This window comes from Arvicanthis niloticus, chromosome 9, assembly GCF_011762505.2.
Source record: "Arvicanthis niloticus isolate mArvNil1 chromosome 9, mArvNil1.pat.X, whole genome shotgun sequence".
NCBI classification, from domain to species: domain Eukaryota; kingdom Metazoa; phylum Chordata; class Mammalia; order Rodentia; family Muridae; genus Arvicanthis; species Arvicanthis niloticus.
Genome location: NC_047666.1, coordinates 6926959 through 6999047, shown reverse-complemented (window position 1 = coordinate 6999047; position 72089 = coordinate 6926959). Strand labels below are relative to the sequence as shown.

General features: G+C 41.2%; 1 long non-coding RNA gene across 1 annotated transcript; it reads right to left on the bottom strand.

Annotated features, from left to right (window-relative positions):
- Positions 1 to 33439: 33439 nt before the first annotated feature.
- On the bottom strand, positions 33440 to 60922 carry LOC143443444 (uncharacterized). Its single transcript, XR_013112430.1, has 5 exons — positions 59074 to 60922; positions 57892 to 57931; positions 54571 to 54740; positions 39897 to 41328; positions 33440 to 39529 (listed from the first exon to the last, which is right to left on the bottom strand). It is a non-coding gene; the product is annotated as an uncharacterized LOC143443444 (long non-coding RNA).
- Between the last annotated feature and the right edge of the window lie 11167 nt (positions 60923 to 72089).

The following is a 72089-nucleotide window of genomic DNA, read 5'->3' as shown; positions in this document are numbered from 1 at the left end:
TAAAGTTAAGAAACAGTACATGTTTTTTTTTTTAATTAAGCTGTATTTTTATAATAACTATAAAGTTTGAGAATTAGCAATATCTAAAAAAGGAACAATTTTAAGCAATTATAAATCATGAGCTGTATACTGGCTATAAGTGTATAAATTGAAAGCTTGATTTTCTAGCATTTTAAACAGTGGCTACAACACATAATTTAATTATTTGTGCTCAAGTAGAGAAAACTCAAGAAAATAAACATGTGATCTAATTACATTTACTGCCTTCTCAATAGATGAGGCATCTGTCTTTCTATGAGCTGCATGTGTAGTAAATTTCAGGAAATATAAAAGCATGCAGAGAAAAACTGTAACAACTTATCTTTTGGATAGGGATCACCAAATTTGCTTAAAATGTTTGCCATATAATAGACCAAATATTATTTTTTAATAACCAATTTAATTGCTATTTGGAATAAGGAATAAACATTTTATTGAAAATGTTTTTAGGATTCTATCTTACAATTTTTTATTAACACAAACTTTACTTGTAGATGAAGAAGGATGAATCTACATTAATGGTTTCTTTTGCCAAAGGGCTGTTGTGGACATATGAGTAATAATAACACAAACAGCCAACAATTTTTCATAGTCTATATAATTTGTCTGTTATAACTAACAGCTTACTCTACTTTCTGCAAAGCTATTTTTCCTTTAATTAATTGTCAAGGGGAATTAGGACTTGTATCTCCCTTGAGAATATCAAGCAGAGGTTCAAATCCTCTTATGGTAAGCTTAAGATGAGGTTTTAGCCAAATAATATCTCTTAACAACTTTTGAAAATCATTAAACACAAATCAAATTAAAAGCAAACCATTTCCTGTTTGCATGTACACCTTCAAGCCAGAAGAGGACACTAGATCCCACCACAAATGGTTGTCAGCTACCACATGATTGCTGGGAACCGAACTCTTATATTTTTGGTTGTGAGCCTAGCCTTTAATGGCTGAGCCATCTCTCCAGCCCTAACTATCTTTTATTAGAATTTTCTGTGCCACAATCTGTTTGGGATATAACTGAGGTCTCAAATATTGAAAAGATATTGCCTTTGAATCTTTTCTGGAACAACTAGTACTCCAAATTTTTAAAGCTTGTTATATTAGAGCAAAGGCTTGCAGAAAAACTCCTTTAGAGAGTTCAACTAATAAAATCATACAAGGAATAACATACACTAAATGATTCAAACTCTTAATTTCTTGTATTAAAGTAACAATTATATATATATATATATATATATATATATATATATATATATATATATATGATGTAAGGCAATTAACCATTTTGAGGCAAACCTTTCCAATGATATGAGAACCATGGATTCTCAATTAAGAGTAAATTTACTGAATGCAAACCTAACACCTTTACCAGAAATGAAAAGGAATGGTATAAAAACAATCTTCTAGATCTATAATAATTATATACGTATTTACTGAAATGGCAGCTGGAGTAGGCAAGTCAGGCTGTAATGCCCCATTAGTTTTATAAATCCTAAGTTTGAACTTTGTTTTGGATTAATTCAATAACCAATCTTTTTTAGCTGAGTGAGAGTATCAGATGAATGCCAAGCTGAAGGCAATCTTCTAATAATTGTTACATAACTTAAGATTAGGTCTCTTGCTAGTAACAGACTGAACCCAATATATATAAGAGGAACCAAAGCCATCTTGTCTTTTCTCTTTCTTAACAATTTGGGAGGAAGCATATGCAAAGGAACCAAAACAAGTTGAACAATTCTTTTTCCAGCAGGTAGTTACAATGCCATTGGGGAAGCAACCATTATTTAAATTTCTCCAGCATAATCATTACAACTCTTGGCCCTGAAGACTGTTGTGAATGTCTTTGGGCCTGAGGCTGACTCCTCCCCAAGGAACAAACTAGGCAATAAACAAATTCCAGACAACACCCTTCAAGGGGCTGGTCAGGATGACAGAGGCAAAAAGAGTATTTGTCACACAAACTTCTGCTGCACCCATTGTATTTCAACTTAATTCAAATGTAAATGTTTTTTATCTTGGCCTATATCCTGAGGCCTGGCCCAGAGATTATCTTTCCTGCACCAAGGACAAATTTCTGTCATGTGACCGGATTATTTGCTTGTGCCTGTTTTTGAGACAGTCATTTTAAAAATGACTTGAATCTCCACATTTAAAACATCTTTTATCTTTATGGTTCTGTGCAAGCATTGCTTGTACAGTGGTCCCTTGTAAGGCAGCAGCCATGGACAGACCCTGATTGTAAGAGGGCCCAATTTTAGCACAAAGACGAATGTATCCATGTAAGTCTGTCTTTGCTTTGTGAAACAGGCTGCATTAGCATTCTCACAAGCCAAATGTGTAACAAAAGGAATTCCTGTTTGAGGATCTCCAAAAATTCTACCAGTTGCTTTCAGCAGCCTGTCCACGAATTTCTGGAATGGTTTCTCGGAACTCTGTTTAATACTGAATAAATTTCCACTAAGATCCCCTTTAGTAGGTAATTGATTTCAAGCACAGCAGGCAGCCATTGCAATCTATGTATACACTCCTGCAGGCAGTTTAACCTGATTACCATTATCTTCATATTAACCTTCTCGTAGAAGCATGTTAAGATCCCAATCTGCATTGCCTGCCTGGACATTCATCATGGCAATTTTCTTACTGGTATCACACAATTTTGAGCTCCAAAGCAAGTAATCTCCTCCTGACAAAGTAGCGTTACATATAGTTTTCCAATATTTGGGCATTAAATTTGCTTCTATCACAGTATCCAATAAAGCTTGTGTGAAGGGGTCAGTAGGCCCATATTGTGCCACAATTGTTTTTTAACTCTTTTATTTAACTCTACCTGCTCTAGCCTTTCTTCTATAAACATAAGCAAGTCAAAAAATCTCAAGCTCATGATTGAACTGTCAGTCAGCTGCAGCCAAAGGAATGTTGGCAGTTAACCACATTTTTAAGTTTCCTTTGCAATATTAGCATATAACCATAATTTTTGGAAACAAAACCAATTTTTAACCATGTAAGCAATCTATTTTCTCTAAAATCACCAAGTGGATTACTTTTATGTTACAAAGTTTGGCTGCCAGTTCTTATATATGAATGCACGATAGTGCAGCCTTTAATATCTCACTAAATAGACATTGCTTTTATATATTTTATACATCTGGTTTTTGAATGACTAGCTCTGTGTTGCCAGTTTTAAGCAAACTTTTTGTTACCCAAGTTGTAAATTTTTAATCAAACCCAATAACTTTAGGCCAATGATTTATAACCAAGACATGTAGAACATATTTATACCTTAAAACCAATTACAAACAAAAATGAAGTAACAACACATCTTATATATTCAAACCAAACAAAATTTCTTGCTTTTTCTAGCCATAATTCCAAAATAAAAGCACCTTGTCACAGAGATTTTTCCAGGACAAACACCTCTTAACTTCCTTATTTAATCCAAGAAACCTGCCTGTCCCTTTAAAAGCAGCCTTTCCAGCTCAGGTGTTAAGCAAACTTATCAGCCGCTGCTCTACATATTAAAACTGCCTTTGAAAACCAAGTTAAACTAGAACAAGTGTTGAATCAAGCAATTTTAACGATCTTTTAAACATTAAACAGAACATAAAACAAAGATGACCAATCATTCATACAATGAGACACTTGGACAGAAAACACAATGAGACACGTGGACATTGGTGCACCAAGGACAAGACAATAAAGAAAGCAGAACTAAGGATTTCTCTTAGTTTCTCTAAGTCTAAAATGTCTCCTGAATTTTCTCTTGTTCCTAGGAGAGCTCTGAAACAGCATTTTCATTATTTTTGCTGGCATAACCCAGAGAGAGAACATTGCTTTTCAAAACGCTTTCTCTCTCTGATACTCAAAATCTAGCACATTATCCCTTTCTTTAGGAGATGTAGCTGTGTCTGCTTTCTTAGTTTTCCAATTTCTTCTAACCCTGCTCCTCTCGTCTGAAGCAGCTCTCAAAGGCTGCGGGCAAATGCCCTTTTAGAATTCTCCTATCTCAAAATTCGCTGTCACCTCCTAGACAAAATTAGGCATCGGGTCAACACCTATTTGACCTAGACCTTACCCCCTAAAGCACACTTCCTGCAAACATGGCCTCCCAAACTTAACTAGCACTAGCTTCAATACTGTTTGCTACTTCCCAAGTGCGTGGGATACCTTCTTATTCCCGTTTTCCGTGGAGCTCCAGCTAAGACAGCCTTCCTCAACTCATCCCCCGTTTTCAAGTTCCACGTTGTGCGTGCCAAACTGTACCCACCCGCAGCTACAAGTAAACTGGGTACAACTGAAAGGGGGGCTGGGAATTGAAGGGGGAAGGAGGATGAGAAGAGATGAGGCCAAGACAAAGTTCTCTGATCAAGGCCCCCAGTGTACAGGCAGGGCTGTCCCTGACAAGCTTGTCCTGGTTCTGTTGCATCTGCTTCCTTCTAAGTTCATTAAGAATGAGAGAGAACAGGATTACTTTGGTTCTTCTGATGTGTATTGGGTTCAATCTATTACTGACAAGAGACCTACTCTTAAGTTAATAATTGAGGGGAAATGTTTTGAGGGGCTCATGGACACGGGAGCTGACGTAATGATTTTTTGGGGACAGGAGTGGCCTTCAGCTTGGCCTTTGTCTGATACACTCACCCACCTTCAGGGAATTGGTTATGCCAATAACCCAAAACGGAGTTCTAAACTCCTAAATTGGAGAGATTAAGAGGGCAATTCAGGACAAATCCAGCCCTATGTGATGCCGAATTTGCCTGTCACCCTCTGGGGAAGAGATCTTTTGTTACAAATGGGAATTATGATGTGTAGTCCTAGTGAAGTCGAGACAAAGCAAATGTTAAAACAAGGATTTTTGCCTGGCCAAGGACTAGGAAAAGAAGGGCAAAGTATTAAAACTTTTGAAGCACCTGAGCCTCATTCTGCCAATAGAGGTTTAGGGTATTTTCCATAATGGCCACTGTCTTGCCTGCATCCCATGCTGATAAAATCCAATGGCTTAATAATGTCCCAGTGTGGGTTGATCAGTGGTCTTTGTCTAAAGAGAAAATAAAAGCTGCTTCATTGCTTGTGCAGGAGCAATTAGAGGCAGGACATATAGTAGAATCTCAGTCACCTTGGAACACTCCAATATTTGTCATAAAGAAAAAATCTGGAAAGTGGCAGTTGTTACAAGATTTAAGAAAGGTTAATGAAATCATGGTACCTATGGGAGCTCTACAATCTGGGCTTCCATCTCCAGTAGCCATTCCTAAAGGGCTTCATAAAATAATAGTAGATTTGAAAGATTGTTTTTTCGCCATTCCTTTGCATTCTCGGGATTGCAAAAGATTTGCTTTCAGTGTTCCTTCTGTTAATTTTAAAGAGCCAATGAAAAGGTATCAATGGGTAGTTCTGCCTCAGGGCATGGCTAATAGTCCTACATTATGTCAGAAATTTGTAGCACAAGCCATTGAGCCTGTAAGATGGCAATGGCCAATGATGTACATCTGTCATTACACAGATGATATTCTTTTAGGAGGGAAAGATACTCAGGACTTGCTCTTATGTTATAGAGATTTACAACAGGCATTAGCTGAAAAAGGATTACAAATAGCTCCTGAAAAGGTACAAACTCAGGAGACTTATAATTATTTAGGCTTTAGACTTACAGATCAAGCCATTTGTCCCCAGAAGATAATCATCCGCAGGGACTGTCTAAAAACTTTAAATGATTTTCAAAAGCTGTTAGGTGATATCAATTGGCTTCATCCCTATTTAAAACTTACTACAGGGGAGTTGAAACCTTTATTTGATATTCTCAAGGAGAGTGCTGATCCTACCTCCCCCCCCCCATCCTTAAACCTAGAAGGATTGTTGGCATTACAACGAGTAGAAAGAGCCATTGAGGAACAATTTGTTACTTACATAGATTATTCCTTGCCTTTGCATTTGTTAATTTTTAATACAACTTATACTCCTACAGGATTGTTGTGGCAAAAGGCTCCACTTATGTGGATACATCCAAAGATATCCCCTAAACGTAACATCCTGCCATATTATGAGGTGGTAGCCCATATGATTGGTCTTGGAAAAAAACAGGCATTGACTTATTTTGACAAAGAGCCAGATGTCATTATTCAGCCTTTTAATGCAGATCAAAATACTTGGTTAAAGCAACATAGTTACTTGCTTAAAGCAGCATAGTACAGATTGGTTGCCTGCTAAAGTAGGATTTAATGACACTATAGACAATCATTATCCTCCAGATAAATTGATACAGTTTTTAAATGTAAAAGATGTGATATTTCCTAACATGACTTCTTTGCAGCCTCTACATAATGCTCTTTTAATATTTACTGATGGGTCCTCTAAAGGACTAGCAGGATATCTTTTAAATAATCAACAGGTGGTCATAGAGACACCTGGACTCTCTGCTCAACTAGCAGAACTGACAGCAGTTCTAAATGTTTTTCAGTTGGTAAGTGATGCTTTTAACCTCTTTACTGATAGCCTATATGTGGCCCAGTCTGTCCCCTTGTTAGAAACTTGTGGTGTATTGCAATTCAATACTCACGCCGGATCTTTGTTTTCTCGACTACAAAACCTCATTCTTATCAGAAAAAATCCCTTTTATATTGGTCATATAAGAGCTCATTCCGGTCTTCCTGGACCTTTAGCTGCAGGCAATGGTTGTATTGACAGGGCTTTAATAGGAGAAGCCTTAATTTCAGATCCTGTTGCTCTGGCTAAGCGAGATCATGAAAAGTTTCATCTCTCTAGTCACACTTTAACACTCCGACATAAGATCACTAAGGAGCAAGCTAGAATGATTGTAAAACAGTGTCCTAACTGTCTTACTTTATCTCCAGCTCCCCATTTAGGAGTTAATCCAAGAGGCCTTAAGCCCAATCATATTTGGCAAATGGATGTAACCCAATATGCAGAATTTGGAAAATTGAAATGTATACATGTCTATATTGACACTTGCTCAGGATTCCTTTTTGCTTCTCTACATTCAGGGGAAGCCTTTAAAAATGCAATTGATCATTGCTTACAAGCCTTTAATGCTATGAGATTGCCTAAAGTCCTCGAAACGGACAGTGGGTCAGCCTATACTAGAAACAACTTCATATCATTTTGCAAAGAATTTGGTATTGAACATAAAACTGGAATTCCTTATAACCCAATGGGACAAGGAATTGTTGTATGTGCACATCGCACTTTTAAAAACTGGTTTATTAAAACTAAAGGGGGGGGGGATTATACCCTCCAAGGTAACCAAAAGCACATCTTACTTTTGTGTTATTTGTCTTAAATTTTCTGCAAACTGATTCTAAGTGTCAGTCTGCAGCCGGATCGCCACTGGCATCCAGCTACTTCCAGCTCATTTGTGAGGGTCATGTGGAGAAACCCCCTAACTAATTCTTGGAATGGTCCTGACCCTGTTTTAATTTGGGGTCGTGGCTCGGTCTACATTTATTCACAAAAAGAAAATGGAGCCCGATGGCTGCCTGAAAGATTGGTCTGTCACGTGAACACAGATCTTGGGCCTAATAATTATGATTCTGATGATGAAAAATCTGATATCAAAATCTAGCCAGATACATTATCGTATGTTAGCTATGGAAGACCATGAGACTCTAGGCTGTTACTCTATCCAGGGTGTTCCCAAGTCTCATCTCCACCCAACCTAAAAGAGGGGACTTCCGCTCCTAGACCAAGCAGAGAGGGGCCACCCAGAACCCCCTCTGTCTGGCGATCTGAATTCTTGCTAAGGCTTTGAGGCTAAGCACTACAAGGGAATATAAATAAAAGTTAAAAATATGTTTCTGGGTTCCCTGAGGGACAAGCCTGACTGCATAGGGGTTGATGTCAAAAGTATCCCCTCTCCAGGAAAAAGACATCGGGACGGGTATGGCCCTTATGCCTCACTGGACAACGACAGGAGCACTGGAGCCATTACAAGGTCCCCTTTAATTACTGGAGGTCAGGCCTCTATCCTTGCCTTGGCAAGATTAGAATCGCCATGGTCGTTCTATACTTAGAGAAGAGATGAGATGTCAGGGACAACCCTGCCTGTACACTGGGTGCCTAAAATCAACAATAGGCCTGATTTACTTGCCTGCTCAAAGTCTTGGGTCTCCATGGAAAAACACTGAAACAGAGGGCTATAAACTATTGTAAACAGACAGCTTTTGTTGAAATCTACCAGCCTGAGTAGTCATAGAACTTGTATCTGATCCCTGTCAACCAGCAATTAGATTAGATACTAAAACATTTCCACTTTCAACCTTATTTTCTACTTGGCTTGGATAATCATGTTGCTGTTAACTTTTGAACCTTGTGTCTCAAGCAGATAGGTTGCCTTCACACAAAGATCTCTTTCAGCAAGCCCGGCTACTCTGTATCCCAGATGGGATGAAATCGTGTACCCCACACAGCTGCCTCTACTAGACCTGTTCCTTCTGACCTATCCTCAGATGGGCTCCATAAACCCTGGACAGGAGGACACAGCCAACTCTCCTAAGACTGGACAAACATCCCCCATACCCATTCTTCTAGGTTCCCCCTAGAGACACGTCGCCCCCAATGTCAGCAGGAAGTAGCCAGATATCACGACGATTCTATTCCTGCTTCACCTCTCTCTAACTTTTCTTTTTAATTTAATCAAAATGGGGGAACTGTGCCCTTCCCCTACACTGCCAACCTGTCCATGTTGAGCAGGCCAGGACATGCTGTTTACCACTAGAGATTGAATAACAAAGGACCTGGGTAGCTGGAGACCTGCAGTCTGCCACAGGAGTTGAGCTGAATGGATTGCCTGCTGAGCTCACTTGATACACCTTCAGGCCTCCGATAAGGATGCATACCCTCACCCAAGCTGCTGAGCTGAAGTGCCGAAGAGACTTCTCCTGTGGGGGTGGGGTCTCCCCCTTTTTATTTTGATGGCCGTACATTAAACTTGAAGCCTTGATCAGAGCACTTGTCTTGGCTTCATCTCTTCTTGCCCTCCTCCCTTTCATTCCCATCCCCCTTTTCAGGTGAACCCAGTTGACTTGTGGCCGTGGACGGCTACACTTTACAGGGTCAGAAAAATTCAGATTATAAAGATACTAAAATGAATTCTATGATTAGAATACTTACATCAGAATTAATGGGGAAATGAAAGAGTTAAAATTTTTTAAATCTTCCACAGATGGAGCCAAGAGTGCAGATCAGCTTGTTTTGCACTTTGGGTCCTAAGAAACTAGCTATCTACAAGACAAGATAGATTGAATAGGGTTTGAGCTGGGAGTTCAGGTCAGCATGCTCATGCACCCTGGATACCAGGAACAGAACTGAACAAAAGACAAATTGGACAGGGTTTAATTTCCCCATAACCGTTCCTTGAACCTGTCATGGAAACTGAACACTGGACAGGAGCTTTCTATAGATACTTAATCATGTTCCCCCCCCCTTGTCTCCCTGGGTTATGGTTCTTCCTTTAAAAGGTCTACCTCTCCTCTAAGTGGGTGTCCTACTTTATTGCTTGCCTCTTGCATAGGACAGGCTAGAAGTGGGAACTCAACGCATTGATTTGAAATATACCTCTTGCTGTTACATCAAGTTCGGTGTCTTTGCAGTTATTGGAGTGGCTGTGAATTCCTGCGGGTTGAGAGGGAGTTTCTCCCTTCCTGGTGGGCCTTACATAACTTTATCTGTGTGACTGGCAAAAGAGTTCATTTATAGCTGGAAGGTCTGGATCTGTCTTTTGTAGTGAGTGTCTCTGGGTCTGGCATGTATATCTGGAGTCTTCAGCGTGTGTTTCTGGATCTCAGCATGCATATCTGGGTCTCAATGTGTATCTCTGGGGTCTTCAGTCAGAAGAGGTGGCTGGAAGAAGGCTGCATTACAGGCAGGTTTCAGGAGATGGCGTTGTCTCTGTTGGACTTGTGAGAGCACCTATAGGATAATCACAACAGGGAAGCAGCACCCTGGCAGGGGGATGTCTATAAAGGGTGTGTAGCAAGCATTAAGCTACTTGGGAGCAAGCATGTGATGGTCTGTCATTGAGATCCTAGAAAAGCAAAGGTGTTTAAGAACATTTAGTCTTAGAAGACACCTTTGAGTTTGCTTTAGATGGCTGAAGAAAAAAAAACATCATGTTAATTATGTATCTGGGATAGACAGCAACAGTTTGTCTGTAAAAGGAAACTAGTTGTTAATTAAAAGCTGAAAAATGTTGATCGGCATGTTGATTTAACCTGTGGAAGTAAAGTAGATGACTTTTGAACCCTAAAGAAATCTTAAAAGTTGAGAAAAAAATTTGGACATATGTGGGGCAGAAATCTCGCGGGCGGGGGGAAGGGAGGGAGTCCGGCGACAGAGTCTCAGGGTGGTCCGGCACCAGGGCTTCCTGCGCCGCCAGTGGAGAATCCCACATTCACGCAGCTGTCGGTGGGCTGGCCAGCGGCTGCATCGGCAAGGTTCCAGGGTTCCAAAAGCTGGGAATCAGGCGGAGAGACCATGGACACATGGAGTCCGGTTTTCCAAAGCTTTTATTGTTCATGGCATGGTGAATGGATGCAGGTGTTGTGCGCTTCCCCCGCCAAGGCCAGGGGAGACCAGTCTTATAGGGAAGGGAGAAAGGGGAGGGAATAACTTAATTAGCTACGCCCCTGGCCTTTTGATAATTCATTAATATTTAAATCTCTGGAGGTAGAGACTTGTTAATCACGCCCTCTAACTGTCCTACGTGACTGAAAGTAACAGGTTAAATGGAGTTACCTCGTCCAAGGCCCAACAGACATATATCACGAGTGTTAGAGAGAAAAGAAAACATTTAAACAAAAACCAAGAAAAATTTTGGTTGAGAAGCACAGACATTGTTGCTGTAGGTGTTCCTATTAGGGAGAAAAGGAAACATTTAAAATTTTTGCTTGAAAAACAGGAACGGTGTTGTAGGTCTTCCTCTTGTGGAGAAGCAGTAATGTCAGGTTTAGAAGCAGGGGGGAAGGGGCTGCTCTGCCATGTGGTGTCTGGGTGTTATGGCAGAGAGGTCCTGTATTCCCCCTATTTTTTTCTTTGAAATATTAAATGTAGAGAAGAAGAAAAAGGCTAACTTGAAGAAAGTTTAGAGGAAGAGACATTGGGGCTTGATAGGAGAGCTAAGAGTCAGAAAGAGTGAAAGCCTGTGTCTATGGGAAAAACACGTGTCAACCAGGCCTGGCCTGGTGTTTTTAGCTGAGAGGAAGAAAGGTGAAGGTGGGGAGGTGAGCAAGCAGGTGTAGAGTGAAAAATTATAAAAATCATTTTATAAAGTATATACAGGCTTTTTCTTTACCCCTAGACCTGAGCAAAAGAATGCAGGTTCACTAGTTCCAGAAAGCAGAACTGAATCTAAGATTTCAGGCCTTCACTGCCCCTGGATACATTCTGAGAGGAGTACATTATCCCTGAGTCAGAGGACACTTGTTGGATTAACATTCCTCAAGCCTCAGGGAAGAGAAGCCACCTGTGGGTAGGGAAGGCCCAAAGCAGGAAGACACATTCCTGACCACAAAGAAAAATATAAGTCATCTAGGTGAGATTGAGACATGACAAGACCACATTTTTGAGAGTAATGGGTATACACAGTGCTTTCCACATGACCTAATTCACTTAGGTTGCATTCCTCTGGAATTCTCTGCTATTTTTATTGTTATATTTCCTTAGCAACCTTTCACCCCCTCTTCACTCTCCACGTTTGTGGTTTCCTCCTTTAAAAACCCTTCTCAGACTGACTGGCTTTGTCAGTTCAACTCCTGCATGAGTGAACGAATTGACCTTGGCCGGCCAACTCTCCCTAATAAACCTCTGCTGATTGCATCAAGGTATGGTGTCTTGCTATTTTTGAGTGGCTGTGATTTCCCGAGACTTCAGTAAGGGTCTCCCGAGTTTGGGGGTTCTCACAGGGTCCCAGACACGCTGCTTTTCAGTCAAACTGGCTGAATTAAATGGTCAAAGTCAGCTGCAAATGATGAAAAGACAAAGGTGAAGACAGGAGCAAGTAGGGTCTCGAACCACTGCTTTTCAGGTAAATCGACTGAATTAAATGGTCTCAGCTGGCTGCAAATGATGGAGAAAAATGGGAAAAGCCTATGTTAGCCTATGTTAGCAGGCTGTGTGACTCCCTGGGGGGGGGGGGGGAGAAACACTGGGGAATAGAGTTTAGAGTCAGTGCTCTTAAAAAACTAACAGGAACACCTGGGGGGAGGGGCAGAAATCAAAAATTAGGAAGTTGCCGCCATCTTGTTGAGTTGGAGAACACATGGGGGGGGAGAGAGAGAGAGAGAGAGAGAGAGAGAGAGAGAAACTTATGTTAGCAGGCAGCACAAAAGACTGAAGTCAGGGCTCCTGGGAGTTTAAAACAAAATGGACCAAGGGAAAGAGTCTTGGAACAAGGATAACAGCAAGTGCTGTAGCCTGAAATACAGCTGTTAGCTGTGAAGGAGCCCTCTCTGTAGAGCTGGGAGATGGGCAAAGTGGAGGCTAGTGAGCCACTGTCATATCCTTATTACCCAAGACTATCCTACTGTTGGAACCAGCTCCCAGGAAAAGCCAGACGTTCTTTAAGTTCCTGGGACCTGACACCCACAAATATCCTTTCTTAATCTTGTACTGACTATACTTTCTAGAACAGCAGGGAATTTTCTGGGTTTGTCTCCCAGCATAAGACTACACCCAGTAGCTAACAAAATCAAATGCAGAGACACACAGTCAAACATTGGACAGAACTTATGGACTCTTATTGAAGAATTGGGAGAAGAAGTGAGAGATCCAAATTGGATAGGAGCTCAAAAGGAAGACCAACAGAGTCAACATGCTGGGCTCTTGGGGCTCTCAGAGACTGAACAACCAACCAAAGAGCATAGGCTAGACATAGGCCTGCTACACATATGTAGCAGATGTGCAGCTTAGCCTTCCTGCGGGACCCCAGCAATTAAAGCAGGAGCTATTCCTAAAACTATTGCCTGTTTTTGGAATTCATTTTTCTAACTGTGCTGCTTTACCTGGCCTCAGAGCAACAGAAAGTACCTAGCCCTGCAGAGACTTGAGGACTTGATGACTTGATAATGTGACCACCAATGGCTCAGATGTTATGAGTTATTCAATAGCTATTTGAGGTAAGTTTTTAGATTTACTCCACTGAAAGAAACATATGTCTATTACTGAGTTGTAGCCAACAAGCAAGTTTTCAGAGGTCACATAGCCTGGGAGCCAACTTACATTATTTGCTAAATAAAATCAGTGTCAAACTACCCTCAAAATTTATTTCTCTCTATACATAGAATAATACATCTCTCAGACTTCATTAGAGAATTGTAGGTTGGGCTGGAGAGATGGCTCAGCCGTTAAAGGCTAGGCTCACCACCAAAAATATAAGAGAATTGTAGGTAGTAGATGGAAGCAAAAACAAAGGCTCACCAAAGGTCAAGTGTAGTGAATAAATGTCAGTTGTGTGATCCACCATAGAAAGGACATCTATAGCACAAAGCCTCAGGACCCATTACAGAAGAGGGCCAGAAAGATTGCAAGAGCCAGAGGTTGTTTATTGTTCATTCATGCTGTGTCTTTTGAAAACTGTCTGTTTATTTCATTACCCACTTATGCAATGGACTGATAAGTTCCCTGTTGATTAGTTCAGTTATCCTTTAAGTTCTGTGTATGTTTAGAAAATAGTTCCATGTTGAATGTATAGGTACCATGTGTTCTGAGGGCTCAGCTACTCATTATTTTGAATCTCTCAACATCTCCATTTACAAATTCTCAAGAGAATCTCCCATTGCTACATAACATAGAATCACATAATGTACATCAAGCCTGGGTTAGTAACCTGTCCTCAATAATCTACCTTGAAAGTAAAATTCAGAAGAAGGAAATTTTATTCAATGTTGGCTATACTGAAATATTGGGGACAGGGTCGGGGCATGATACATCCAGATAACTATCAGATTTATGCAGTCCTGAAATGAGATTGAAGATTAAACACAGGGCCAAAGATATGCACACGAAAGCAGCCCTGTTCAAGATGTGCTTCTGCCTACTATGGGAGTAAGTGAGTACATTGTATCTATCATCCTACAAGACCCTGAGTGACATCCCCTGCTTCTCCTTCTACCAGCATGAATTCTTACGGAAAGTTTCATTTCCTAGGGATTCATTGTTCTCATAGATGAAAGTTAGAGAAAACAAGTGTCTCTTAAGAATGGCTTCCCTTTGTCATGTACAATACACCATGTTACATCCACACAAAGAACATACCAGGCATCTTTGTCACCTCAAGCAATGAGGTTTTTGTTCAGGGCTGTATCACTGTGGGAGGATATTCTAGAGCATGCATACAGTAATATATACCTGCATCCTCAGCCTCCACTCTACTGATTCTCAGAGTGAAATCTGTTCCTGACCCACTGCCACTGAACCTGTCAGGGACTCCTGAGGCAAGATTGGACATTAGATATATGAGGAGCTGAGGAGACTGGCCTGGCCTCTGCAGAAACCAAAACAAGTAAGTGTTGCCATTACTATGCAGGAGACTCTTACTAGACTTGCAGGAGATTGAAACTGACTCTCCAAGAGTGACAGGATCAGAGAGTGTAGCCTGGGTCATCACAATATCCCCAGTGGCTCCTGAAATAAAAGAAATGAAAGGTTATGCACAAACATGATGATATTATGTTACTTTATCAACTTCTTAATTACTAAGGTCATGACTTTCATTCATATTCTAAAAATATCCAACATAAAATACTTAAGTAGAGAAAGCATGAAGACTCTCTCAAAATCACCTTATCCTTCTGCTTTGGAACTTCTTCTGAGCTGCCACAAAAAGCACAGGTTTCCATCCCCTCACCCTCTAAGCCTCACAAGCCCATTCATGGAGAAAAGGCTAGAAATCTCATACATGGACAGAGTTTACATCTGCATCATCAGGTCCCCAGAATTCCCCATCCCTCCACATTCTCCTTGAACATTGATTTTTTTTCCTCACCAGGGATCCAGAACACAAGCAGCCCCAGGAGCTGAGCCAGGCACCTCATTCTAAGAACTTGATAGAAAAAAATCTTGAGTAGTCAAGACAACAAGAGAGGCTAGCTTTTGTCTTGGACCTGTAGGGGAGATCCTCCCTAGGGAGCAATATGCAAATCCCCTGCTTAGTACAGCTGTGTGAAAAGTAGCCAGCTAGAGGAAAACCTATTTTAGCAATGAAGTGTTACAATGGGTCTTCTCTGTAAAAAACATAGATTATAGTCTCTGCTGCCTACAGCAGAGAGCAGTAGGACTCCACTGTGAAAGGCTAGATCAGCATAAATGGAGACACACAATCTGAAAGAACTGGGCATGCTAAGATACCCCCACAGAACAAAGGCTATCATTTTTAACACTTTGTATTTGCTAATACTTTTCAGCATAGCATCTTCCTGTCTAATTCTACCTGATTTTTTGTTTTAATTTTGTCAGAGGTGGGAACCCAATGAAGGAACCTGAAATGTATTCCACATATCTACATGAGGAATGACTCTGTAATGGCCATTTACCACAAGAATATTGGTACACTGAAGACTGAAAAAGAGCAACTAAGTTATAAAAATCCATATGTAATTCCCAATGGTCAGTTATTACTTAGATAAATGTTCTTAGTCAAAATTCTACCACTTAGGTACAGTACACAAACAGGTAGACACAGCAAGCCATGAGCTAATTCAGAGTGGGAAGACTTAAATGCCATTTCTTCCCATATTAGAACTCAAAAAATTGGGTCAAAGTTTCCGCAACTCAATTCCTGAGGCTTCAGCTAAAGAATATGTCTTCAAATCTATTAAACAGTTCCTCATGAATGGCTACTCCAGATTGTTTTGTGCATCCATTGGTTTGGAATAACTTTTTCCAGCCCTTTACTTTGAAGTAATGTTCATCTTTTCTGCTGAGATATGTTGCTTGTATGCACAGAATGACTGATCCTGTTTATACATCATTTTTGTTTTGTTGACGATTGACATCATTGATGTTGACAGATATTAATGGCCCATGATTGTTAGTTCCTGTTATTTTGATGTTGGTGGTAGTACTGTGTGTGTGTGTGTGTGTGTGTGTGTGTCTGTGTCTGTGTCTGTGTCTGTGTCTGTGTCTGTGTGTATGCATGCATGTAACTTCTGGGTTTGCTGGAGTAGAATTATATTTCTGTGTTGTCTTTGGTCTAGTTACCACCCTTGTGTTGAAGCTTTCCTTCTAGTATCTTCTACAGAGTTGGAGATATAGAAAGATATTGTTTAAATTTACTAGGTATTCCGTATCCAGGAGTGTATCAGTTTGTGTTTTCTTTATTGCTTTTATTTCCATTTTCAGATCTTAAACAGTCTTGTTCATTTTTTTCACCTGTTTAATTGTGTTTTTCTGTATTTCTATAAGGAATTTATTTATTTTCTCTATAATGGAATCTATTATCTTCATAAAATTAGACATAAGACCATTTTCTTGAAATTCAGGAATGTTAGGGTATTCAGAACTTGTTATAAAATACCGAGGTTCTGGTAGTACCATATTGCTCTGGCTTTTGTTGATTGTATTTTTACACTGGCCTTCTGGTTATCCCTAGTTTTTGCCTCTTTAGTCCCTTAGGGGAGAAAACATCCAAAGATGCAGATAGAGCTGGTGGTCCCTGGTGGTTGAGGCCTCTGTTTATCCTGGGCAGCAGAAGGTCTCCAGGGATGTAGGCAGAGTTGTGGCTCAGAAAATGTAATAGAATGGGCAGCACATTGCTTGAAACTGCTGGTTATGTCCAGATGTGCAGGTAGAAAAATTGAAGTTGGGGTTTCACTTGATGGTAGCTGATAGTTGTAGGCATCTACATTGTAGTTAGGTGTGTGGACAGGAAGATGTAGTACAGAGGGGACAGGGCAGATCTCATGGCTGTTGGGCTTACAGGGAACTCAGCAGGCAAGAGCTTGGAGTTTGAGGAACTAACCTGGTTGTCTGGCCAGCCAAAGGCCTTCGGGAATTCAGGCAGAGCTTTGGCCAAGGGAAATGAAGTTCAGATAGGACAGGATGGAGCTCACAACTGCTAGGTTTCCTCAGAGGGGCTGCCAAGTGGGGAATTGGGGTAAGGTTCTCACCTGTTAATCCTTGATAGAAGAGAAAGTAAGGAATAGCCCTGAATGCACTGGCAGAGGAGAGAACTTCCTGAACTGAACACCAATACCTCAGGCACTAAGATCAACAATTAATAAATGGACCCACGTGAAACTAAAAAATTCTATAACAACAAAGGAAAACATCAACAAGAAAAATCAGCACCCTACAATTTAGGAAAGATTCCACCAACTTGACATCTGGCAGCAGGATGACATCCAAAATTAATTTAAAAAAAAAAAAACCCAAGATACTAGATATGAGCAAACTAAATAACCCAATTTTTAAAATGGGGTACAGATCTAAAGAGAGAATTTTCGACAGAAGTGTCTCTAGTGGTTGGGAAGCTGTGGAAACCAGCAGGTGGTATACACGGTAAGAAGGCAGGCCTCAATAACAGGAGAAAGCCCGAGATTCCAAGATCCTTATTGACATGATGAATGGTAGATGGTCTGGATATACACCCCCCACTTAAGCCAGGGGGAACTTGATTTAAATAGGGAGGGAAAAGAAAGGAGGGTCACTTAATTAGCTATACCCTCTGGCCTTTAGGTAACTCATTAATATGGGAATCTCTCTAGGGCTGAGGCCTGGAGTCATGTCCTCTACCTGTGCTGGTGACACCTTTTTGGGAGGGGCTGTATTGTCCTTACAAGACTGAACTACACTGATCAAATGGAGGTCTTCACCACATGTCAGGAGCCTGGATTCTGGGATCGTGGTGGAATAGATACCCATCCCTCACAGGCAATGGACACCTGTTGGGTCTCTGTGCTATTTCCAGCCAGTGCTTCTGGAAGACCCCCAAAAGGGGACCCTTACCCAAGTCTGGACCTGCACGAACCCAAGGACACACAAGAAACCATCTTGATGCAATTGCAGAGGAGGTTTAATGACAAGGGCCCTCGGGCCAGAACATATCTCAAGCAGGAGATAGAGGTTCTGACCCAGAACCCAGGAAACTTGGGATATTTATGGGTAGGGGTTGGGGAGAGCAGGAAAATTTGGCACGGTTACATATGATTGGTTGCACTTTCGCGTGGCTACACATGATTGGATATTTTAAACATCAGCAACTTGCAGAACTGGCAGAACTTGCAGAACCTTGGACCTCCCAGAAAGGGAGGGAGAGAGAAGTAAACACCAGATAGCCCATTACTCACTTGGGCTTGTTTGGACTTGTCTGGGCACACCCTTGCATGCCTTTATTTTTGGTCACCCTGCCCCTGCAGAGACTTAATATTATATTATGACTAAATTTAACAAATTGTTGGTGGTCTTTGCTGACCATGAATTTTTCGTTATTGTTTCAACGCTGTTTTCAAATTTTATTTTCACACTTCTACCAAAACCCAAAGCCATCCTATCATGGTCCCACAGGAAGCATTTAAGAAATGTTCAGCATCCTCATTCATCAGAGAATTGTAAATCAAAATGACTCTGAGATTTCAACTTAACCCTGTCAGAATGGCTAAGATCAAAAACACAAACAACAGCTCATGCTGGTGAGGATGTGGGGCAAGGGAAACACTCCTCAATTGTTTGTGGAAGGATAAACTTCTACAACCACTCTGGAAATCAATCTGAAAATTTCTCCGAAAATTGGAAATAATTCTACCTCAAGACCTGGTTCTGAAGAGCTCCAAACTCTGGAGAACCTTCCTCAAGCCTCAGGACATTGCGGCCACACAAAGATCACAAGAAACCATACCTGGATGCAATCAGCAGAGGTTTATTAGCGAAAGAGCTGGCAGCCAGCGGTCTGACCAGGTACTCGCACTGGAGTCAAGGTCTGACACCCTCGGCCAGTCCTTGGAGGGTTTTAAAGGGAAAAACCACAAACCAGGGGAGTGGGAAGCAGGGCGAAGGGTTGTCAAGGATACAAAACATGAAAACAGTGGAACAATTCAGAGGTACTCACTCTAAATGATTAGTGTCATGTGGAAATCGCTCTGCATTCTTCTCAAAAATGTGGTTTTTACCATGCCATTGTGCCCTATCCTGCCATTTCAGATTACTATCTTTACTTTTTCCGGCTATAGGGCTATGACCCCACCTAGGTGGTAGCATCTTTATCTATAATCAGGAATGTCTTCCTGCCTTGGGCAAGGCTTGAGGAATGTAATCCAGTAAGTGTCCTTCACCTGGAATGTGAAGGCCTGAAATCTTATTTTCAGTTCCGAGTTCTGTAAGGTGAAAAAATCTACACATATTTCATAAAATGGCCTTTATAATTTTTCACTCTACATCCTCACTTTTTCTGATTTGGCTATGTTTTTAATCATAAAAACTCAATTATTAATATGTCTATTCTCACCCCACTTTTTCCGATTAGGATCTTTAGAAAAATTTAAACTCCAGTGTCATCATAATTATCGTTTTCTTGACCCAAAGTCCTATATTGGTGGCACAACACAAAAAGCTGAACAGCATTTATCCTTTCTCTAACAAAAGTTACTAATCTATTTAAAATATAGGGGCCTATGGTTAAAAGCAAGAGTAAAATTACAAGGGGTCCAGCAAGGGAGGATAATAGGGTTGTCAACCAAGGGGACTTATTGAACCAACTTTTGAACCAACCTTGCTGAGTCTCTCTACCTTCTTGTCTCTGGTCTAACCTTTCTCTGAGTTTACTCATAGAGTCCTTTATCACTCCTGAATGGTCTACATAGAAGCAACATTCTTCTCTTAGACTAGCGCACAAACCCCCTTCCCTAAGAAACAGCAAGTCTAGTCCTCTTCTATTTTGTAGTACAACTTCTGAGAGGGAAGCCAATGACTCTTCCAACTTGGTTACTGACTGTTCCAGGGCTCTCAAATCTACATCAATGGCAGTTCTCAACTGATGAAAATAATGAGGAGTCTGTATCAATGCAGCAGCACCTGTCCCCACACCTGTAGCCACTCCCAGGCCCGATATAAAGGCCAGAGTCAAGGAAACAGGTTCCCTGCTGAAGCGTCTAGGGTGTATCTCAAACTCACATTCAAGAGTACCTGCGGGATGATAGTAAACCCGGGGGATTAACTGAACAAGTACACAATAATCTTTGTTCTCATCAAAGATAGCAGTGGAAACACATGGTGTTAGCCCAGAGCTGCAAGCCCACCATTTATCAATTTCAGGTACTAAGAATCTGTTAACAAAGGTCTTTGGGCTCTTAAGAGTCTGGTTGCATAGATGTTTATAAGCTTCTGGTGGGTTTCCTATGCAGACCCCTTGTCCTGAAACTTCAGTAAGGGTTAATCTACTTTTACTGTTCCATATACAAGTGCTGTGGCTGGTAGTGTTGTTAAAAGTCCCTGTCATTGCAATACCTTCATAATAAGAGGGTCCTGAGGAGAGGCAGAGCGAACAGTATTTAGTCATGTTAGGTTGAGATCTATTTAATACAGTAAATGCCCCTTGAATTAAATTTAACAGTCTCTGTCCACTGCTTGGAATGGATGTGGCAGGAGTGAGAACGGAATTGAGGATGTTACCTTCCATGGGCCTAGGAGGTGCCACTGGGGCAGCTGGTGGGGGTGGTTTCTGTTCAGATAACACACTATTGGGGCCTATAGATTGGGCTGGAGGGCTCTCTATTTTTAGATGGACAAGAAGGCGAGATCCCACCCCACCTCCAGATTTATAAAAGACTATGCCCCAGGTCACACCATTGTACCATCTAGAAAAGTCTGTCGCTTTTCCCTTCTCAGTGAATTGCATCTTTATGTAGTCTAAATCGGTTGGGGAGCATGGCTTGTCTTTATACAGTCCCATTATCGCATGTGGGCCTGGTCCTGAGTTAACAAAAGAAAAAGTCAGTCTATCCCCAGCGGACGATGTAGCCCACTTCCAATCTCCATCATTTGAGGTGACACAGCTCCACTTCCCACAGAAGAAGACTTGGGGTCCCCTGCAATGTGTATCCTTATCAGATTCAGGACAACTGTAAAACCCATAGCTGCGCACTAAGTTTGGGGGGAAACTCCTAGTCGCAGGGTTGATCTGACAAAGACAGAAGTATAAGGCGGGCCACCATGTTCCCAGAGGGGAGACCTGTTGAGTGCTGTTTATAATGGCGCCAGTAATTGGGTCCTCAATTTGCCAGATGAGTTGTTGAGGGGTATGGGGATTGGGGTTCTTACTCAGAGCAGCGTTTACGACACAGGCGCAGCTTATGAGGGTTATCAGTCTTCTCCGAGGCCCATTCATCTTGCTGAAAGTCTGGAGGTGCTTTTTTCACGTGGGAAGCATGGATCCACAAGGCTATGCCGTCTACTTTCACTGCTGTAGGGGTGGTCAACAGGACCAGGTACGGGCCTTTCCACCATGGCTCAAGGTTGCCCGTCCGATGTCTCCTCACTAGTACGGAGTCTCCAACCTCAAACTGGTGCGGCACTGGATCTTATTTTGGAGCATAAGAGTTCTTCAAAGCTCCCCAGATCTCCTTCTTTACAGTTTCAAAGGCCTTTAGTTGGGCTAGAACAGGCAGGGGATGGATATAGCCATCATCAGAGCGTGCTACACTCTCAAGGGTCTCATAGATGGGAGGTGGGGATCCATAAAGAATCTCAAAAGGAGTAAGTCCCAGGACTCCGGGCATATTTCGAACCCAGAATAGGGCAAGAGGGAGCAAGGCTGTCCAATAATTTCCGCCGGTTTCAATGGACAATTTAGTCAGGGCCTCCTTAATGGTTCTATTCATCCTCTCTACCTGTCTTGAACTGTGGGGTCGGTAAGAACAATGTAATTTCCAATTAAACCCCAATTGTCTGGCCAATCCCTGACTTACCTGGGCGACAAAGGCAGGCCCATTGTCTGACCCAATTACCATCGGTACTCCAAACCTGGGTAGAATCTCTTCCAGTATCTTCTTGGCCACCACAGTAGCAGTTTCCTTTTTGGTGGGGAATGCCTCAACCCATCCTGAGAAAGTATCTATAAACACTAGGAGATATTTGTTACCATATCTGGCTGGTCTTACTTCAGTGAAATCAACCTCCCAATATGAACCAGGTAGGTCTCCCCGCAGCCTGGTTCCTTTTACCTCTTGGTGGTGACCGGCGTTTGTGAAAGCGCATGCTTTACACTCTTGTACTAGCTTGTGAGCTAGTTTCTTCAGCCTTGGAATCTTATACTGAGACCGGGCCACTATCTCCGTCATCTTTTCAGGTCCCAGGTGGGTCCACTGATGAAGCCCAGATAGATAATGTAGGCTTTCTTCCTCTGAAAGGGGCACTGGCTTAGCCCATGGCAGTTTAATAGGGTCAGGGACCTTGAGCCTGAGTTTGACGGCTAAAATCATGGGTCCCTGAGCAGCCTTCTTTGCTTCAATGTCAGCCATCTGATTTCCTTTGGCAACAAAGTCAGTTCCTTTCTGATGGCCAGGACAATGGATTATAGCCACCTTTTTTGGAAGGTGGATTGCCTCTAAAAGGTTTAAAATCTCTTCTTTATTCTTAATGACTTTACCTGCTGAGGTTAATAACCCTCTCTGTTGATAGATAGCACCGTGTACATGAGCAGTAGCAAATGCATATCTACTGTCAGTATAGATATTTACTTGTTGTCCTTCTGCCAGTTTTAGGGCTTGTGTTAGAGCCACTAGTTCTGCCTTCTGCGCTGAGGTTCCTTCTGGCAGAGCTGAGGCCCACACTGTCTTTTTCCCATCTACCACTGCTGCCCCCGATTTTCGCTTACCCTCAACCACGAAGCTGCTCCCATCAGTGAACCAGGTCTTCACCCCTGGCCAGGGCTTATCAGTCAAGTCTGGTCTGCTGGATGTTTCTTCAGCCAGTATTTCCTCACACTGGTGGATCACAGAGCTGTCAACCTCGGGTAGCAGGGTGGCAGGGTTGAGGATGGCCGGTGGGGTGAAGGTGATACGCTCAGTCAAGAAGAGACTCTGGTAATGTGCCATTCTGGCATTTGTCATCCAGTGATTGGGAGGTTGTCTGACTATGCTCTCCAAAGCGTGGGGGGCCACTATTGACAGTTTTTGGCCCAAGGTTAGTTTATCAGCATCTCTCACTAGTAGAGCCGTAGCTGCTATGGCCCTTAGACAGGCAGGCCAACCACTGGCTACCGGGTCTAGCTTCTTCGAGAGATACACCACTGGGCACTTCCATGGTCCCATAGTCTGAGTCAAGACTCCCCTAGCAACCCCCTTCCTCTCATCTATATAGAGGGTGAAAGGCTTGGTCAAGTCTGGTAAGCCCAAGGCTGGGGCTTCCAGCAGAGCCTTTTTCAAAGCGTCAAAGGCTTTTTGATGTTTCCCTGTCCAGACAAACTCCCCTTGTTCTTTAGTCAAGGAGTATAATGGTGCTGCCAGGGTGGCAAAACCTGGGATCCACAGTCTGCAGAACCCAGCTGTCCCAAGAAATTCTCTTACTTGATGAGGGGTGATTGGGGTCGGGATCTGCATAACGGTCTGCTTTCTGGCTTCAGTCAGCCAGCGCTGTCCATCTTTCAAGGTGTAGCCCAGGTAGGTCACCTCGGTCCTGAACAGCTGGGCCTTTTTCATAGATTCACAATACCCCAACTTACCCAACTCAGTCAGAAGGTGTTCTGTACCTCTCTCACAGTCTCGGGCATTCTCAGCAGCAATCAGAAGGTCATCTACGTAAATTAAAAGAGTCACCTGAGGATTGTTAGCCCTGAAAGGGGCTAGGTCCCAGTGGAGTGCTTCATCAAACAGGGTGGGAGAGTTTTTGAATACTTGGGGCAGCCTCGTCCAGGTCAATTGTCCTGTTCTGCCATTCTCCGGGTCTCTCCACTCAAATGCGAACATAGGTTGACTCTGGAGATGAAGTCTCAGGGAGAAGAACACATCTTTGAGGTCTAAAGCTGAGTACCAAGTCCTGTCCAGGGGCAGAGAACTGAGCAAGTTATAGGGGTTCGGCACTGTGGGGTGAATATCTAGTACCCGTTTGTTAACTTCTCGGAGATCCTGAATGGGTCGGTAGTCACCAGTGCCTGGTTTCTTTACTGGCAACAGGGATGTATTCCATGGGGACTTGCAGAGGACTAGAATCCCTTGTTGTAGTAGTCTCTCAATATGGGGACGTATTCCCATCCTGGCTTCTTTGCTCATTGGATACTGTTTAACCCTGATGGGAGTAGCTCCGGCCTTGAGCTCGATGACTATCGGGGGTACATTCTTGGCCATACCCATCCCCCCAGTCTCTGCCCATGCTTCAGTGTACCGGGACCAAGGTCCCATCTCTAATTCTGATGAAGGGTGCTTCTGACCACCAGATTGAAATAGTCTATATTCATCTTTTGTTTTTAGGGAGAGGGTTAACACCGGGGATGTGGTTGAGCCCCATTGCACAGCCGGCCCCTGGGAGGTGAAACTTATCTGTGCCTTTAACTTGGTTAAAAGGTCTCTGCCTAGCAATGGGGTAGGGCATTCGGGTATTACCAGGAAGGAGTGAGACACCTGTCCCCTTCCCAGGTCCACAGTTCTCGAGGTGGTCCAGGGATACGAGTTTTGCCCAGTCGCTCCAATGACTATGGTTTGTTTATTTTTCAACTTCCCCAGGGGTTTCTTGAGCACTGAATACTCAGCTCCCGTGTCAACAAGAAAATCCAGGGGTTTCCCCTCCACTCTCAGGGTTACCGTAGGCTCGGGGAGGGGGGCCAAGACTTGACCCCCCTAATCTTCATTTTCACCAAGGGCCAGAACCTTGGGTCCCTTCTTCTTAGGACACTCTCTGGCCCAATGACCTTTTTCCTTGCAATAGGCACACTGGTCTTTGTCTAGGGTGTGGCTAGCTCTTCTGGGTCTCCTTGGCTCCTGCCTCCAGTATTCGCCCAGTTTCCCTACCTGTCTAGTTCCTCTAGTTCCTCATCTACAACTGCGGCCAGAATCCTAGTCAAATTCTTTTCCTGCCTTCTCTGTCTTTTATCTTTTTCCTTACTCCTTTCTTTCTTCTCTCTCTCTCTGACTTTTCTTCTTCAGTCTCCCTCTTATGGTATACTTTCTCTGCCTCTTTAATCATGTCCCTAATTGTATAATCCTGTAATCCTTCAATGCGTTGTAACTTCTTCCTAATATCTGGAGCAGATTGTCCAATGAAAGACATAATAACGGAAGCCTTCTGTCCCTCCGAGGCGGGGTCGAAGGGAGTGTATCTACAATATGCCTCCATGAGGCGCTCTAAGAAGACTGAAGGGGCTTCCGTGGGTCCCTGCATAACCTCTCTTACCTTGGCCAAATTGGTGGGGCGTCTCACTGCCCCCCGGAGGCCTGCCACAAGAGCCCGGCGGTGGATGGACAGTCGCTCCCTACCTGCAGCCGAGTTATGGTCCCATTGGGGTCGGTTGAGGGGAAAGGCTTCATCAATCTCTGCTGGAGTCTGCAAGAGTTGACCCGCAACATTCCAAATATTTTTCCAGGCCTCTAGGTAAATTCTCTCTCTCTCCTCTGTAGTGAAGAGGGTTTGGAGGAGCTGCTGGCAATCATCCCAGGTGGGCTGGTGTGAGTATATCACAGACTCTACCAGCCCAGTCAGGGATGTGGGGTTTTCTGAAAAAGGGGGATGGTTAATTTTCCAGTTATATAGATCAGAGGAAGAAAAAGGCCAATATTGTAGGAACTGCACTGTATTCGGCTCAGTGGGGGCCGGGCCCATAGCTCGGAGAGGCAATGAAACAGTGGAATCTGGTACTTCAGGGTTTAGACCTCTCTGACTCCGAGTGCCGGCCACCGGTCCTCCTTCTCCTGGTCCCTGAGGTTCTGGGCTCGGAGCCAGTACCAGGGGAGCCTGTGGTGAAGGTGGTCGGTGGTAGGGGGGTGGCAGCGGGTTTGGCCATTCAGGTGGCTCCTCAATCTCGGGATAGACCTTAGGCAGAGCCAAAGGTTTGGTTTCTAGGGCCTTTTTTGGTTTCGGTTTGGGCCCTGTACTGAGAGCCAGGGCTCGGGAGCCTGGCTTCTCTTTTATTCATGGTTTCACCCAAAGAGGGGGGTTTTTGACCAGGTCCTGCCAAACCACAATGTATGGCTGTTGATCGGGATGCGACCTCAGTCCTTCCTGGAAAATAATAGCCTTAACGGCAAAGATAGTAGACAGATCAAAAGTTCCCTCAGGTGGCCATCCCACATCGAAGGTAAGCCATTCTGAGGTACAGAAAGTCTGCCATGGTCTCTTCTTGATGTTAACTGATAGCTCATGAGCTCTGTCCTTCACTTCTGCCCAATGAGTTAATGTCAGGCTTAAGGGAGTAACCACAGACTGAGTCTGCCCCATTGCAACAAATAACACGAAGCACACACAAAGACTAACAAGAATCCGTCTCAAACGTGAAAGCCAACACCAGTTCAGAAAGACAGACGGCCGGGAGGTCTCTTGTGCCCTTTCCTCTAAAAGGACCAGTGTCTCCTCTCCAACCTCCAGACTGGCACCAACCAGGTGTCCCTGGGGTGCCCCCTCACCTAGGACGTCTCCCAGGTTGTGGCAGTGGCGACCCTCCTTAGCACATCTGCTGGTCGCTCCTTCCTCCTACCAAGGCGAAGACAACTGCCAAACCAAACCAAAAGTGCACTTTTCAGAAACCAAATAATTCAGACAGGCGGGCACCAACAACTTAGACAAACCTAGATAAAACAGCACACAGAAAATCAGATGATTTATACAACCCAACACATGAAAAACCAGAAACCAGTACATGAAAAGGGTCACACAACAACAGACAAAAACAAAACCGCGGTGGCCCTTTACCTCCCAGCGTGGTTCTTGGATTAAGGTGGTCGCAGATCCCGGACGAGCCCCCAAATGAAGAGCTCCAAACTCTGGAGACCCTTCCTCAAGCCTCAGGACATTGCGGCCACACAAAGATCACAAGAAACCATACCTGGATGCAATCAGCAGAGGTTTATTAGCGAAAGAGCTGGCAGCCAGCAGTCTGACCAGGTACTCACGCTGGAGTCAAGGTCTGACACCCTCGGCCAGTCCTTGGATGGTTTTAAAGGGAAAAATCACAAACCAGGGGAGTGGGTAGCAGGGCGAGGGGTTGTCAAGGATACAAAACATGAAAACAGTGGAACAATTCAGAGGTACTCACTCTAAATGATTAGTGTCATGTGGAAATCGCTCTGCATTCTTCTCAAAAATGTGGTTTTTACCATGCCATTGTGCCCTATCCTGCCATTTCAGATTACTATCTTTACTTTTTCCGGCTATAGGGCTATGGCCCCACTTGGTGGTAGCATCTTTATCTGTAATCAGGAATGTCTTCCTGCCTTGGGCAAGGCTTGAGGAATGTAATCCAGTAAGTGTCCTTCACCTGGAATGTGAAGGCCTGAAATCCTATTTTCAGTTCCGAGTTCTGTAAGGTGAAAAAATCTACACATATTTCATAAAATGGCCTTTATAATTTTTCACTCTACAAGGCTACTTGGGAGCAAGCACGTCATGGTCTATCATTGAGATACTAGAGAAGCAAAGGTGTTTGAAGAAATTTAGTCTTAGAAGGCACCTTTGAGTCTGCTTTGGGTGGCTGAGAAAGAAAAACACCATGTTAGGTATGTATCTGGGATATGCAACAACAGTTTGTAAAAAGAAACTAGTTGTTAATTAAAAGCTGAAACTGGTGATCAGTATGTTGATTTAACCTGTGGAAGTTTAAACAAAAAACAAGAAAATTTTTGGTTGAGAAGCACAGACTTTGTTGCTGTAGGTGTTCCTGTTAGGGAGAAATATTTCAAAATTTTGCTTGAAAAACAGGAACGGTGTTGTAGGTCTTCCTGTTGTGGAGAAGCAGTAATGGCAGGTTTAGAAGCAGTGGGGAGAGGGCCTTGCTCTGCCATGTGGTGTCTGGGTGCTCTGGCAGAGAGGATCTGTATTCCCCATTTCTTTTTCTTAGAAATCTTAAATGTAGAGAAGGATCAAAAGGCTAACTTGAAGAAAGTTTAGAGGAAGAGACATATAGGCTTGATAGGAGAGCCACGAGTCAGAGAGAGTAAAAGGCTGTGTCTATGGGAGAGACTCGTGGCAACCAGGCCTGGCCTGGTGTTTTTAGTTGAGAGGAATAAAGGCAGAGGTGGGAAGGGGAGCAAGCAGGGTCTAGGACCGGCTGCTTTGTTCGGTGGCTGGAGCGGGGTTCTCAGTTGGTGCTTTACCTGTGGTCTCTCTGCCATCTTGTGAAACAGGGTTGATGGGACAGGGTGGTACTTATAGTTGTAGGGGCATCAGAACCCATGGCGGGCAGACGGCCTGGTATTTTTAGCTGCTAGAGGAAGAAACTGTGAGGAAGGCTGGCTAAGGAACACAGGGCTGGGTAAATGGTCTCAGTGGGCCACAAATGATGGAGAAAAAGGGGGAAAGCCTATGTTAGCCCATGTTAGCAGGATGTGTGACTCCCTGGGGGGGAGAAACACTGGGGACTAGAGTTTAGAGTCAGTGTATTTGAAAAGCTAGCAGGCACCCCTGTGGGGAGGAACAGAGAGTGAAGATTAGGAAGTCACCACAATCTTGTATGGTTGGAGAACATGTGGGGAGAAAGACAGATAGAAACTTATGTTAGCAGGCAGCACAAAAGACTGAAGTTGGTGCTCCTGAGAGCTTAAAACAAAAGATGAAAGATGAATCTCTCACCTAAGGAAAGAGTCTTAGAAGGAGGGTCACAGCAGGCACTGCGACTTGAAAGACAGCTGTTACATGTGAAGGAGCCCTCTCTGTGGAGCTGAGGGGTGGGCAATGTGGAGGCTAGGGAGTAGCCGCCATCTTTCCCTTGAGCTGGAAAGCACATGGAGAGGGAGAGAGAGACAGACAGAGAGAAAGAGGAAGAGGAATTAAAGCAGAGAAGCTGACCAGGAACACATGGAGAAAAAGTGGGACCTAGCCTTTTTGAACTAGGCAGTGTAAGGCTCAGGAAGCCCCCAAAGGGGACCCCACTCAAGTCACAGGATGGCGCGCACCCAAAGGACACACGGAAGACCAACTTGCTGCAAGAACACGAGGTAGTTTAATGGCGGAACGTTCTGGGCCGACACGTGTCTCAATGTGGGAGACAGGGGCATCGACTTCGTGGCTCCAGGGTTTAGGGTTACTATAAGCTTGGGGTGGGGAAATGGAGAAACTTTCGCGCGGGTGCGATTGGTTGTTTTCCAATTTTTGAACATCTGGCCAAACCGGTCCATGGGAGCGGGGAGCAGTTCCTGCAGGCAGATGTTTATCTCTTATCTTCATTCCTGGGATGCCTCGGTAGCCCATTGTCCTGTAACTCTGCATTCTTTGTTTACGGATTAACTGGCCTCTGGTTGGCAAACCAGAAGGGCAACTTTAGCTACTCAGGCTAGGGAAAAAGAATCTATAATTCATGGGACCCATAAAATTTTCTTTTAGCAGGAGCTAGTGGTAGCTAAAAATTCTAACCACATCAAACTCTACAGTTTCTCCATCCCCCACATTGCACAGATATTTGTGTGGATTATGGATTATTCTTCTTGATGGCAGTCTGGTGTACAAACACATCTTCTTTGGTGTCATTTCTGGTTAATAAATCCATATTCATTTCTGACGAACCATTTGACAGTGCCAAGAACTTTGATGGCGAGAACTTTCTTCTCCGCATCCTCGCTGCCTGCAGGAGCTAATGAGGCCGAGGCAGGCTGGGGGGCTGCGTCTCCACAGGGGCTCCCTGCGAGCAGCTTGGCGGGCACTGGGGCCTGGGGTGTGCAGCTAGCCACTGCCACTGAGGCCTGCAGGAGCATGGTGCCACAGGTAGTGGCCCCACCCGCCTCGCTCATGCAGCTCGAGAGCAGGGAACTCACACGCTCACGGTCTCGCTGGGTCTCCCAGCCCCAAAGATGGCAAGTTTTACGGCATTCATCCTTCCAATGTCCTGCCTTTCCACATTTGAAGCAGATTCCTTCTGTTTTTACTGCTGCCACAAATGCCTGAGCTATGGATGCGACCTGGTTTGATCCTATTTCTTGGGTTGCTACAATCCACCTATCATGATGCTCTTCCTGGAGACCCTGGCAAACTAGCCTAGACTCGGAAGTCATGCCTTCCCAAACAATGGTTTTAAGAAGAAGGTCTTTAGCTGTGAGGTTGGAGATTTTTCTTTCTAAACTCATTTTAGTTCTGAGAATAAAATCAGATAGGGATTCTCCAGGCTTCTGATAAAGCGAGAGCAGGGAGTGGGTGGGGTCTTGTGACCCTGAAGGTGGAATGAGCTTGTTCCAGGCTTGAATGGCACAGAGGCAGACCTCACAGCAGGGTTCATAGTACCCTGCTGACTTATTTGCCTGCTGTGCCCCAGTAGAGAAATCTTCCTGGCCAAAGAGTTCTTTAAAACCCCATGGAGTGGCATCAACCCTCTCCTGGTTTTGCCTGACTTGTTGAAGACATTCATCATGATAGTAGGCTTCCCACTCTAGAAACATTGGGCCAGGAAGAGCAGAACGGCAAATATCTCTCCAATCTTGAGGGGTGTTTAGATTGGTAATATGGCTCTGTAGGAGAGATTTTGTCCACAGTGCATGAATACCATCTTCCTTCACTGCTTGCCTGAGTTCTTTTAGGTCGGAGGCTTGGAGTGGGTACTAGTTAAGTGGTTTAGCTCTAGTGGGGTGGATATTAACTGGGAATGTTTGAGCAGTTTGCATTTCAAGTTCTGTATCAGACTCCTGAGTATCATGGGAGGCTGGGTTAGTTTTCGAATGAGAGTCCCTGAAATTGCAGAGTTGTTGAGTGGTTGATAGTTGAGTATGAGGGACTATGGGATTTGGCAGGGTTTTATCTACGGATTTTGATGGTCTGCTTGGAGAAGGGGAAGGGGATTTATCTCTCTTTGGTTGAACAGGAGTTGGTGGAGTAAGAAGAGAGGCAGGCAAGAGCTCCTTTGGCATTTTAATGAAGTCTTGCCTTTGGGGGGGGGGAGGGAGGAGGGAGGGGCAGAAGCAGATGGTTTAATTGGCATTTCCTCCAAAGCATAAAGGGGGAGGGGTGGATATATGGATTTTATCTCTCTTATTAATTGGGTAAGGGCCTCAAGGTCTGAAACAAGGTGATTTTGGGGACCTTGATCTTTGGGTTCATTTGACTGAGGGAGCCCAGGAGCTGTGTTATTGTTCTCAGTCTGTCCAATTTTAGATGGTCCTATACATTGCCGAATTGCAGCTAAGATTGGCAAAAACTAACAAGGGTTTTTTATCTCTGTTTTTGATAAGGAAAGCTACTTTGCTCCATGAGTCTGGACTGTAAATATTATCCTCTGCCATGCATGGTGCTATCTGAAGGACTTCCTTCCAAAACAAGGAGGCTTGTTTTTTGCCTATTTTTATTCCGTGGGTCTTTAGTAGGGCATATATTTGCCTGGCCTGGGGTGATTTATTACGTGAGGTGGAGTTCCCCATGATAAAAAAGAGGAGAAATGCTTTGTCCAATGGGAACGTTCCCTTGGCCTATTTGACTTTGGGGGATTCTACAATGGTCCAAAAGCACCAAGCCTTCCTGCAGATTTAAGGACTGCCAGCCACCCTGTGGTTTTTAAATGGCTGCTGCATTACTAGGTTTTTTCTTTCTGTTTTAAAGAGAGTCTAGATAGATAGTCTTTGCCAACACCCATCACAGGCTGTCGGGATTTAAGCAGAAGCCAGAGGAACCTTCAACCAACACCAGAGAGTGCTCTGGCCAGGAGGTATCAGCTGTTCCTTCAGTTTATTTAAATTCGTGCAATGGCACTGACTGAAAACACAGGAGGAAAAACAGGTTGCTTGTTTCCAGAGTTGGGGGGCTCACCTTCCCGAGGTATCGGTTCCTGTGGCTGCCTGGATGTCTGAGCCCAACGTTTGGGGCACCAGCTGTAGGAAAAAATATGACTGGGGAACCCAGGGTTCCTCCCCCCTTGCTGTAAGCAGTCAGCTGGGAACCCTCTGGGTTCCTCCAGCTGGAAGTTGGGCCCGGCTGCTCATTAACTAAAAGCCTCTCCACGGTTCCTCACAGCTCCTCATGGCATGGCCCCAACACACAAGGAAGTTCTTGGGTTTCCAAAACCAGTTTATTGACATGGCGGATGGTGGATGTATCTGGATGCATACCCCACAAAACCCAGGGTGGACCTGAGTTAAACAGGGAGGGGAAGGGGGGAAGCTGGAAGGAATGTTTAATTGGCTCCACCCTCTGGCCTTCAGGTACCTTAGTATGTAAATCTATCTAGGGCCTGGATCATGCCCTCCACATGAGTGAAGGGTGAAGGTAGAATGGAGATTAGACCTCTTGTTAGGCCCAACAGTAAGCAATGGTGGGTCATGAACTTATGTCCAATACAGCTGCTTCCCAATGACCATTGTCAGTGTACTGAGCAAGTTTACAGGTCAGCATCATTCTTTGTCCTGACATCAGCATGTCTCACCTATTACTCTGGCAGCCACCATGCTCCTTCAGCATCCTGCAGAAAAAAAAAAAAAAAAAAAAAAAAAAAAAAACACAACCATGCCCTCTTCCCCATATTTAATACCTGATCATGATCATGCCTTATGCTGGTAAGTGTATCCTTCCCTTTCACCTATGCATAAGTATGCCCAGTTTTAGAGTACCAGAAGAACACTCAGCGGATAGTTCTGTAGAGTGAAAAATTATAAAGATATATCTGAACAAGAATGTAAATTCCAGAAAGCGGAACTGAATGTAAGGCTTTCACTGCCCCAGGACACATTCCAGGTGGAGGACACTTGCTAGATTAACATTCCTCAAGCCTCAGGCAGTAGGCCCACCTATGGGTTGGAAAGGCAAAGATGCAAGCCACCTAGGTGGGGCTATAACCGGAAGAAGTGAAGATAATTAATCTGAAATAGTTGGTAATGGCAGGGACGCGGTAAAGCTACATTTTTTAGAAGAATGATTGTACTGAGTAATTTCCATGGCCATTAACCTTTTAGGGTGGGTTTCTCTGAAATGTTCCACTGTTCTTGGTCTTCCCAGTGCTATGTTCAAAATTTGTAAAACAACCAATGATGTGTAACCACGTGAAAATGCAACCAATCATGTATAACCGTGCGAAAATGACTTCTTTTCCCCACCCCATGCTATAAAAGACCCCTTAGCCTGCCACTCGAGGCCAAACCTTGCTCTTGAGAGAGATCTTGTGGTTTGACCACCAGCTAACTTCCCTAATAAAGCCTCTGCTGATTGCATGCAGGTATGGTTTCTTGTGATCTTTGGGTGGTCGTGATTTCCTGAGACTTGAGGAAGGGTCTTCCAAGTATGGGGATCTTCAGTTCCTTGACACCCAATATTTTTATATAAAAAAATTAAAATAAAAAATAAAAACAACATGATTTAAATAAATTTGTCATGTACAGGAGTATATCACCCCCTTTTTTATTTTATGAAGATACTGTTTTAAAGTTCCATGAGCCCATTCCACAGTCTCTTGTCCTTGACAATTATAAAAAGATCCCTGTAATATGGGTAATGTTAAGTTGCTGCTAAAAGTCTCAAATGTTTGACTGCCATAGCCAGTTCATTATCTAGGTTTTGTTTGTTTGTTTTTCTTTTTCTGTTTTATTATTTATCAACATTTCAGATGTTATCTCCTTTCCTCATTCCCCACCCCCAGAATCCTCCCTCCTCCTATTTCTATGAGGGTGTGCCCCTACTCATTCACCCTCTCCCAACTCCCCTCCTTCCAATTCCCCATCACTGGGGCATCCAGCCTTCAAGGGACCAAGGCCCTCCTCTCCCACTGATGCCCAACAAATCCATCCTTCTCTACAAATACAGATAGAAACATGGATCCCTCCATATGTGTTTTCAGACTAGCTGTTTAGACAAAGGGAGCTCTGGATAGTTGGTATTGTTGCTCTCACTATGGAGCCACAAGCCCCTTCAACTCACTCAATCTTCTCTCTAACTCTCAACTGGGAACCCTGTGATCAGTTTGATGGTTAGCTGTGAGCATCTGCCTCTGTATATGTCAGGCTCTGGCAGTGCCTCTCAGGAGACAGGTATATCAGGCTCCTGTCATCATGTACTTCAGAACATCCACAACAGTGTTTGCATATGGTAATTGCATCTGGGAGGGATCTCCATCTGAGGAAGTCTCTGGGTGGTCTCTCCTCTACTTTCTGCCCCACACAATTGTCTTATGTTTGCTCCTGTGAGTATTTTGTTACTTCTTCAAAGAAGGACTGAAGTACCCACACTTTGGTCTTTCTTTTTCATGGGCTTCATGTGGTCTGTGAGTGATGTCTTGGGTATTGTAAGATTTTGGGCCAATATCCAATTATTAGGAAGTGCATACCATGTGTGTTCTTTTGGAATTGGGTTACCTCACTCAAAATGATATTTTCTAGTTCCACCATTTGCATAATAATTTCATGAATTCATTGTTTTTAATAGCTGAGTAATACTCCATTGTGTAGATATAACACATTTTCTATATCCATTCCTCTGTGGAAGGACATCTGGGTTCTTTCCAGCTTCTGGCTACTATAAGTAAGGCTGCTATGAACATAGTAGAGCATGTATCCTTGTTATATGTTGGAGCATATTTTGGGTATATGCCCTGGAGTGGAATAGCTGAGTCCTCAGGAAATATTATGTCCAATAATCTGAGGAACCACCCAACTGATTTCCAGAGTGGTTTATTCAGCTTGCAATCCTAACAGTGGAGAAGTTTTCCTCTTTCTTTACATCTTCATCAGTATCTGCTGTTATCTGAGTTTTTAATCTTAGCCATCCTGACTGGAGTAAGGTGGAATTTTAGGGTTGTTTTGATTTACATTTCCCTATGACTAAAGATGTTGAACATTTCTTTAGGTGTTTCATGGCCATTCAATACTCCTTAGTTGAGAATTCTTTGTTGAGCTCTGAAACCCATTTTAATAGGGTTATTTGATTGTCTGGAGCCTAGTTTCTTGAGTTCTTTGTAAATTTTGGATATTAGCCCTCTATCAGATGGAGGATTGGTAAAGATCTTTTATCAATCTGTAGGTGGCCATTTTGTCCTATTGACAGTTTACCTTGACTTACAGAAGCTTTGCAATTTTATAAGGTCTGATTTGTCAGTTCTTGACCTTAGAGCATAAGCCATTGGTATCCTGTTCAGGAACTTTGCTCCTGTGCCCATGTGTTCAAGTCTCTTTCCTACTTTCTCTTCTATTAGTTTCACTGTGTCTGGTTTTATATGCAGGTCCTTGATCCACTTGGATTTGAGCTTTGTACAAGGAGATAAGTATGAATCCATTTGCATTTTCCAACATGTTGACCTCCAGTTCAACAAGCACCACCTGTTAAAAATGCTGTCTTTTTTTCCACTAAATGGTTTTAGCTTCTTTGTCAAAGATCAAGTGACTATAGGTGTGTGGATTCATTTCTGGGTCTTCAAGTCTATTCCATTGATCTTCCTGCCTGTCTCTGTACCAATACCATGTAATTTTTATCACTGCTGCTCTGTAGTCCAGCTTGAGGTCAGAGATGGTGATTCCCCATAAGTTCTGTAATTGTTGAGAATAGTTTTTGCTATCCTGGGTTTTTTGTTATTCCAAATGAATTTGAGAATTGCTTTTTGTATCTCTGTGAAGAATTGAGTGGGAATCTTGATGGGGATTGCTATGAATCTGTAGATTGCTCTTGGCAAGATTAATCCTGCCAATCCATGAGCATGGGAGATCTTTCCATCTTCTGAGATCTTCTTTTATATCTTTCTTCAGAGACTTGAAGTTCCTGTCATACAGATCTGTCCCTTGCTTGGTTAGATTCACACCAAGGTATTTTATATTATTTATGACTATTGTAAACGGTTTCATTTCCCTAATTTCAGTCTTAGCCTGCTTATCCTTTAAGTAGAGAAAGGCTACTGATTTGTTTGAGTTGATTTTATATCCAGCCACTTTACTGAAGGTGTTTATCAGGTTTAGGAGTTCTCTGGTGGAAGTTTTGGGGTCACTTACATATACTATCATATCATCTGCAAATAGTGTAATTTTGACTTTTTTCTTATTTTTATCCCTTTGATCTCTTTTTGTTGCCTAATTGCTATGGCTAAGACTTCAAGTACTACATTGAGTAGACAGAGTGAGTGGGCAGCCTTCTCTAGTCCCTGATTTTAGTGGGATTACTTCAATTTTCTCTCCATTTAGTTTGATGTTGGCTACTGGTTTGCTGTGTATTGCTTTTACTATGTTTATGTATGGGCCTTGGTTTCCTGTTTGTTCCTAGACTTTTACCTTGTAGGGGTGGTGAATTTTGTCAAATGCTTTCTCTGCATCTTGTGAGAGGATCATGTGGTTTTTATCTTTGAGTTTGTTTATATAGTGGATTAAGTTGTTGGATTTCTGAATACTGAACAATCCCTGAATTCCTGGGATAAAGCCCACTTGATTGTGGTGGATGATTCTTTTAATATGTTCTTGGATTTGGTTTGTGAGAATTTTATTGAGTATTTTGCATCTATATTCATAAGGAAGATAGGTCTGAAGTTTTCTTTCTTTGTTGGGTTTTTGTGAGGTTTAGGTATGAACATAATTATAGCCTCATAGAACAAATTGGGTAGTGTTCCTTTTGTTTCTATTTTGTGGAATAGTTTGAAGAGAATTGTTATTAGGTCTTCCTTGAAGGTCTGATAGAATTCTGCACTAAAACCATCTGATTCTGGGCTTTTATTTTTTGTGGGGAGACTGTTAATGACTGCTGCTATTTCTTTAGGGGTTATGGGACTGTTTATAGGTATATTTGCTCCTGTTTTAACTTTAGTACCTGGTATCTGTCTAGAAAATTGTCCATTTCATCCAGATTTCCCAGTTTTATTGAGTATAGGCTTTTGTAGTAGGATCTGATTTTTTTCTTAATATCCTCAATTTCTGATATTATATTTTTTCCATTTTGATTTTACTAATTTGGATACTGTCTCTGTGCACTCTGATTACTCTGTCTAAGGGTTTAATCTATCTTGTTGGTTTTCTCAAAAAACCAGATTTAGGTTTTGTTGATATTTTGTATAGTTCTTTTTGTTTCTACTTGGTTGATTTCAGCCCTGAGTTTATTTCCTGCAGTCTACTCCTCTTGGATGCATTTGCTTCTTCTTGTTCTAGAGCTTTCAGGTGTGCTGTAAAGCTGCTAGTGTATGCTCTTTCCAGTTTCTTTTTGTAGGCATTTAGAGCTATGAGTTTTCCTCTTAGCAATGCTTTCATGGAGTCCCATATATTTTGGTATGATTTGTCCTCATTTTTATTAAATTCTAAAATGTCTTTAATTTTTTTCTTTTATTTCTTCCCTGACCAGGTTATCATAGAGTATTCTTCAGTTTCCACGTGTCTGTGGGCTTCCATTGATTTTATCATTATTGAAGACCAGTCTTAGCCGGTGGTGATCTGATAGGATACATGAGATTATTTCAATCTTCTTGTATCTGTTGAAGCCTGTTTTGTGACCAATTATATGGTCAATTTTGGATAAGGTACTATGAGGTGCTGAGAAGAAGGTATATTCTTTTGTTTTTTGATGAAATGTTCTATAAATATCTGCTAAATCCATTTGGTTTATATCTTCTCTTACTTTCATTGTGTTGCTGTTTAGTTTTGGAAGGTCCCCACGAAGGGAGGACCTCACCCAAGCCTTAGGAATACTCGGCCACCCAATAACTCACAAGACACTGAACTTGATGCAATCAGCAAGAGGTATATCTCAATCAACATGTTGAGGTCAAGACCTATAGCCCACACAGGGGCAGTGGGGTCTGACCCAGGGGCTTTGAAGACAGAGGGAATTTAAAGGCAAAAACCACAACTCAGGGGAGAAACCACAACCCAAGGGGAGTGAAGGGGGATTATTGGAAAGCACCTGTGGAAAGTACCAGTCCATTATTCAGATTGCGACAGAGCCCAAGGAACAGTCATGGAGAACACTTTGTATAGGCTATTCTCAAAGAGCCTATTCATAATCAACCATTTGTCTTGTGGTCAGCCAAGTTCCTGAAACACAGAGCTCACAACAAAGCTGACCTGCACTCTTGGTTCTGCTCAGCCTGTTAAGAGTTTCTGCAAATTTTTAACCCTTTCAGTTTCTGTTTCCATGATGTGTTCATTGATGAGAGTTGGTTATTGTATGAGGGGCAATGTGTTCTTTGAGTTTAAGTAAAGTTTCTTTTATGAATGTGGGTGTCCTTGCATTTGTTGCATTCATGATCAGAGTTGACCTGGACGGTGGTGGCACACGCCTCTAATCCCAGCACATGGGAGGCAGAGACAGGCAGATTTCTGAGTTTGAGGCCAGCCTGGTCTATAGAGTGAGTTCCAGGGCAGCCAGGGCTGTACAGAGAAACCCTGTCTCAAAAACACAAAAACAAAAACAAACAAACAAACAAAAAAAACATGAGCAGAATTGAAATTTCATCTTGGTTGATTCTTCCTTGGATGAATATGAAATGTCTATTCTTATCTTTCTTGATAACTTCTGGTTGAAAGTCAATTTTATTCGATATTAGAATGGCTACTCCAGACTGTTTCTTGGCACTATTTGCTTGGAAAATTGCCTTTCAGCCTTTATTCTGAGGTAGTGTCTGTCTTTGCACTGACATGCATTTCCTGAATGCAGCAAAATATTGGGTCCTGTTTACTTATCCAGTCCATTAGTCTATGTCTTTTTATTGGGGAATGCAGTCCATTGATGTTAAGAGATATTGAGGAGAAGTGATTGTTGCTTCTTGTTATTTTTGTTGTTAGAGTTGGAGTTATGTTTGTGTGGCTATCTTCTTTCAGGATTGTTGGAGATTGAAGATTAAAAACAGGGCCAAAGATATGCACACTGAAGCAGCTCTGTCCAAGCTGTGGTCCTGTCTACTAGGGGAGTAAGTGAGTACACGTGTATTTATCATCCTACAAGACCCTAAGTGACATCCCCTGCTTCTCCTTCTACCAGCATGAACTCTTATGGAAAGTTTCATTTCCTAGGGATTCATTGTTCTCATAGATGAAAGTTAGAGAAAACAAGTGTCTCTTCAGAATGGCTTCCCTTTGTCATGCACAATACACCATGTTACACCCAGACAAGGAACATACCAGGCAGCTTTGTCACCTCAAGCAATGAGGTTTTTGTTCAGGGCTGTATCACTGTGGGAGGATATTCTAGACTTTGCAGACAGTAATATACACCTGCATCCTCAGCCTCCACTCTTCTGATTCTCAGAGTGAAATCTGTTCCTGACCCACTGCCACTGAACCTGTCAGGGACTCCTGAGGCAAGATTGGACATTAGATATATGAGGAGCTGAGGAGACTGGCCTGGCCTCTGCAAAAACCAATTCAATGCAGTGTTGCCATTACTATACAGGAGACTCTTACTAGACTTGCAGGAGATTGAAACTGACTCTCCAAGAGTGACAGGATCGGAGAGTGTGGCCTGGGTCATCACAATATCCCCAGTGGCTCCTGAAATAAAAGAAATGAAAGGTTATGCACAAACATGATGGTGTTATGTTACTTTATCGACTTCTTAATTACTGAGGTCATGACTTTCATTCATATTCTAAAAATATTCAACATAAAATACTTAAATAAAGTAGAGAAAGCATGGAGACTCTCTCAAAATCACCTAATCCTTCTGCTTTGGTACTTCTTCTGAGCTGACACAAAAATCACAGGTTTCCATCTCTTCACCCTCTAAGCCTCACAAGCCCATTCATGGAGAAAAGGCTAGAAATCTCATACATGGACAAAGTACACATCTTTACCATCAGGTCCCCCAAAATGTCCCATCCCTCCACAATCTCCTTGATCTTTTTTTTTTTTCCCTCACCAGGGATCCAGAGCACAAGCAGCCCCAGGAGCTGAGCCAGGCACCTCATTCTAAGAACTTGGTAGAAAAAAGTCTTGAGTAGTCAAGACAACAAGAAAGGCTAGCTTTTGTCTTGGACCTGTAGGGAAGATCCTCCCTAGGGAGCAATATGCAAATCCCCTGCTTGGTACAGCTGTGTGAAAAGTAACCAGCTGAAGGAAAACCTACTTTAGCAATGAAGTGTTACAATGGGTCTTCTCTGTAAAAAACATAGATTATAGTCTCTGCTGCCTACAACAGGGAGCAGTTGGATTCCACTGTGAAAGGCTAGATCAGCATAAATGGAGACACACAATCTGAAAGAACTGGGCATGCTAAGATACCCCCACAGAACAAGAGCTATTATTTTCAACAGTTTGCATTTGCTAATTTCAGCATAGTGTCTTCCTGTCTAATTCTACCTGATTTTTTGTTTTAATTTTGTCAGAGGTGGGAACCCAATGAAGGAAACTGAAACGTATTTCATGAGGAATACGTATCTACATGAGGAATGACTCTGTAATGGCCATTTACCACAAGAATGTTGGTACACTGAAGACTGAAAAAAAAAACAACTAAGTTATAAAAATACATATGTAATTCCATTGGTCAGTTATTACTTAGTTAAATGTTCTTAGTCAAAATTCTACCACTTAGGTACAATACACAAACAGGTAGACACAGCAAGCCATGAGCTAATTCAGAGTCGGAAGACTTACATGCCATTTCTTCCATATTAGAACTCAAAAAAATTGGGTCAAAGTTTCTGCAACTCAAGCCCTGAGGCTTCAGCTAAAAAATATGCTTCAAATCTATTAAACAATTCCTCCTAAATGGCTACTTCAGATTGTTTTGTGGGTTCATTTGTTTGGAATACCTTTTTCCAGCCCTTTAAAGTAATGTTCATCATTTCTGCTGAGATGTGTTACTTGTATACAACAGAATGCCTGATCCTGTTTATACATCCATTCAATTAGTCTATGTCTTTTTACTGAGGATTGACATCAGTGATGTTGACAGGTATTAATGGCCCATGATTGTTAGTTCCTGTTATTTTGATGTTGGTGGTGGTACTGTGTGTGTGTGTGTGTGTGTGTGTGTGTGTGTGTGTGTGTGTGTGTCTGTCTGTGTGCATGCATGTATCTTCTGGTTTTGCTGGAGTGAAATTATATTTCTGTGTTGTCTTGGGTCTAGTTACCATCCTTATGTTGAAGCTTTCCTTCTAGTATCCTCTATAGAGTTGGAGATGTAGAAAGATATTGTTTAACTTTCCTAGGTTTTCTGTATCCAGGATTGTATCAGTTTGTGTTTTCTTTATTGCTTTTATTTTCATTTTTGTTGAGGCCCTCTCCACTCCATGCTTGGCGGCCACTGTTTCCAGGCCCATCTGCCGCTCTGGTCTTCGGGTCAGGGTCTAGAGAGAGAGAGAGAGAGAGAGAGAGAGAGAGAGAGAGGGGATTAAGGGGAAGAGACTCAAAGAATGGAGACAACACAGAGGTTCTGATCAAGTCTCCTTTATTGAAGGGAAATCTGGGGTATTTATAGGCTTTTGCCACGTGCCTTGTAGGTGCGTGGATACCACGTGACTTGCAGGTGTTGATATGACATAAGCCTTACAGGCGTCTATAGAGTGGATAGCATGTGCACCGCATGCCTTGCAGGCATGGATACCACATGCGCCTTGCAGCTGGGGGCAGTAAACAGCAAAACAAAATATGTGGGATATCAGAGTATGCTTCAGCTGTTGTAGGCTGTTGAAAAACAAGTCTCAAGTCAGGGTATATGGCTTGAGATGGCTGCAAAGCTGATAGTCACTTTCTGCTAAAAGTCAGCTCCCAACACATTTTCAGATCTTGAACAGTTTTGTTCATGTTTAATTGTGTTTTTCTGTATTTCTATAAGGAATTATTTCTGTATAATTTTGTCCCGTTTAATTGTGTTTTTCTGTATTTCTATAAGGAATTTATTTATTTTCTCTATAATGGTATCTATTATCTTCATAAGATTAGACATAAGACCATTATCTTGAAATTCAGGAATGTTAGGATTTTCAGAACTTGTAAAATACCTAGGTTCTGGTAGTACCATATTGCTCTGGCTTTTATTGATTGTATTTTTACACTGGCCTTTAGCAATCTGGTTGTCCCTAGTTTTTGCCCTTTAATCCCTTAGGGGAGCAAACATCCAAAGATGCAGATAGAGCTGGTGGTCCCTGGTGGTTGCAGGCCTCTGTTTAAGGTCTCCAGGGATGTAGGCAGAGTTGTGGCTCAGAAAATGTAGTAGAGTGGGCAGCACATTGCTTGAAACTGCTGGTTATGTCCAGATGTGCAGGTAGGAAATTGGGGTTGGGGTCTCACTTGATGGTAGCTGACAGTTGTAGGCATCTACATTGTAGTTAGGTGTGTGGACAGGAAGATGTAATACAGAGGGGACAGGGCAGATCTCATGGCTGTTGGGTTGGCAGGGAACTCAGCAGGCAGGAGCTTGGAGTTTGAGGAACTAACCTGGTTGTCTCTGGCCAGCCTAAGACCTTTGAGAATTCAGGCAGAGCTTTGGCCAAGAGAAATGAATTTCAGATAGGACAGGATGGAGCTCACAACTGCTAGGTTTGCCCAGAGGGGCTGCCAGGTGGGGAATTGGGATAAGGTTCTCACCTGTTAATCCTTGATAGACGAGAAAGTAAGGAATAGCCTTGAATGCACTGGCAGAGGAGAAAACTTCCTGAACAGAACACCAATACCTCAGGCACTAAGATCAACAATTCATAAATGGACCCTCGTGAAACCAAAAAGATTCTATAACAACAAAGTACAACATCAACAAGAAAAATCAGCACCCTAAAATTTAGGAAAAGATTCCACCAACTCCACATCTGGCAGCAGGATTGCCCCGGCCCGCGGGGATTCGACGAGACCTTAGGGAAGGGGGCGAACGAATGAAAGGACAAGAGACACAAAGAATGAGAGCAAGTCTGGGTTCTGATCAAGCTCTGAAACTTTAATTTTGGGGGCAGGTTATAAAGACACAGCAAACCGGGAAGTTTGGGTGAGGGTCATTGTTTAGGGCTATCTTACTATGGAATCCTTACTGTCTAAGACCTTCCCACTGTCATAATCTTATCACCCTAGACCATCCCACTGTCATAATCAGCTCCAAGGAAATGCCAGACGTTCTTTAGGTTCCTGGGACCTGAGACCTGTGAATGTCCTTTCTTAACCTTGTACTGACTAGACTTTCTAAAACACCAGGTAATTTCCTGGGCTTGGCTCCCGGCACAGGATGACATCAAAAATCTATAAAAAAAAAAAAAAAAAACAAGATACTAGATGTGAACAAACTAAATAACCCAATTTTAAAAAGAGGTATAGATCTAAACAGAGAATTTTTGACAGAGGTGTCTCTAGTGGTTGGGAAACTGTGGGAACCGGCGGGTGGTATACACTGTAAGATGACAGGCCTCAATAACATGAGAAAGCCCAAAATTTCAAGGTCTTTATTGACATGATGGATGGTAGATGGTCTGGATGTGCACCCCCCCCCCACTTAAGCCAGGGGGAACTTGACTTAAATAGGGAGGGAAAAGGAAGGAGGGTCACTTAATTAGCTATGCCCTCTAGCCTTTAAGTAACTCATTAATATGGGAATCTCTCTAGGGCTGAGGCCTGTAGTCATGCCCTCTACCTGTGCTGGTGACACCTCTTTGGGATAGACTATATTGTCCTTACAAGACTGAACTTCACTGATCAAATGGAGGTCTCCACCACATGTCAGGAGCCTGGATTCTGGGAGCACAGTGGAATAGATACCCCTCCCTCACAGGCAATGGACACCTGTTGGGTCTCGGGGCTATTTCCAGACAGTGCTCCTACCAAAACCCAAAGCCAACCTAGCATGTTCCCAGAGGAAGCATTTAAGAAATGTTCAGCATCCTCATTCATCAGAGAATTGCAAATCAAAATGACTCTGAGATTTCAACTTACCCCTATCAGAATGGCTAAGATCAAAAACACAAGCAACAGCTCATGCTGGTAAAGATGTGGAGCAAGGGAAACACTGCTCAATTGTTTGTGGAAGGATAAACTTCTACAACCACTCTGGAAATCAATCTGGCAATTTCTCCAAAAATTAGAAATACTTCTACCTCAAGACCTGGTTCTACCACTCTTGAAAATATACCCAAAAAAGATACTCCACCATCCCACAGGGACCCTTGGTCAACTATGTTTATAGCAGCTTTATTCATAGTAGCCAGAAACTAGAAATGACTAAATATTTCTCAACTAAAGAATGGACAAAAGTATGTGGTTCATTTATACAATGAAATACTAACCAGACATTATAAAAAGGAAATCATTAATTTTCGGTCAAAATGATGGAACTAAAAATATCATCCTAATGATGTAAATCAGAATCAAAAGGACATGTATGGTTTGTACTTGTTAATAAGTGGATATTGGTTATAATGTACAGGATAACCTTATGCTACAATCCACAGACTCAAAGAAGTCAAATAACAAAGAGAGCCCAAGGGAAGACAATTGAATATTTCTCAGAAAGGAAAATAAAATAGATATTGGAGGTTGAAGGAGGGAAGGAACTGAGTTTGAAGGGAACTAGGAGGAGAACACGGTGGGGGAACCAAGTGTAGGGAGAGAAAGAACAGAAGTCTGTGGTGGGCAGCACAGAACAGGGCATTTCTAGGACTTCTCAGGGACCTGGAACAAGTGGTGACTCTGAGACTTCTAGTAGTGGGGGATACGGAGTATAAAGTGACCACTTCCTGTAGCCAGTCAGGACTCCCAGTGGAGAGATAAGGACACCCACTCACCCAAACACCTGCGACCCAAAATGTGTCCTGCCTGTAAGATGTTCAGAAACAAAAATGGAACAAACACTGAAAGAATAGCCAAGCAAAGACTGGCCCAAATTGAGATCCAGCCCATTGGCAAGAACCAGGCTAGACACTATTAATGACCCTCTGCTGTGCTTGTAGACAGGATCCTAGCATTACTGTCTTCTGAGAGGCTCCACCCAGAATCTGATGGAAACAGATACAGAAACCCACAGCCAGACATGAGAAGGAGTTCAGGGAGCCTTGTGGAAGAGTTGGGGTGAGGATTGAAGAATCCAAAGATGATTCAGACTCCACAGTAAGATCAACAGTATCAACTAACCTGGGCCATTGGGGGATCCCAAAGACTGAAGTACCAACCAAAAAGGAAGCATGGGCTAGACCTAAGCTTCTGCATACATGTAAAAGATGTGCAGCCTGATCTTCATATGTTTTTCCCCAAAGCTGGAGCGGTAGCTGTCCCTGAATATTTTGCTTGCCTGTGGATCCAGTCCTTCTAATTGGGCTGCCTGGTCTGGCCTCAGTAACAGATGGTATGCCTAGTCATGTAGGGACTTGATGTGTCAAATTGGGTTGATACCCAGAGGGATTCTCCCTTTTCTCAGTGTGTGCAATTAGGAGAGGAGCTGAGTGAGAGTGGGACTTGGAAAAGGGGGGTTAATATTGGGATGTAAAGTGAATAAATAAATAAATAAATAAATGAATGAAAAAATTAAATTGAAACTAGTTTCAAGATGATGAAAGAAAATTATTGACATTACTTAACCAGAAAGTCAAGGTGATACCAGTTATGGCTGGGTCAAGTGACTCAGGGGTATCAGGAAATCAATCTTTCCACCTCTTGGTTCAGATTTCTTTGAAGATGGCTTTAATGTCAGGTTACATTTCCCTATGATCATGAAAAAAAAAGGCCAGAAGCTCTGGATGATGTACCAAGGGTTGAGAGAAGCTGTGAACATGGTCCTATTCACAGTGCACTAGTATGAATTTCAGTAGGGTCGGGAATGGGGTATTTGATTATATAGTCCTAGGCTAGGTATGTTGGTTCATACTTATAATATCTGCACTGAGGCTGAAGCAAGACAATTAGATATTCAAGGATATCTATCCTTGTCTACATAGGGAGTTGGAAGGCAAACTACAATATAGGAGATGCTGTCTAACACCAAAAATAGGTGGCAAACAAACATTGGTGTCTAAACCCTTATCTCAACACTTGGGATGGAGAAGCAGTTGGAGCTCTATGAGTTCTAGGATGGTCTGGTTTATATAATAATTTTCCAGCCAGTCAGAGCTACACAGGGCGACCTTATCTCAAAAACAAAACACTATAAATTACTATCACATACTTCCTATTATGCATAAATATAAATGTTTACACAGGAATTCAACAGTTCAAAGAACTTTATACTATTACTCTATATTTATAAGGTCTTCTATATGCCAGGCAGCTTTAACTAACAATATACTTAGAAAGAATTTGAAATTAGAGTTCTCCTGCTCCACTGTTCACCATCATGACCAATTTTTGCAGTGCTGGAGATGAACATCAAGGACTCAAGCCAGGAAATCACACTAAGAAGCTAACCTTCAACCCTTTTTTCTCCTTTTTGAAAAAAGAGATTCTACTAAGTAACCCATGCTGGACTTCAAACTCTTGCTACCTCAACTTCCTGAGTAGTACAGATGGGGAGCTTCAGGCCCAGCACTGAGTAATCAAAGTTTACTTCATAGTGTCACAATGAAGTAGTGACATAGTATTTGAGGGTTGTGACATCAGAAGGAAAATCACATATTACAGTGCAGCCAGGTTTGCTATGTCACAATAATGTTTTAATGATGTCACAGTGCAGTTTGGTGGTATAATGCTGTTCTGTTATGTCACAATTCAACATTGTGGTAGCATAATTCAGCATTGCAGTGACATCATTGCATGGTAATATATGTAATGTGGCAATGTGTTGACTCAATGGAGCATTATGATACCAAAATTCAACACTATAATAGCACAATGAATCACTATGTCAGTCCAGTTGAGCATCTAATATAATGATTCATGTTTGTGATATCACAATGTGGCATCATAATATCTTTGTGATATTATAATTTAGTATTATGAGGACATAACAGAATATTTTGATGATGAAACAAATCAGTGTGTTAATGCATAGTGACAAATAGTGGAGTCCTGAACTGTTATAGTGAAGATTTGGGTGTCTATACAGCATTGTGATATCACAAGAGCCCTGTACTGTCACATCATATAAGAGAATAGTGATCCATTAAACATCTCATTTCACAAATTGTGACATCACAAAGATACATGAGATATGACATTTGAATACTGCGATAACCCAATGATATAATGTGATCTCCTGATTCAATGATGTAATGACAACTGTATAATGTGATGCCATATCCACATTGTGATGGCTCTGTTTAATTTTACATGTATGGGTGTTTTACTGCATACATGTCTGTGCACCATGTGTGTGCCTGATACAAGTAAAAAAGTATGGACAAAACAGTATTCTTTGGGCCATACTGTCACACGCTACAGCTTCCACAATGGATATTTTTTTCCTTTGGGTGGTAGATTGCAATGGCAAAGGGCAGATACAAAAATTTGGGGAGATGAGTGGGATTCGGATGCATAATATGAAATTCACAAAAATCAATAAAATGTTTTTTTAAAAAAAAAATCTGTGTGCTACTATATTTGCACTCCCAAGCACATGTATCTCAAACTGGTCTTCTACACATTATGTAAAGAATGACTTTGAACTCCTGATTTCTTGGTTCTACCTCTTCAGTACTGGGAATACAAACCTATCACCATCACATCGAATTTGTGCAATGCTAGGAATGGAATCCAGAGCTTCATACATGGTAGACATGATAGACTCTACCAGCTAAGCTCATTGGAAGCCTCAAGTATTCTTTAATTGGATAAACAGAACACTAGCTCCTGTCCTAATATAAACTATACTTTTCCAAAATGATTTAAAAAATAAGGAACAAGGTTAAAAATACAACATGTATAAATTACTTGAAAATTAGTTCCAGCTAAGTATAGTATCGCATGCAGGAAACTAGCATTCTGGAGTTGAAGTGAGAAGATTGAGAGTTCAAACACATCATCAGGAAGAAAAACAGGAAAGAAGGGTAAGTCCAAGATGCTAAGATCAGTAAGTAAAGCAGAAAAATGTCACAATTCTAAATGCATTGCTTACTTTGTGTTGCTAATTAAGGATTCATAAGTAAATAAAATTTGTTATAAAGTCTTTTGTACATTGTGAGTTAAAGATTATATTTAGGGGCTGGAGAGATGGCTTAGTGGTTAAGAACACTTGTTGCTTTTCCAGATGTTCCAAGTTTAGTTTCCAATACCCATGTCAGGGACTCACAACTGCCTGGAACTCCAACTTTAGAGGTGTCAAAATGTTAAATACATTTAATCTTAAAAACCAAATCAACAAAACAAAATAAAAGCACATGATGTTTAGAGTTCATTCTGTAGTCTGGGAAATCTAAACTGGGATGCAGGGCAGAGCTAAAGTTGATGTGGGGAAAGAGAGTCCAAGTGAAACTCCTGTCCATCAGCAAGCAAGAGGCAGTAATATTGGGGCAGCATTATTGGGCGATTATTTGTGGGATGGAAACCATGCCAGGAAACTTGGTGGATAGAGCTGGTTGAGAACTCAGAAACTCACACCTGGAATGGTAGTTGCCTTCCTGCTCCCTGCCAAACTCCTGGCCTGGAATACAAGCCATACTTCCCACATAAGGAAATGTGACCTGGTGTCACATAGGCCCAGAAAAGAGCTCTCCATGTGAATGAGGTCCCTAGAGGCCCTGAGGGTTTACCCAATAAGCTATCTTTCCCAGACATTTCTCCCTGCAAAAGACATTTAATCTCATGTCCACCCTAAGAAGCTGGTATGGTATATACCCATTTATCACAATAAACAGTCAATAAACAGTTTAGAACCATAGACTATCTCTTTCATCAAGAATCACTGTGGAGAGCATGGAGGGCATCTTTGACTAATGAGCCACAGCCTAAGCTTCCCACAGAAGGCCTCTCTGTGCGTTCAACCACCACCACAGACAGGCTAAGGACCAAGCTAAGTGACTGGGGGACACTGCTGATGGCAGCTAGCAACTGGAGAAAAGGGGAAAAGGGACAGAAACACACACACACACACACACACACACATGCACACAGAGGGAGAAAGAAGGAAAGTAAGAGAGGAAGAAGCAAGACACGTTACACCAAGCAACTTCCAAATACTTTACACATATGTATACATATATACATACATACATACATACATACATACACACACATATGTACATATGTACATATACACATACACACACTTTCACACATTGAATGAATGTAGTAAACACGAATGAGCTGGCTTCAACCATTTTGCATATATATATTGCATATACATATATATATGTGTGTGTGTGTATGTGTGTGTATACTATATATGTATACACATATATATGTGTGTGTGTGACATTCTATTTTTTTTATAATGAATGATTATGGGGAAACAATATGTCCCCCCAAATATCATTACATGAAAAAAGTTATATACCACAGGTAAAAAAAAAAATCAAAATTATTCCCAAGAACCCACATATATTCATAACTAAACACCTTGTTATAGATTAGCAAAGTGTGTGCAAGCAAGGTAATTTTTTCAGCCAGTTTTTCTTACTCACAGGCAGCAATTTGCACTTAGAAAAAATCAATTATTTTAGTATTTATCTTAAAAAGTAATCTTATAAAAACCTTAAAAGAATCACTAATTTAAACCTTTATATAAAAAGCAATCAGTCATTCCTACTTTAAATCCTCAGGGATTCTCCTTCCAGTCTGGGCCTGAGCACTGAGCAGATCCCGGGCACCAGCTCTGCCCTAAATCTCACAGAACCCAGAGGAAGTGGGCCTCCCAGGAGCTCTAACCCAGGCAGTATCTTAGGTAAGAAGAAAACAATACCAGCCCCAAACAGGGGGTAACTGGGACCCACTAGGACTCAGGAAGTCACTCCTGGTCTAGAACATTGGTTCCTTCCGGTCAGCACCTCAGCACTAAGCAGATCTTGGGCCCCAGCTCTACCCCAGTAGTAACACTCACCACACACAGTTCTGATACAACCAAGATAATAGGAAAGACAGGTTCCAGTCAGAGACAGGGCAGGTAGCACTAAGGAGATCCAGATGGCGAAAGGCAAGCACAAGAAAATAAGCAACAGCAACGCAGGGTACTTGGCATCATTAGAACCTAGTTCTCCCTCACAAGAAAGTCCTGAATTTCCCATATCATTAGGAAAGCAAGATTCAGATTTAAAATTACTTCTAATGATGATGATAGAGGACTTTAAGAAGGACATAAATAACACTCTCAAAGAATTTGAGAAGAACACAGGTAAACAGGTAGAAGCCCTTAAAGAGGAAACACAAAAGTCCCTTAAAGAATTACAAGAGAACACAACCAAACAGGTGAAGGAATTGAACAAAACCATTCAGGACATAAAAATGGAAGTAGAAACAATCAAGAAATCACAAAGGGAGACTGCCCTGGAGATAGAAAACCTAGGAAAGAAATCAGGAGTCATACATGCAAGCATCACCAACAGAATACAAAAGATAAAAGAGAGAATCTCAGGTACAGAAGATACCATAAAAAATATTGACACAACTGTCAAAGAAAACACAAAATGCAAAAAGTTCTTAACACAAAACATCCAGAACAAAATAAGAAGACCAAACCTAAGGATAATAGGTTTAGATGAGCGTGAAGATTCCCAACTTAAAGGGCCAATAAATATCTTCAACAAAATTATACAAGAAAACTTTCCTAATCTAAAGAACAAGATGCCCATAAACATACAAGAAGCCTATAGAATGCCAAATAGACTAGACCAGAAAAGAAATACCTCTCGTCACATAATAATCAAAACACCAAGTGCACAAAATAAAGAAAGAATATTAAATGCAGCAAGGGGAAAAGGCCAAGGAACATATAAAGGCAGACCTATCAGAATTACACCAGACTTCTCACCAGATACTATAAAAGCTAGAAGACACTGGACAAATGTCATACAGACCCTAAGAGATCACAAATGCCAGCCCAGTCTACTATACCCAACAAAACTCTCAATAACCATAGATGGAAAAAACAAGATATTCCACGACAAAACCAAATTTACACAATATCTTTCCACAAACCCAGCATTACAAAGGATAATAGTAGAAAAGCTCCAATACGAGGAGAGAAACTATACTCTAGAAAGAGCAAGAAAGTAATCTTCTTCCAACAAATCCAAAAGAAGATAGCACACAAAGATAACTTCACCTCTAATAACAAAAATAACAGGAAGCAACAATCACTGTTCCTTAACATCTCTTAACATCAATGGATTCAATTCCTCAATTAAACGACATAGGGTAATTGACTGGATATGTAAACAGGACCCAGCATTTTGCTGCATACAGGAAACCCACCTCCGTGACAAAGACAGACTCTACCTTAGAGTAAAAGGCTGGAAAACAAATTTTTTCAAGCAAATGGTCCTAAGAAACAAGCTAGAGTAGCCATTGTAAAATCTCCAGCCTGAGAACACAAAGGGAGGGACTCATGGCTCCACCTGTATAGGTAGTTGAGGGTGGCCTTGTCAGGCATCAGTGGAAGTGGACGTCCTTGGTGCCTGAAAGTTTGGATTCCCTAGTGTTGGGGAATTCGAGAACAGGGAGGAGGGTATGGGAGGATGGTGGGAGCACACACTCATAGAAACTCCCAGAATTATATGGATTAGACACAACAGAGGCAGGCCTCCAGAAGACTAGATTCCAGAATTCAAACAAAAAATTATCTTGATACTAAAATTTCTTTTGAGAATTGTATATTGCAGAATACACAGCCTTGGTGTATTTACTCATCAAGCAACCTAAGTAGACCTGCTCGAACCTCTGATGTCCTGGAATTCCATCTGGATGCACTGAAGACACAGTGTCAGAGGCTTATCAATTTACTTTACCCCTGCCCCTCTTCTAATATCTCAATGTCCATAATCACCTTGAAGAAGTTAATGAAGAGTCAGCGCCCCTGTTTCCTGGGCTTGGGGACTGAGGTTAATATTTGGGCTGTTTTTCTAGGGAAAAGTAGTGGTTTTGGTGGAACAGGGAGGATTAGCTAGGATTTATTGCATAGCCATAACCTATTGGTAGAAATATGTATAATTGTTATTAAGATGAAGTTATGATTTCTTAAATGGTACAAAATTTACTTTGATTTCAAATTTAAGGTTTTCATTGGTATGAGCTTCTTATTAATATAAAAGTGAGATTAATACTGTTACTCTGATAGGCATTGCGCCTATGTAACACATTTAGGAATACAAGGCTTAGACCCAGTCCTTTTTTAACTTTTCTAACTGATTTGAGACGGTTCGCCTGTGAGTTAAAGGCCTATAGCAAATTCATGGCTTGGAGTTTATTGTTAGGGTGTTTTCTATATTTTATTTAGAAATAGCTGAGAGGAGTTAACAGACAACAGTCCAGATTATCTTACATGGATAGTTAGTTTTCAAAACATCAGAGGTCCACAGAATTGACATTACAAACATTTCTGTATTAGTGTTCATTTTGATTAGATACCTGTGTGCTCCTGACAGCTTCCTGTCTTGGATTCTAGGAAGAAATTGAGCATCCTTGGAGTAACTCCAGTTGTCGACTAGGCAAGAATTGCCTCTTTCCATCTACAAATTACTGTCCAGAAAAGGACACACTTGCGGAATAGTCGACTGATTATATCTGCCAAGACAGAGTAATCAGCCCTGGATAATTCTGAATTACTAGGTCTATCAGATGATCCTGGCCCACAAGGCTGAAGATCGGATGCTCCAACGTTTTGTAGTATAGGGACTGTCCAGGTGTTCAGCGGTCTATATAAATTGGCTAAATTTTAGAAGCTTTGTTTTGTGTTTCCCACAATTTCAGTTAACTCAGTCATTCTGGATTTCCGATGGGGTTGAAGACTTATAGTCTCATAGCCAATTCTGGCTATTTACTTTGAGAGAAAAGATTTGAGAGGATGGTTTTCAGCTGACATTCATTCTAAAGCCACGAAAAAGCCAGATTCAGAACTAAGTCTTTTAGTTAGGAAAGATGACAGAGGTTCTGGTTAGTCAACAAAATGATTGACTGGGTATTAGGACGATCTTGTACCTTACTGACACAAATTGGTATAGTTATGTTCTAATTGTATTTTGAGAGAAAAGTTTTATTTTAACAGGAAGGGTGATATGTAGTAGGAGCTAAGGTGGGAGGAGTAAAGAGAAGAAGAGAAGGAGTAAGGAAAAGAGGAGGAGAAGGAGAGAAGGAGGTAGGTGACAAGAAGGGCGGAGGGAACATGGAGGCAGATGTTCAAATGTCTCCGCCAGTCAAAGATAGTTGATATAGCTAGGTTGGGTATTGGGTTACACTTCTGATTGTGTGGGCATCTTGTTATTAAGCATTAGCAAACTTGTAAAGCCTTTGATTAACATTAAAAAATTATATAAAAGCAAAATGGAGAAGGGTGATGGGATAGGGATTTTCTAGGGAGGGGAAATGGGGAAATGGGATGGCATTTGAAATGTAAATAAAATATTCAATAAAAATAAATAAATAAATAAATTTTAAACAAAACAAAAATATCCTTAGGGATTTACTTATCTTACCTATCTTATATTATCTGATCTTAAAAGAATCACAAATTTAAACCTTTATATAAAAAGTAAACAGCCATTCCTACTTTAAATCCTCAGGGATCTACTCATTAACAATTTTTTATTAAATCATATCTGAAAGCTGAGGGTAAAAATGGGTACAAGAAATTAATCATCACCTAAATCGTCAGTCCAGCCTCCATTAGAATCATGTCAGCCAATGCTGTCATGATTACACTACCATGGTTGTTTCCTAACCTCAAAAACTCCCAATTCAACTAAGACTATGTTCTTCTGAACTTCAAATTGTTCCCTAAGATTGTCTACTTCAATGTCACTAACAAAAATATCTTAACATAATCTCACTAACAATTTGGTTCTTTCAAATTCCTTCTAAGGGCGGTGGTCATTGCTGACAGTCTACATTTTGAAGTTCTTTCCAAGGGTGAAGACTGAACTATTAACCTGCTCTGGCAGCAATGCTGCAGAAAGATCAAGTACTATTATTGTGAGTGTGGATGATTCTGCCCAGTGAGGGGCTGGACGACCCCTCCGAGTGTTCACACAACACTTAGATTAGGAAGGATGTAAAGACCGAGAGTACAACATGAAGTCCTCAGGACACTGAGTCCTCAGGGCTCTGCCTCTCTGAAGGACAAGCAACATGGCCATGCTAACTGCTGGGCCACATTCCGTGAGTTCGTTGTTCTCGAACTGGCCTCCACAGTAAACGGAAATGGCCCATGTTGTTTGCTTGTTTGTTTGTTTGTTTGTGGAAAGCAGCCATTGATACTGCATTTGTTCCATGTTTATGTCTGCTCCTTAATACCTGCTACTAAAATTCACCATATTGAGTGTTTTTATTTGTGTGCATATAAACTTGAACTTGTCCTAAATTCATCTAAGGAACCGTGGTAACAACAGTTCACGTGAGAGGCAATGTCGAGCTCAAATGTCGGCTTTACCACAGAATGACAATTTGTTCACATTTTTTTCGAGAAAAGAATAAAGATGTAACATTTTTAAGTTCGTCTGTCCTTATTGTAGAAAACAATAAAAGTCTGAAGTAAGCCTTACATGTTTCTTGGAGCTCTCGCCACAATGGTCAGCTGTAACTTTTCCTGTTGCTTTCAGAGAATTAGATTCCACTTCCCTTTCTCTCAAGTCTCCCATGCCTCAGGAATGCAATTTGCTCAGATGTCCAGGAGGTGGTGCCACAGTTCCTTTTGGGTGCTGCACTGTGTCTGCTGAACAATTTACATGTATCTTACGGTGACCATTCTTACTAAAGCCATACCCAATCACATGCTATATAGTTGTTTAGATAACAGAAGACTGGGAGTTGTTAGCTGCTGATGAAGATCGAAACCTAACAAGTGAAGAATTTGAAGTGCAAGCTGGAACTCACTGTTTAAATGACTGAACCAGTTCCATGTGCCAGAACCAGTTCTGTTCCCTTCATAACCTTCTAGGAGCAACAGTGGCAACAGTCACAGCTATCAACAGTACATCAGAAACTTTGATACAAGTCTGTGAGCTGAAAGGCTGATTTTAATGTCTGTTCTATTTGTTCTATTTGTCTCTCATTGAACCTGGAGCTCACTGGTTTGGCCAGACTGGCCACATTCACATGTGTGTACACACTCCAATAGGTACATAATATGCACACACACAAAATAAAAATTAAAAAAGCAGTACTATTGATGACTTAGCTCTTTATGTGTACTGTAAGCACGTTTTATTTATACCATTCCTGGAACTGGGGAGATGGCTTTGTGGTTAAGAGCACTTGCTGTTCTTGTAGAGGATCCCATGTTCTCTTCCCAGCACTGATACGTCAGTTCACAAATGTCTAAAACTCCAATTTGCAGCGAATTTGATGCACCTTTCTGGCTTTTTGGGCACAACACACACACAGTACACATACATACATGCAGTCAAAATACTCTAACACATAAAATAAAATTTAAAAATAATTATCTACATGTGTTCATTTCAGATGTGACATACAAGAAATGAAGAAAAACAAACATGTATTGAGTGGAAATTTTTCTCCTATTAACACAAAATTGTCTAAGATATTATTTTAAGTAATTGTCTATTAGACCTGGTGAGCAACCACATTGTCTTGCTCTATGTTGGTGCTGACTAGAACCTATGCAAAGTATCTAGTACTCCAGATACTTTTTAGCTTTTTTTGTTAAGAACTAAACAAAGCCCTGTTTTCAAGTTGCCACAGCCCTGTGGGAAAGTAATGTTAGAAGAGCAGAAAACAACCTTCATTGACCCTCATGACCTTTAAGGACAATGACTGCTGTTGCTCCAGTCTTTCTGGACAGCCAGGTGTCTTCTCTTAGTCAGGTAAGAACTGTTTTGTCTCTAGTGATGCTACTAATTCCTGGCATCAGACTCAGGTGATGGTGGGATAATAAGGGAGCATTTTCAAAATTCAAAATACATTGTTGAATGAATCTAGAAATCGATTTGGGTATCACTGCTTTTATTCAGCTAATACCTGGCTATTTTGGTGTTGAAAATAATGCCAAGTTAGCAGCTACATGGACTGCTTGCCTTTGTTGTTCTGTAAATTTGAAACTAAGGCTGTTCTAACTGGTGCTGTGTAAAAAAATCAAAACTGAGCAAGTGCTTCTCTAGAACTGATGTACTATATAAAGATCAAAACAGAATAAATTAGGGCTGGGGAGATGGCTCAGTGGTTAAGAGCACTGACTGTTCTTCCAGAGGTTCTGAGTTCAATTCCCAGCAACCACATGGTGGCTCACAGCCATCTGTAATGGAATCTGATGCCCTCTTCTGTTCTGTGGGAGTAAGTACTCTAAAGACAGTGAGAGTGTACTTACATACATAAAGTAAATAAATCTTTTTAAAAAATAATTTATAGCCGGGCGGTGGTGGTGCACGCCTTTAATCCCAGCACTTGGGAGGCAGAGGCAGGCGGATTTCTGAGTTCCAGGACAGCCTGGTCTACAGAATGAGTTCTAGGACAGCCAGGGCTAAACAGAGAAATCCTGTCTCAAAAAAACAAATAATAATAATAATAATAATAATAATAATAATAATAATAATAATAATAATTTATAGCTTTCGATGTTAGACAATGGTAGCATCTGAAGGCACAGTAACTGCAGGGAGCCTCTGCAAGGCTTCTGAAGACCTGACCATGTTCTGTTACTTGACCTAGAGGATGCCTTGGTGGGGGTTTCCAGACTGAAATGCCTCATTCCAGTGACTCAGTGATACTCTCAGTATATACAACATTCATTAAAAGAAAAATGTCTAGTTAACAGTCTCCATTTTGCATCATGTTATGATACCAGGACATGTGTGACTAATGATGGCAAGTTTGTTTACTTGGGTTTTTAATGATGACAACAGTATAAAATTGTCCCTGAAGAAACCTGTTTTTGTTGTCTATCTGAAATGCTTTTGATTCCTGGCAGTGATTTGAGTAGCCTGGTCTTGAATCTCTCGATTAACAGATATTCATAGATTAGTTCAGTTAATGTGCTTGACTGCAGCCAGGAGAGCTGTCATTTCCACCAGCCCTTCTGCCTTGGAACATCCATGGGGTGGGCAAATCAAGGTCAACAAGCCAATTTCTGATCTGGTCTATGTAGCACATGAGTGAGATGACTGACAACAGACACTCTGTTCTACCAAACTACTGGAGCTCCTGAGTACACAGGTAAGCCAGAGTGCTGTATTTCTTCTGTTTCCCAGGGATTGTTAAAGAACACTCTGAAAATAAACCTTTTTGTTCCAAAAGCATAGGTTAAAAGTAAACGGTCCCAGCTCCCTCTTCAGCACTTGACTTCTGCCACAATGAGCATCAATCCCATCACAGTCGACCATCCAAATCAGTGGACGTTTCTAGACAGCTTTCTCCAAGGACATAAGCTTGTGACCACACCCAAACATTGTTGTAACACAAACCCTATAGCCTTATGGCAAACAAGGCAGACAAACTGAAACGTACCTATGATAAATTAGAAGTAAAAAAGAATGGTAGGTTTCATATTGTTGGAGTCCTTAAAGTGACTTAACTCATGTTTTAAGAGGTGTGGCTTTGGCCAGGCAGTGGTGGCGCACCCCTTTAATCCCAGCACTTGGGAGGCAGAGGCAGGTGGATTTCTGAGATTGAAGCCATCTTGGTCTACAGAGTGAGTTCCAGAACAGCCGGGTCTACACAGAAAAACCCTGTCTCAAAACCGGGTCTACACAGAAAAACCCTGTCTCAAAAAAAAAAAAAAAAGTGTGGCTTTGTCAGACTGTATGTGATAAAGGACATTTCTTCAATTTGGAACATAAAATTACATAAATATCTTTGGTATTTGTCATAGGGTCTCACTGTGTGGTCCCAGGTTGCAATTCTCTTACCTGTGCATCTTTAGCGCTGGTGTTACAGGCTGACAGAGACCTGGAAATAAGTATTAGAAAAATGTATCAGTCAGTTCATGTGGTTATAGATAGTGGTTTTAACCAACATAAACAGTGGGGTTTTTAATACACTTTAAAGAGGCAGGATGAAAATAACACTTGGAAAGGACTGCATACATTATTATTTAACCTTCACTCCAGTCCAGAACATTTAGCTTTGATTGAAGGGCTTTGGGTCCATTGGTGTGGCTCTTTGATAAGCTGCTAAGATCCATTTTTTAATTTTTTATTTATGTACCCAGTGCTCAATATTGGAACATGAGGCTTTGAAAATTCTGGGCAAGATTCTCTGTCACTGAGAAATAACCCTGGAAATGTCCTCCCTAAGGTGTTCTTTTCTGTTAATTGGATATTTTATTTACTTACACTACAGATGTGATTCCATTTCCCCTCCCTAGAACTCCCATCCAATCCCCCCTCCTCCTTTATGCTTCTATACCATTTTGATTACATCCATGTATTAAGGTCAGTTCTAGGGTGAGGGTGTAGCAATACAATAGATGCAAATAGTTAAAAAAAAAAAAAAAAAAAAAAAAAAAAAGCAATACAATAGACACAAGTAGTCAAAGAAAAAGCAAGACATTAAACCCAATTTCGGGAACACTCTCATGATCACCGTTTCTAAAGGCTTATCAGGATGACTAAAATATCTGAGCCTACTTCTCTGTTCTAGCCCAAGGTCATTTTCCATGTCTGAAGCCTACTTCTTTGTTCTAGCCTAAAATTTAGATTCCTGTCTGAAATTACTTCTTTGTTCTAGCCTAAGATTTAGGTTCCTGCCTGAGATTACTTCTTTGTTCTAGCATAAGATTTAGATTCCTACCTGAAATCACTTATTTATTCTAGCCTAAAGTCATATTCCTGCCTGAAGCCTACTTCCTTGTTTTGGCCAATGTCATATTTCTGCCAATCAGCCCATTTTCTTGTCCTTGGCCCATGCCAGATTCTTGCCAAGCAGCCCCAAAGGCTCTCAACCTCTTTCCCATTTTTAATTCATTAACAAGACAGAGGCTGTCTTAGGTCATTCTGACAAGAGTGCCTTCCTTACCCATCATGGAATATGCATTACCAAAAGCAATACACTTATGTCTTATGTTGTTAAGGCTCTGTGCAGAATCTTACCTGTCCTTGGCTTGCCAGCCTGTTAATTTAATAACTCTGTCTGGGGCTCCATTTTCAGGTTCAAGGCAGTTACTTGGCTGTCAACATGTTGATGTTGTTGAAAAAAAGCTTTAACACAATGGGCAGGAATAAAAGTATTCCTAGGACAAAAGGGCTAGCATGATAAAACTATATATGCCATTTTTTGAAGCTTGACCAATACAGAAATACTAACCTCGAGAATAAGTAATTTTATCAGCAGTGTCTTCCCCATCAACACTCAACAGAGCAGCATTCTTGAAATTCATAAGCTCCCTGTGCATCAATAAAACATCCTAAGAGGTGTTGGAATTATGCCAAATACACTGCAAGTGTCATTCAACTTCTTCCTAATTATAATGCCTACCACTGTAAATTGGAGAACTAACATGAATCAAATGGTATTTGGCATGACTCTCAAGATGGCTCCTTACACTTAAATTCTGAACCTCCTTCCAGTAATTTGAATAGGATAAAGACCATCAATTCATTCTTCCAAATGCCTATCTAAATCCTCTGGTATATTCAACACATTAGAAACATTTTTTGCTAAATGATTAACAAAAGTAGCTGTCTTAACTTCTTGTGTCACAGCGATTGCAGAAACAGTAGTGCCAGCAATTAATGTAAGTGCCAGCAATTAATGTAATTAAAGCTGTTATACCAACAATAATCAAGCCCACTACCCTCTTGCTTCTGCTTAAAGCCTGACTCATTTCTTCCAGTACTTGCAAGCTATTTTTAGAATACTAAGGTTCTGTGATACTCAGGGCACTAAAACGAAAGCTGTTGATAGACCTCCATTACTGACATGCTGGATTTCAAAACACAAACACAATTAGAAGGTATACAATCAATACAACTTATATTAAATACTGTAGAAGAAACAAAGGTATTTTTAATTTGACAATTAAAAGAGCCTTAAGACATGTGCTAACACCTGTTTGAAATCCAGATCCTGCCCTAACTTTATCTCTTGCTAACATAACATCATAGAGAACTAGAACTAATTTCCATATGTGTCTCTGAAAAATGTCCAGAACCATAATTCCAAATGAAGATTGTTATTTCCTATATTGGATTGATTTCTAGACCAGTCGATTGAGTCTGAATACCTGGTCCCATTTTATAAAAATACAAGAAGCATTATAACTTCTCTTTTTGATTCTCTGTTCCACAAAGTCTAAGAACTTGACTAAAGACAGCCTGTGCCATCAGGGGTATAGATAAGCAATGGTGGGTGAGGAATTTATGTCCAATACAGCTTCCCAGTCACCATTGTCAAGGCACTCAGTAAGCTCACAGGTCAACATCATTCATTCTCCTAGACACAGCATGTCTCCCCCATCACTCTGGCAGTCACCATGGTCCTTCAGCACCCTGCAGAAAAAACATAAACATGCCCTCTTCCCAATATTTAATACCTGATAATGATCATGCCTTATGACAGTAAGTGGATGCTTCCCTTTCACCTATGCATAAGTATGCCTAGTTGTAGAGCATGATAGACACTCAGCAGAAAGTTCCTTGGCATCCAAATTTAAAAAAAAAAAAGCTTTAAAATAAAAAATAAAAAGAACATGATTTAAATAAATTTGTGGTGTACAGGGGTATATCTCCCCCTTTTTTATGAAGATATTGTTTTAAAGTTCCATGGACCCATTCCACAGGCTCTTGTGCTTGACAATTATAAGGAATCCCTGTAATATGGGTAATATTAAATTGCTGGTAAAGAATCTCAAATGTTCAACTGTCATAGCCAGCTCCATTATTAGTTTGTTTGTTTGTTTGTTTTGTTTTGTTTTTATTATTGAGTACTTTATTTATCAACATTTCAGTTGTTATCTGAAATTCCCCACCCTCAGAAAACCCTTAACCCATCCTCCCTCTTCCAATTTATATGAGTGTGTGCCCCCACCCACTACTCACTCCCACCTACCCTCCCTCAAATTTCCCCTCACTGGAGCATCCAGTCTTCAAGGGACCAAGGCATTCCTCTCCCACTGATGCCCAACAAGTCCATCCTCCTCTACAAATACAGCTAGAGATATGGGTCTCTCCATGTGTGTCTCCAGGCTGGCTGTTTGGAAACACAGGGAGCTCTGGTTGGTTGGTATTGTCACTCTCCCCTTAGAGCCAAAAGCCCCTTCAACTGCTTCAGACTTTTCTCTAACTCCTCAACTGGGAACCCTGTGATCAGTTTGATGGTTAGCTGTGAGCATCTGCCTCTGTATATGTCAGGCTCTGACAGTGCCTCTCAGGAGACAGGTATATCAGGCTCCTGTCAGCATACACTTCCGGGCATCCACAACAGTGTTCGAATCTGGGAGGGATCTCCAGGTGAGGCTGTCTCTGGATGGTCTCATGTCCAGTTTATGCCCCACACAATTGTCCCATATTTGCTCCTGTAAGTATTTTGTTACTCCTTCAAAAAAGGACCTAAGCATGCACACTTTGGTCTTTCTTTTTTTTCTTGGGCTTCATGTGGTCTGTGAGGTTATACCTTGGGTATTGTGAGATTTTGGGGCTAATATCCAGGTATCAGTGAGTGCATAACATGTGTGTTCTTTTGGGATTGGGTTACCTCACTCAAAATGATATTTTCTAGTTCCATCCATTTGCATAATAATTTCATGAATTTATTGTTTTTAATAGCTGAGTAATACTCCATTGTGTAAATGTAACACATTTTCTATATCCATTCCTTGTGGAAAGATATCTGGGTTCTTTTCAGCTTTGGCTATTATAAATGAGGCTGCTATGAACATAGTAGAGCATGTGTCCTTGTTATATGTTGGACCATTTTTTGGGTATATGCCCAGGAGTGGAATAGCTTAGTCCTCAGGCAATATTGTGTCCAATAATCTGAGGAACCACCAGACTGATTTCCAGAGTGGTTGTATCAGCTTGCAATACTAACAATGGAGAAGTGTTCCTCTTTCTCCAAATCCTCACCAGCATCTGCTGAATCTTAGCCATTCTGACTGATGTAAGGTGGAATCTCAGGGTTGTTTTGATTTGCATTTCCCTATAACTAAAGATGTTGTACATTTTTAAGGTGTTTCAGTTGAGAATTCTTTGTTGAGCTCTGAACCCCAATTTAATAGGGTTATTTGATTGTCTGGAGCCTAGTTTCTTGAGTTTTTTGTAAATTTTGGATAATAGCCCTCTATCAGATGGAGGATTGGTGAAAATCTTTTCCCAATCTGTGAGTGGTGGTTTTATCCTATTGACAGTATCCCTTGCTTTACAAAAGCTTGAAATTTAATGAAGCCATTTGTCAATTCTTGATCTCAGAGCATAAACCTTTGGTGTCCTGTTGAAGAACTTTTCCCATGTGCCCATGTGTTCGAGGTTCTTCCCCACTTTCTCTTCTATTAGTTTCACTGTGTCCAGTTTTATATGCAGGTCCTTGATCCACTTGGACTTGAGTTTTGTACAAGGAGATATGAATGGATCAATTTGCATTTCCCAACATGCTGACCTCCAGTTCAACCAGCACCATTTGTTGAAAATGCTGTCTTTTTTCCACTAAATGGTTTTAGCTACTTTGTCAAAGATCAAGTGACTATAGGTGTGTGGGTTCTTTTCTGGGTCTTCAAGTCTATTCCATTGATCTTCCTGCCTGTCTCTGTACCAATACCATGCAATCTTTATCACTACTGTTCTGTAGTACAGCTTGAAGTCAGGGATGGTGATTCCCCCAAATATTCTTTTATTGTTGAGAATAGTTTTCACTATCCTGGGGTTTTTGTTATTCTAAATGAATTTGAGAATTGCTTTTTATATCTCTGTGAAGAATTGAGTGGGAATCTTGATGTGGATTACATTGAATCTGTAGATCGCTCTTGGCAAGATGGCCATTTTTACTATATTAATCCTGCCAATCCAGGAGCATGGGAGATCTTTCCATCTTCTAACATCTTTGATTTCTTTCTTCAGAGACTTGAAGTTCCTGTCATACAGATCTGTTGCTTGCTTGGTTAGATTCACACCAAGGTATTTTATATTATTTGTTATTATTGTAAATGGTGTCGTTGCCTTAATTTCTTTCTCAGCCTGCTTATCCTTTAAGTAGAGAAAGGCTACGAATTTGTTTGAGTTGATTTTGTATTCAGCCACTTTGCTGAAGTTGTTTATCAGGGTTACGAGTTCTCCGGTAGAAGTTTTGGGGAAACTTAAGTATTCTATCATATCATCTGCAAATACTGATATTTTGACTTCTTCCTTTCCAATATTTATTTCTTTAATCTCTTTTTGTTGCTCTGGCTAGGACTTCAAGTACTATATTGAATAGGTAAGGAGAGAGTGGGCAGCCTTGTCTAGTCCCTGATTTTAGTGGGATTGCTTCAAGTTTTTCTCCATTTAGTTTGATGTTGGCTACTGGTTTGCTGCATATTGCTTTTACTATGTTTATGGGCCTTGGATTCCTATTCTTTCCAAGACTTTTATTATGTAGGGGTGTTGAATTTTGTCAAATGCTTTCTCAACATCTAGTGAGATGATTATGTGGTTTTTTTTCTTTTGAGTTTGTTTATATAGTGGATTAAGTTGATGGATTTCTGAATATTAAATCATCCCTGCATTCCTGGGATAAAGCCTTCTTGATCATGGTGGATGATTGTTTTGATGTGTTCTGAAATTCAGTTTGTGAGAATTTTATTGAGTATTTTTGCATCTATATTCATAAGGGAGATTGGTCTGAAGTTCTCTTTTTTTGTTGGGTCTTTGTGAGGTTTAGGTATTAGTGTGATTGTGGCTTCATAAAACGAACTGGGGAGTGTTTCCTCTGTTTCTATTTTGTGGAATAGTTTATAGAGAACTGGTATTAAGTCTTCTTGGAAGAGCTGATAGAATTCTGCACTAAAACCATCTGATCTTGGACTTTTTTTGGTAGATTTTAATGACTGCTGCTATTTCTTTAGGGGTTATAGGACTGTTTAGATGGTTTATCCAATCCTGATTTAACTTTGGTGTCTGGTATCTGTCTAGGAAATTGTCCATTTCATCCAGATTTTCCAGTTTTATTGAATACAGGCTCTTGTAGTAGGATCTGATGTTTTTTTAATTTCCTCAATTTCTGTTATTATGTCTCCCTTTTCAGTTCTGATTTTATTAATATGGATACTGTCTGTGTGCACCCTCATTAGTCTGGCTAAGAGTTTATCTATCTTGTTGATTTTCTCAAGGAACCAGATTTAAATTTTGTTGATACTTTGTATAGTTCTTTTTTTTTTTTTCTCCTTGGTTGATTTCAGCCCTGAGTTTATTTCCTTCAGTCTACTCCTCTTGGATGCATTTGCTTCTTTTTGTTCTAGAGCTTTCAGGTGTACTGTCAAGCTGCTAGTATATGCTCTTTCCAGTTTCTTTTTGTAGGCATTTAGAGCTATGAGTTTTACTCTAAGGACTGCATTCATGGAGTCCCATACATTTGGGTATGATGTGTCCTCATTTTTATTAAATTCTAAAAAGTCTTTAGTTTTTTTTTATTTTATTTCTTTTCTGACATAGTTATCATTCAGTAGAGCATTGTTCACTTTCCACGTATATGTGGGCTTTCCATTGATTTTATCATTATTGAAGACCAGCCTTAGCCCATGGTCATCTGATAGGATGCATGGGATTATTTCAATCATCTTGTATCTGTTGAGGCCTGTTTTGTGACCAATTATGTGGTCAATTTTGGAGAAGGTACTATGAGGTGATGAGAAAAAGGTATATTCTCTGGGTTTTTGGTGAAATGTTCTATAAATATCTGCTAAATCCATTTGGTTTATACATTCTCTTAGATTCATTGTGTCTCTGTTTAGTTTCTGTTTCCATGATCTGTTGATGAGAGTTGGTTATTGTATGAGGTGTAAAATGTGCTTTAGTAAAGTTTTTTATGAATGTAGGTGTCCTTCTATTTAGTGCATAGATGAACAGAATTGAGATTTCATCTTGGTTGATTCTTCCTTGAAGAATATCTTTCTTGATAACTTCTGGTTGAAAGTTGATTTTATTTGATATTAGAATCGCTACTCCAGCTTGTTTCTTGGGACCATTTGCTTGGAAGATTGTTTTGCAGCCTTTTATTCTGAGGTAGTGTCTGTCTTTGTCACTGATGTGCATTTCTTGTATGTAGCAAAATTCTGGGTCCTGTTTACATATGCAGTCTGTTAGTCTATGTCTTTTTATTGGGGAATTGAGTCCATTGATGTTAAAAAATATTAAGGAAAAGTGATTGTTTCTTCCTGTTATTTTAGTCATTAGAGGTGTAATTATGTGTGTGTGTAGCTTCTTTTGGGTTTGTTGGAAGATTATTTTCTTGCTTTTTCTAGGTTGTAGTTTCTCTCCTTGTGTTGGAGTTTTCCATCTTTTGTAGGGCTGGATTTGTGGAAAGATATTGTGTAAATTTGGTTTTGTCATTGAATATCTTGGTTTCTCCATCTATAGTGATTGAGAGTTTTGCTGGGTATAGTAGCCTAGGCTGGCATTTGTGTTCTCTTAGGATCTGTATAACATCTGTCCAGGACCTTCTGGATTTCATAGTCTCTGGTGAGAAGTCTGGTGTAATTTTTATAGGCCTGCCTTTATACATTACTTGACATTTTTACCTTACTGCTTTTAATATTTTTTCTTTGTTTTGTGCACTTGATGATTTGATCATTATGTGATGGGTCGAATTTCTTTTCTGATATAGTCTATTTAAAGTTCTGTAGGCTTCTTTTAGGTTTCATAGGCATCTCTTTCTTTGGGTTAGGCACATTTTCCTCTATAATTTTGTTGAAGATATTTACTGGCCCTTTAAGTTGGGAATCTTCAATTTTTTCTATACCTATTATCCTTAGGTTTAGTCTTTTCATTGTATCCTGGATTTCCTGGATATTTTGGGTTAGGAGAATTTTACATTTTGTATTTTTTTTTAACACTTGTTTCAGTGTTTTCTATGGTATCTTTTGTACTTGAGATTCTCTCTTCTACCTCTTGTGTTCTGTTGGTGATGCTTGCATCCATGACTCCTGATCTCTTTCCTAGGTTTTCTATCTCCTGGGTGGTCTCCCTTTGAGATTTCTTTATTGTTTCTACTTCTGTTTTTATGTCCTGAATCATTTTGTTCAATTCCTTCACTTGTTTCCTTGTGTTTTCTTATAACTCTTTAAGGGATTTTTGTGTTTCCTCTTTAAGGGCTTCTACCTGTTTACATGTATTCTCCTGTATTTCTTTGAGGGAGTTATTTATGTCCTTCTTAAAGTCTTCTATCATCATCATGAGAAGTAATTTTAAATCTGAATCTTGCTCTTCTTGTGTTATCAGTTTTTCAGGACTTGCTATGTTGGGAGAACTAGGTTTTGATGATGCCAAGTAACCTTGGTTTCTGTTGCTTATGTTCTTGCACTTGCCTTTCACCATCTGGTTATTTCTAGGGCTATCTTCACTCACTATCTCTGACTGGAGCCTGTCTGTCCTGTTATCTTGGCTGTGTCAGAACTCCTTAGAGTCCAGTTGTCTCTGTGATCCTGTGATCCTGAGACTCTGGTTGTGATAGCTTCTGGGAGTCTGGCTGCTTCTGGACTCTGGAAACTCTGCTTTGCCCAAGCTCCTGAGATCCTGTGATCCTATTTTTTGTATGTTCCTATATGTTAGGGCTCCTCAGAGTCCAGCCTCCTCTGGGTTTTGAGGGGTTGGGTGCAGAAGTGAAGCCTTAGTGCTGCTCCAGGCACAGGTGCAGACAGGAAGGGTCCTCTGCCACTGGCCTTGAGGGAGTCTGTGGGTCCCAGCGGGTCCCAAATTTCTCCCTGTTTGTGGGGTAGGTGGTTTGGGGTTGTCCCCTAAGGTGTTCTTTAAGCAACAGACAGTAGTTTGTTATTCTTAAGGGCTCATTGCCTTTGCACAGGCCAAAAAGGTGTTTCTGCTACATTCACAGTGCATTAGGTCCTTGTAACAAGGACTAATTATTGGTGTACATTAAAATTTCGTAGTACTTTAATAATAGACCAATATTCACTGCTTTACTAGTACATTAACTTCAGTCATGTAACAGTATATCCTTGTGCACAATGGTCTAGTTCCATGAAGAGTGATGTCACACATCTGTAAGTTCTTCTGTAGGACTCATCACATTTGTGTTTCTACAACAGTACATCTGAGTACAGCTGTACTCTTACATGCATGTGTACTACTTTGAGAGAACATGTGTGATATCTCCTGCAATAATGCATCTATGTACACCCCTTTACTTGATTTCCATGTGTGATTTTGTACTAGGAAATCTGTGTGGACTGCTGTTCATAGGCATCCATGTATTCATATTTACCAGGAAATACATGGACACATCATTAGTAGAACATCAGGGCACACTTCTCTACTTCTACACAAGCACATCTGTGTCCGTGTGCAATGCAGTCAGTCTTTGTTATTTGAGTAAACATGTTATGTGTTGTAGCAATTATTTAAAAATGGCCACTGGTCAAGCCGACTGTCTAGGCTGAAGTGTCTCTGTCTAGATCAGATGCCATGTTCCAAGGCCATGAGGCCACATGTGTGCTGCAGCTAGAAACAGCCAGCCAGAAACACCAGCCCTGCCACCCACAAGATGCCAGCGTGGGAGATGGCTCTGCCAATCTTCCACACTGTCTCTACAAGGCTGGGCATTGCCCAGACCATCCCACCATCCATGCTGGCTCAGTAGAAAAATGAGACTCTAATGCTTAAATTATCCAAAGGCTTTAGATATTTGGTAATGATCAATAACCAGATGCCCATACAAGCAAAGGTGTAACCCAATACCCAACCTAGATATACTAACTACCTTTGACTGCTACAGACAATCGAACATCAGCCTCCATGTCCCCCTCTCTCGTTCTCCCCTCTCTCCCTTAGCTCCTCCTCTTCCTCTCTTTACTTCTTCTCTTTCTCTCCTTACTCCTCCAACCTTAGCTCCTTCTATAGTTATGAGTAAACATTTGCACTTCATTACAAGTAAATATACATATGGCACTGTCTAGATCTATGGACATGCAGAAGTAGTACAGCCAACACTGCAGCTGTATGTGTATACAGAGGTGCATTGCTCAGCCAGTATATTGATGTTCTCCAATCTGCTCCTCCAACACCGTTGTTTAAGATAGGCTTATGCACTGTAATACAAGTACAACCCTGTGCTCAATTGTTTCAGTACATGAACATCAGTTTGTGCTCCAGTAGTAGGACAACTGTTTTTACGCAGACACTGATAGGCAGTGCGTTAGTGAGACATACATGTGAGCTGTAGTTCTATTGCTTTCAAGCACATGATACTCACATATCCATGTGTGCTCCTGTCTAGGACTTTCATCAGGGTTGGTTTGATTTGTTGTTCTGTTCATTTGTTCTGTCCTTGAACTCCAAACCTTACTCCTAACCCTAACATTTTGTCTAACCTTATCACTAGCTCTAATCTAAGCAATAGTTCTAACCTTACACTAAGCATATGATTGACCATAACTACAGAACTAATATTAATACTAATTTTAACTCTAGCAACAGTCATAATCCTAACCCTAGCACTAACCAAACCATTGCATAAAACTACCCTTAACCCTAACACTACAGAAACCTCTTTATCTGTTAGAAATATAACTGAAACCATCTTCTGTAACTTGGAATAATGTTAAGCCTGGGTTTGCATTGATAAAAGGTAGCCCTCAGAAGCAAACCCCAGGTAGTCCACCTCGCACTTCAGATTGGAGCCTAGCCTTGAACAGCCCTTGATATGCTAATGAATTAACGCCCAGGTGGTAGTGTTATGCTAGTATTCCAGCTCCAACCTGGCTGTCCAGATAGCACAAAGCAGCCTCTAGTGAAGTGATAGAAAAATTGGAACTTTGGAAGTGGTCTCTAGGGTCACACTGCTGTGCTCCCAAGACATAGCTTCTCTAGCTAGGGACGTTGTGTGTGACTTTGGATTCAGTGATTGTTGAACTTCCAGCACTGTTGCTGGGCTCACACAGACCAACTGGCCAGTGCTCTCAAGGACTTCCTGGACCTTCACCGTTATCTACTTCATGTTCTCAACCTATTAAAGGGAAGGGCCTCAGAGTAGAGGTGGATGGAACCAACAAGCTTATAAAGTGTCCTCACTGGAGAAGATTCCCCAGAGGAACCCTGAAGCAACATTTTCTGCCCAATCAACTATTACTATTACTTGGTGAGATGTTTGCTTAACTTTAAAATTCATATATTATAAGGAATCTTTGTATGAATAAATGTAGCATATGTAAAGATAAGTCTTGTGGACATCCTAACTCCCAAGTGCCTTTCAGCCCATAGACCTTGATTGGGTAATGCCAAACCCAAATACTAACTGTAAACCTAGAGTTGACGTAAACCTATCCTAAAAGCAAGTCTAAATGTAAGCCGAACTCTCTTCCTATCTCTAACCCTATCCTTAATGTTAGCCTTAACCTTAAACATAACACTTGATCTATTCCTAAACTTAAGTTGAATACTAACCCAAACCCTAGCTCTCACTGTAAATTTAACCCTAACTTAAACACTAGCCTTAAATATATGACTGGCCTTAAAGAAATTGTAAGTCTACCTCTAGCTCAAATTAAAAAACTAAACCCTATTTCTAATAACAATTGTAGACCTTATACCAACTTTAAACAAAACTCTTTCCTAACACTATCCATAATGCTAACATTGTCTCTACTACTAACGCTAAATCTAAACTTAGCCATAATTCTAACCCAAGGAACACTAACCATAACTTAAACCTAGCCCTAAATTTAACACTAGGCCTACCTCTAACAATAACCTTAAAAATAATACCAATACTGTACCTAACCCTACCTTAAAGCTAACCATCCTTCTAAATTTCACATTAAACTCAGAAATATAACTAAAACCCTCATTCTCTAATGCAAATTCTGGGCTAAACATAACTCTATTCCTAACTCTAATGCCAACATTCATCTTAGAATAAACCTTAAACTGTCTCTAGAACTTACACTAACTAGGTAACCTTGGGTATTACATTAAACTAAACCTAACCTTTTATTACCATAGCCTAACCTTAACCCAACAGTTTCTAATCTTAATTTTAACCCTAATCCTAGTCTTAATGGACAATAATTTTAATCAGATCATAAGCAAACTCCTAACCTTAACCCTTCATCTTGTCCATACATTAAAACTAATTTTTATAAGAGTTGCCTGGCTGGGCGGTGGTGGCGTACACCTTTAGTCCCAGCACTTGGGAGGCAGAGGCAGGCACATTTCTGAGTTCGAGGCCAGCCTGGTCCACAGAGTGAGTTCCAGGAAAGCCAGGGCTATACAGAGAAACCCTGTCTCGAAAAACCAAAAAAAAAAAAAAAAGAAAAAAAAAAAAAAAAAAGAGTTGCCTGGGTCATGGTGTCTGTTCACAGCAGTAAAACTCTAAGACAGTAACTATAAACCTAAAACTAGCTCTGCCCTACAAATAACTTGAATACTAACTCAAATACTAGCATTTAGCTGAGCTTTCAAAAAGCTCAAACTCTTGCACTAAGTCTATCTCTAACCCAACATGGAACTAGAGTACTGCTTCAAGCAAAAGTCCTAAAACTGGGTTTAAAGCTAACCTTAACTCTTATTGTAGCAATAGCCAGAGCTTTTACAGGATTTCATAGCAAGCCATAAACTATCTATAACCATACTCCTAACAATGGCTCTTCCCAGCACTCTGAACCATAAGCCTAAACCTAAACCTAACCTCAGGACAAGCACTAATCTTAGCAACAATGCAGCACTGACCTCAACGCTAAGCCTATCTCCAACTCCAACATTAATCTTAGAAATATACCTAAAACAGTCTCCAGTCTTAACACTAATCCCCAAACCAAACTCAAACAAAACCTCCAACTCCAACAATCTTAGAAATGAACCTAATTTTCTCTACCCCTAATACTAACCAAAGACATAGCCCTAACCCTAGCCTCACTCTAGCATAACCCTGTGTAATCCTAACACTAACGGTATTTCTAAGCATGACCATACAAGAACCCTAATGAGACCACAGCCAAAACCGTCAACCTGAACAACAAAACTAAGTCTAAAACTAACCATAAAGCAATTTTAACACAAATTCTGTACCTACCCTAATACTACACTCTCCTTTTCCCTGAGTCCTAAGCCTAAACTTAGCTCTGACTCTAACCTTAATTCCAAAGCAAATTAAACACGCATATTTACAACTAACACTAATCTTAACCATAACTCTAACTTTACTCTAAGCCTACAACCAACCTCTACTTAAATTCACATCAAAACCAAATCTTAACTGTCACAGTTTCAACTCTAGCTTGAACACTGGCCCTAAATATATCAGCAACCAGAAACCCTAATTCTACCCCTTACCATTACCGCTCACAATGCCTTAAAATTAACCCTACGTCTAATCCACCTTAACCCTATATAAAATGTAACCCTAGCCATAAACCTAAACCTAACACTGTAAGCTGTAACCATAAACACTACCCCAAACCAAACTCTAATCCTAACCTGACACCAACATTAAATCTAATCAGAAACATAATCCCAGTGCCGACTACCTAACACTAGCCTTACAATAACTCAGAACACTATCCCTAACTTTAACCCCCTAACCTTAAACTTATTCCTAACCCAGCCTTGACCCTAACACTAACACTAATTACAACGTAACCCAAACAAGCTAAACCTTAACTGTAATCCTGACAGTACCCCTAAAACAGACCTCAAAACTGAAACCTTAACCCTATCCCATTCTCTACACCTAACCTTAATCAACCCTAAACCTAACAACACTAAGCAAAACTGAAGTCTACCCCTAACTTTCCAACCATAACTCTAACATGAACTCAACCCCAACTCTAAGTCAACAATGACCATATACCTTTACCTGAACTCTAAGCCTAATTCTAACTCCCAGCTTTATCCCTAATCCCCAAATACCAACCTTAAACATAACCCCCACCCCAACTGTAACACTGACTGAACCCTAACCACTAACCCTA